At 41.2% G+C, this 72,089-nt stretch overlaps 6 protein-coding genes and 1 pseudogene across 6 annotated transcripts in view; 5 read left to right on the top strand and 2 right to left on the bottom strand.

Moving 5' to 3' along the window:
* LOC101084939 (olfactory receptor 7C1-like) overlaps positions 1 to 1,027 on the bottom strand; it is a 2,908-nt gene extending 1,881 nt beyond the window's left edge. The window contains exon 1 of the mRNA XM_003981990.3: positions 1 to 1,027. This exon is cut by the window's left edge and continues 1,881 nt beyond it. Within this exon, the coding sequence (XP_003982039.2) occupies positions 1 to 250 (250 nt within the window). The 5' untranslated portion in view covers positions 251 to 1,027.
* A 12,568-nt stretch (positions 1,028 to 13,595) lies between these two features.
* On the top strand, positions 13,596 to 14,597 carry LOC101085186 (olfactory receptor 7A17-like). The gene has a single exon (XM_045047335.1). It carries the CDS (start codon positions 13,608 to 13,610, stop codon positions 14,538 to 14,540), a length of 933 nt encoding a protein of 310 aa, XP_044903270.1. The 5' UTR covers positions 13,596 to 13,607; the 3' UTR covers positions 14,541 to 14,597.
* A 12,081-nt stretch (positions 14,598 to 26,678) lies between these two features.
* LOC101093132 (olfactory receptor 7A17-like) lies at positions 26,679 to 27,662 on the top strand. Its single transcript, XM_045042170.1, has one exon. The coding sequence runs from the start codon at positions 26,679 to 26,681 to the stop codon at positions 27,660 to 27,662; it is 984 nt and encodes a 327-aa protein (XP_044898105.1).
* A 16,747-nt stretch (positions 27,663 to 44,409) lies between these two features.
* LOC101085443 (olfactory receptor 7A17-like) lies at positions 44,410 to 45,378 on the top strand. The gene has a single exon (XM_045042175.1). It carries the CDS (start codon positions 44,410 to 44,412, stop codon positions 45,376 to 45,378), a length of 969 nt encoding a protein of 322 aa, XP_044898110.1.
* On the bottom strand, positions 44,941 to 47,705 carry LOC123382462 (annotated as a pseudogene).
* An 8,394-nt stretch (positions 47,706 to 56,099) lies between these two features.
* On the top strand, positions 56,100 to 57,032 carry LOC101085956 (olfactory receptor-like protein OLF4). The gene has a single exon (XM_006928537.3). The coding sequence runs from the start codon at positions 56,100 to 56,102 to the stop codon at positions 57,030 to 57,032; it is 933 nt and encodes a 310-aa protein (XP_006928599.2).
* A 13,168-nt stretch (positions 57,033 to 70,200) lies between these two features.
* On the top strand, positions 70,201 to 72,027 carry LOC101086209 (olfactory receptor-like protein OLF4). The gene has a single exon (XM_011290109.3). It carries the CDS (start codon positions 70,215 to 70,217, stop codon positions 71,166 to 71,168), a length of 954 nt encoding a protein of 317 aa, XP_011288411.3. The 5' UTR covers positions 70,201 to 70,214; the 3' UTR covers positions 71,169 to 72,027.
* Positions 72,028 to 72,089: the final 62 nt, after the last annotated feature.

Raw genomic sequence — 72,089 nt, forward strand, 5'->3', positions numbered from 1 at the left:
TCCAGAGCATCTTCGGGACAGTAGTGGAGGTAAAACAGATGTCAGCCAAGGACAGGTTGGAAAGGAAGAAGTACATGGGGGTGTGGAGGAGGGAGTCAGAGCAGATGGCCAGGATGATGAGCAGATTCCCAGTGACCGTGACCAAGTATATGGACAGGAACAGCCCAAAGAGCACAAATTGAATATCTGACTTTGCTGAAAATCCCAAGAGGAGAAATTCCGAAGCACGCGTTTGATTTCCTGATTCCATGTGGATGAAACCACTACCAGGAAAGAGAGGGGGGGAAAAAAATCAACGTTCAATTACCATCACTTTGATGGCACAGAAATGTGGTTGCCTTCGATTTCAGGTGAATGGATTAATAAAGTACTGCCCCTTATATCATTGCCTCAGTTGGGGAGTTTTAAATGCTTTCATCCTTCCTTTGCTACCGCTACTCGCTGGAAATGTAATCCTCGTCCCAAAGCAGCTGCCCCCCTTCATCGCCTGGCTACTCAGAGTGTGGTCTGTGGATCAGCAGGATCAACATTGCCCACGAGCTTATGTGAATGCCAAGTCCCAGGCCACATTCAGAAGCCGAATCAGAAGCTACACTGCAACAAGGTCGCAGAGTCTCACCTGTTCATTCATGACTGCGTAGTGCTGGTCTAGAACCTCTGTGGCATCAGGTCCTTCAACTTTTATCTCCCCACTTTTATTTTCTTCTACATCTTGGGTCAAGCCTCCTTACTTAATATGTAGGCAAAAATTGGAGCCCAATTAATAGAGCTTTTTTCTGCCCTCCGTGTGGAGTTCATAGTTTCATTCATTGGCCTTAACTATTCCAAACACTGCTTATGAAGCCTGAATTTAGTTTTTCAATGCAAATATCTATAAAAGGTATACAAGCACCGCATATTAGGCTGATGTTACATTTGGGTATTTTTTGTTTTTAAGGTTAAGATTCAGAGCTTTTATACACATACATATGTTGTAGACTGTGGGGCTAAAGTTCTTTGTTGTCTCGCAAGAAAGCGGGATGCAGGATTAAAATGCGAGAGATGGCTAACGTCCGGGAGAAGACAAGAGCCCTGATTAAGGGTCCTTGCTCTGTTTTTACTAGGATCAGAAGGCTTACAGACATGGTGATGCACGTGCACAAAGAGACAATGAAACTGTGAACATTAACTCATGGACAGGAGGGAAAGGGGGTTTTGAAGATATGTGGGGTTAGGGGCTTGGGTTAATACAAAACAAAACCCTGGCCCTGGGAGGCTAGGTGGAAGGTTGTTTACAACAGACATGAGGCACCACCTCTGTTTACCAAAATTGGTCTAGAGGACAAGAAAGACAGAGCATGCTACCTCAGGGTCAACAAGGCACCTTTCTTTTGTTAATTAGCTCCACTCTGGGCAACTTCACCCTGCAGAGGTCTATAGCCCTGTTTACCTGTTGACCTAATTGGGTCCTTCCTTCCTGGGAAAGCAGCTTTCTGCTATTGTACTAAGTTGGGGGGGGGGGTGCTTCCTCCCTGAATACCAAATCTTGTTTACCTCATACCTTTGTTCTGTACTGGGGACTTTGTCCCGCCCTCTCTATACTGGGGTCTCTGCCCAGCCCTCTCTATACCTATGTACCTAATCTTGTTTACCCAAACTTGGTTGTGAGCATCCTGTGGCTTTCTAATTCCTGATGCCTTGTTAACCCATCCGTGCAAGCCCAGGGAATTCCTAAGCTTATTCCCTGCATGCACACGCACTTTAAAGAGAACCTACAAAATTCTCTCTCCAGATAAATAAGCAAACAAATTAATTAATTAAAATATTTGAAACAATGGGGTGTTTGGGTGGCTCAGTCAGTTAAGCATCTGACTCTTTTTTAAATTTTTTAAATTTTTTTAATGTTTATTTTTGAGACAGAGAGCGTGAACAGGGGAGGGGCAGAGAGAGAGAGACGGAGACGCAGAATCTGAAACAGGCTCCAGGCTCGGAGCTGTCAACACAGAACCCGACACAGGGCTCGAACCCATGAACTGCAAGGTCATGACCTGACCTGAAGTCGGACGCTTAACCGACTGAGCCACCCAGGTCCCCTCTTTTTAAAATTTTTTTTAATGTTTTTTTATTCTTGAAAGAGAGAGAGAGAGAGACAGAACATGAACAGGGGAGGGGCAGAGAGAGAAAGGGAGACACAGAATCCGAAGCAGGCTCCAGGCTCCGAGCTGTCAGCACAGAGCCCAACGTGGGGCTCGAACCCACAAGCCATGAGATCATGACCTGAGCTGAAGTCGGATGCTTAACTGACTGAGCCACCCAGGAGCCCCAAGCATCTAACTCTTGATTCCGGCTTAGGTATGATCTCACAGTTCCTGATTTCGAGCCCCATATTGGGTTCTACCCTGAGTGTTGAGCCTGCTTAGGATTCTGTCTCTCTCCCTCTGTCCCTTCCCCAATCACAGTATCTCTAAATAAATAAATACATACATAAATAAATAAATAGATAAATAAATAAAATCTTTAAAAAGAGCTTACAAAATAATTGATGTCAGAGAAAATGATGGAGCAGAGAACTCCACAGGCCCAAGACTTCACAAAAGCACTGAAAATACTGAGGAATATTGTCAGCATCAACTTTACCAGGAATTTTAAAAAGTAGTTGATGGTTTAGTTGGTTACTCATTAAATTCCCTCACTACTTAGGTGAATCCATAAGCACAGGAGTTCTTTATCTTAGAAAGAGCACTTCTTTCTTCAGCTTTGGCCTCCACTCTGAAAGATGGCCAAAGAAACAATCCCAGAGTCCCTGAGTTGGAGATTCTCCACACTCAGAAGGAATGAGATATCCATTGTTTTGAGGCCCATTGAAATTCTGCTACCTTCCTTCAGAGATATGGGGATATCCCCCTGACTGTGCCCTACATCACCTAAGACAACCCCAAGAGCATCGCCATGTCTCTTCTGTTGATCCACTGAGGGAGGACCCAAAAACTGGAAATCATTTCAAGTGTGAGGGACAAAATATTTGAGCCATGATAACAATGTTCCTGCCTCACCCATCCTACGGTGTGGCTATTACCATGTGTGATGCTTCTAGCCTATGTTCAGAAACATTTCAAGAACCTGAATTGGCTGGAGACATTGCTCTTTCCACCACACAATGTGACTTTCATGAGAATTGGGGAGATCACTGTCTTTTTGCCTTAGTAATAAGAAGGGTCAGGTTCTATCAACAATTTTATTTGAATGTTATGGATAATATGAATCTTGTAATTAATCATTGTGCCAGAGATTGCCTATGTAACACATCTATTCTCTTCTTTCCTGTTGATGGAATCTGACTCTATTTGGAGGCGGTCATACGCTCAGCTAAGATGCTATATTTCCCACCTTCTCATTCAATCATGGATAGTTGGTGGAAAGTATGAGAAGTTATTGAGTGGGAATATTGGAGTGCTCTTTAGAAGACTTTCTCCTTTCTATCTCTTCCTTGCCTAGAATTCACACATGACCCCACAGCTGACATATCTTGGAAAACCACACACCACGGATGTGGAAGCAGAGATGGAATGAACCCTTGTTCCTCATGTTAGCATAAAGTCGTCGTGCCACTTCCTTGAAGAGGGGAAGCAAATACCCCTAGTTGAATATGAACCCTTTTTCTTCTTAGTCTTTCCATTTATACAGCCAAATTTAATCCTAACAGCACAAAAAGAGTCCTTTGTCTTCAATGGAATTCTCAGTCATATCAGGGGCCGAATTTTGGCACCCATGGTAACATTTCATGGTAGATATTTCACTTACTCATGTAATTATTCCTCTGGGTTTGGGTCTCCTTTCCTTTGGCCACGTTATTTCTCTTGTCATATACACTTAAGGCATTTTGTCCTAAGTATTGTGTAATTTCCCCAAAATTCTTTTGGAATGTGTCATGCGAATGAGTAAGTGAATAAAGAAATGGTGTTTTTCAGATGGCACCATGTCCTGGACACTCGATCCGTCATATCGGTCCTCCCATAGCATACTGTGACACCTCCTTCTACTCTCTCTTGTGCTGATGAAAAAGGATACACAGAATAGAAGAAACATTTCCAAGGTCTATCAGGCACTGGATGGAAAGGGGAAATTCCAACTCACATCTGCCTGACTCCAACTCAAGGCCCTTCTCACTCTGCGGGGCTGCCTCACACATTCAGTGCTTCACAAACAAGAGGAAAGGCTAACTTGGGAATAAAGCAGAACCCGAGACAGGTGAACAGACATAAGGGAGGGACAGTTCCTGCTGCAGAAAGAGAGAGGCCCTGGAATGATGCTCGGAGAAGAGAAGTGAGAAGAATGGATCTGAGAAGGTATGAAGGGTCTTCTTCAGACTGAAATGAGAAGGATTTGGAATCATTGGTTAAGAAAGGCATGGTTAAGAAAAGCCTTCCTGCCTTCCACACCACTTTTCTAGAGTACTTACTGGACTACTCTGGCTTCCCCAGATGCATCACTCAATGGATTTGGCTCTACTGGTCCTTCCTTCCAGGGACAATTGATGTAGAAAGGGCAAGAAATGGATGGTCAGGAAGGAGCTGGTTCTTTGGATTAGTTGAACATCTAGGAAGGTCATCCTCATGGTGAGGATGCTTTCAGCCTATGGCTGATGAGCAGCAGGTGAGCTCTGCAGAGGCGATTCAGAGGCTGAATTCTCAGAGCCCCATATTGCCTGTATTCCCTTAGTGGGGCTCAATTCTCTAAGCAATTTAGCTTATCAGAAGCCAAGGGACCATAAATAAAGGAAACTTTTCTGCCATTTCAGTCCCCATGTGTCCACCTTGGGAGTCAGGTGCATATTCCCTTTCCACCAATGGATCCATCTCCCCTGGAGTGGACATCTCGCCCATGCATGTAACCTCTTATGCAGGCGCATCAAATACACCACCCCGTGAGCCTCTGAGCTGCTGTGAGTGACTGGATCTCCAATTCAGAGATGGGACTGGATTGTCCAGTTCAGAGATATGGCTATGTTGCCTGACCACATCCATCCCAGATAAGATCCTCCCTGAAACTTCATCCCAACTTCTATTTTTTTATTATTATTAGTTAAATTCAAGTTAGTTAACATACAGTATAGTCTTGGCTTCAGGAGTAGAACTCAGTGATTCATTGCTTACATATGACACCCAGTGCTCATCCCAAAAAGCACCTTCCTTAATGCTCATCATCCATTTAACTCATTCTCCCACCCACCTCCCCTTAAGCAACCCTCAGCTTCTTCTCTGCATTTAAGAATCTCTTCTGGTTTGCTTCCCTCTCTGTTTTTATCTTATTTTTCCTTTCCTTCCCCTATGTCCATCTGTTGTGTTTCTCAAATTCCACACAGCAGTGAAATCATATGATACCTGTCTTTCTCTGGCTGACTTATTTCACTTAGCATAATACCCTCTAGTTCCATCCACATCACTGAAAATGGCAAGATTTCATTCTTTATCATCACTGAGTAGTATTCCATTCTGTATGTATACCACATCTTTAACCATTAATCAGTTGACGAACATTTGGGCTTTTTCCATAATTTGGCTATTGTTGATAGTGCTGCTATAAATATTGGAGTGCATGTGCTCCTTTGAATCAGCATTTTTGTATCATTTGGATAAATACATAGTAATGCAATTGCTGTGTCATAAGGTAGTTCTATTTTTTGAGGAAACTCCATCCTGTTTTCCAGAATGGCTGCACAAGTTCATATTCCCACCAACAGTGCCTGAGGGTTCCTTTTCTCCACATTCTCACCAAATGTTGTTTCTTGTGTTTTTTTATTTTAGCCATTCTGACAGGTGTGAAGTGATATCTCATTGTGGTTTTGATTTGTGTTTCCCTGATGATGAGTGATGCTGAGCATCTTTTCATGTGTCTGTTGGCTATCTGAATGTCTTCTTTAGAGAAATGTCTATTCATATCCTCTGCCCATTTTTTAATTGGAGTGTTTGGGTTTTTTGGTGTTGAGTTGTAGGAGTTCTTTATGTATTTTAGATATTAACCCCTTATCAGATATATTATATTTTCTCCCATTCACTAGGTTGCCTTTTTTTGTTTTATTGTTTCCTTTGCTATGTAAAAGATTCTAATTTTGATTTAGTCCTAACAGTTTATTTTTACTTTTGTTTCCCTAGTCTTAGGAGACTTACCTGGAAAATGTTGCTATAGCTGATGTCAGAGAAATTAATGCCTGTGTTCTTTTCTAGGATTTTTATAGTTTCAGGTCTCACATTTAGGCCTTTAATCCATTTTTAGCTTCTTTTTGTGTATGGTGTAAGAAAGTGGTCCCATTTCATTGTTTTACACATAGCTGTCCAGTTTTCCCAGCACCATTTATTGAAAAACTTTGCCTTTTCCCCATATTCTCACCTCTTTTGTCATAGATTAATTGACCATATAATCATGGGTTTATTTCTGGAGTCTCTATTCTGTTCCATTGACCTATGTGTCTATTTTTGCACCAATACCATACTGCATTGATAACTACAGCTTTGGAGTATATCTTGAAATCTGCTATTGTGATACCTCCAGCTCTGTTCTTCATTCTCAGGATTACTTTGGCTACTCAGGGCCTTCCATAATTCCATACAAATTTAAGATCATTTGGTCTAGTTTTGTGAAAACTACTGTTGTATTTTGATAGAGATTGCACTGAGTCTGTAGGTTGCTTTGGGTAATATGGACATTTTCACAATATTAATTCTTTCAACCATGAGCATGGAGTATCCTACCATTTCTTTATGCTATCTTCAATTTCTTTTATCAGTGTTTTATAGTTTTTGGAGTATAGGTCTTTCACTTCTTTGGTTAAGTTTATTCCTAAGTATTTTATTCTTTTTGGTGCAATTGTGTTTTATATTTTTTTCTTTCATTCTTAGTGTATAGAAATGTTACTGATTACTGGGTATTGGTTTTGTATCTTGCACTATACTGAACTCATTTATTACTTCTAGTAATTATTTGGTAGAGTTTTTTGAATTTTCTATTCTTTAATGTTTATTTATTTTGGAGAGAGACAGACAGAGTGTGAGCAGGAAATGGACAGAGAGAGAGAGGCAGACATAGAATCCAAAGTAGGCTTCAGACTCTGAGCTGTCATTACAGAGCTCCATGCCAGGCTCGGACTCATGAATCATGAGATCATGACCTAAGTGGAAGTCAGACACTTAACCAACTGAGCCACCCAGGCTCTCCTGAACTTTCTGTGTATAGAATCATGTTGTCTGCAAATAGTGACAGTTTAACTTCTTTACCAATATGGATGCCTTTTATTTCTTTTCTTGTCTGATTGCTAAGGCTAGGACTTCCAGTACTATGTTGAATACCATACTGTGTGAGAGTGGACATCTTTGTCTTGTTCCTGACACTAGGGGGAAACCTCTCAGCTTTCACCATTAAGTATGATGTTTGTTAGCTGTGGATTTTTCATATATGTCCTTTATTATGTTGAGGTACGTTCCCACTAACCCCACTTCATTGAGAGTTTTTATCATGAACAAATATTGAATTTTGTCAAATGCTTTTTCTGCATCTATCGAGATGATCATATGATTTTTATCCTTCATTTTGTTGATGTGGTATATGACATTGATTGATTTGCAAATATTGAAACATCCTTGTATCCCTGAAATAAATCACATGTGATCATGGTGAATGATCTTTTTAATATATTGTTGTAGGTAGTTGGCTGATATTTTCTTGAGGATTTTTGAATCTATCTTCATCAAGGATATTGGCCTGTAGTTTTATTTTTTTGTGGTGTCTTTGTCTGGTTCTGGTATCAGGATAATGCTGGCCTCACAGAATGTATTTAGAAGCTTTCCTTCCTCTTCTATTCTTTGGAAGAGTTTGAGGAGAATAGATATTAACTCTTCTTTAAATGTCTGGTAGAATTCACCTGTGAATCCATCTGGTCCTGAACTTTCAGTTTTTGGTAGCTTTTTGATTACCATTTCAATTTTCTTACTGTTAATTGGTCTGTTCAGATTTTCTATGTCTTCCCTGTTCCCTTTTGGCAAATTGTATGTTTTTTAGGACTTCATTCATTTCTGCTAAGTTGTCCACTTTGTTGGCATATAATTTTTCATAGTTTTCTTACAATTCTCTGTATTTCTCTGGTGTCAGTTGTTACTTCTCCTCTCTCATTTTTGATTTTATTTATTTGGGTCCTTTCTCTTTTTTTCTTGATTAATTTTCCTAAAGTTTGTCAATTTTGTTTATTTTTTTCAAAGAACCAGCTCTTGTTTCACTGACTTTGTTCCACTGTTTTTTTTTTTTAGTCTCTGTGTCATTTATTTCTGCTGTGATCTTTATTATTTCCTTTATTCTACTCATGTTGGGCGCTTTTTTTCTTTAGGAATGAGTACATTGAATATAAAATCAGTACCTGATAGTGACTTAGAGCAGGCATATCAAATGTGAATTGCCTTAACTTAATTTCACTGGTCCTGTATCCATATAGACACTTTGCCTTCTTTTTAGTTGGAAGAGAGCTCTTCCCCCCCTCCCCGTTTGATGTGAATCAGCTACCAATACTCTAGATCCTACCCTCAGCCATGCTCTACTAGACTTTTTTCCTTTTAACTATATCATTGGAATATACTTATATACATTAAACTGTGCTTATTAAATGTAGATAGTACATATGCACTTATATATAAATAGACATTTTTGTGGTTGTGAAAAATTACCATGCTGCTGGCTTAAAACAATTAAATTTATGTTTTGATAGTTCTGGAAGTCAGAAGTCTGAAATAAGTCTTCCTGGGCTAAAAAGCACTCTGTCTGCAGAGAAGGAGGTCTGGGAGACCTAAAGCCACCTGTATTCCCTGGCCCACAGTCCCTCCCTTTATCTTCAAAGCTAGCAACATAGCATCTCAAAATCTCTCTGATTCCAACTCTTTTGCCTCCCTTTTCCACATTTGGAGGCCCCTTGTGATCTATTGAGCCCACCTGGATAATCAGAACAAGTTTATCTTAAGGCCAGCTGACTGGAAATGTTGGTACCATTTTCAAACATAATTCTCACTTGTGATGACACAAGACATAGCCCAAGAGTCTTTAATTAAAATGTGGAAATATTTGGGGGGATGTTATTCTGCCTACTAAAAGTCTTTTTCGGGGTTATATTTGAGGCCAACTCAGGGGTCTCTCGGATTAAGGAATCAAACACAGACTTTATTTCAGACTTTAGAGTGAGTCCTTAGACTTTTCCTTCAAAACCATACATGAAGAGGATCATGTGGCTCATTTATTAAAATTACTTCAAAGCTATAAATGATAAAGTAAATCCTCAATTCAATGAATTCAAAATCAGCTCAAGGTGAAGGTAAAGTGTAAGCTGGTTAGATCTCTGGAAGGCAGGCAAGTTCATGAGAGCGAGTAATACAAAACTGGATTCACCTGACTTCTAATCTGATCTCCCAAGAACAGAGTATCAACAGGAAACTTTTCCTTTCTGTCCACTCCAGTGGCCCATGGGGAAATGATGTGCTCCCAGGTGATAGTAACAATGGCAACAGTGTCTAATGAGCAGACATAGGGAGCTATAAATATCTCCTCCACTGCAGAACCTCAGCATGTGAAACCTTGGATTGGCCAGAACATGGTTGTTGGTTTGGGGCTCCCAAGTCTGGGGGAGAAGGGACTAATGCTTCACTCCTTCCTGCTGTCCTGTCTGGGAACAGAGCTTTGGTCTCCATGATCAACCATCCATGGAGGAATCTGGACCTCCACATGGAGACTTTCATCTTATAGCTCCCTCCAGGTGAGTCTGAGAGCTCAGCAAGTATTTCCGGAAAGGTTCTAGAAAATGGAACCTGAGGGGCGCCTGGGTGGCGCAGTCGGTTAAGTGTCCGACTTCAGCCAGGTCACGATCTTGCGGTCCGTGAGTTCAAGCCCCGCGTCGGGCTCTGGGCTGATGGCTCAGAGCCTGGAGCCTGTTTCCGATTCTGTGTCTCCCTCTCTCTCTGCCCCTCCCCCGTTCATGCTCTGTCTCTCTCTGTCCCAAAAAGAAATAAATGTTGAAAAAAAAAAATTAAAAAAAAAAAAAAAAAAGAAAATGGAACCTGAGCTCTTTTACCTGAGGTCCCCTGAGACCAGGAAAACTCACTTATAATTAATTTATGTAATATGTCCAAAAGAGAAGCATCCATTGGACTCAGCAATACAGGGATCATTGTTGACAATGAGTGATGGGAACAGAAGTCCAGTTGGATGAAACTGAGGAAGGAATGGGGGGAGGGGTATAAAATGGTTCCAGTGAAATTAGAACATATCCAAGGAGTTTTGCAGCTAAGGGGAGTAGGAAAACAGAGTATTAGGCTTAAAGGCATGTGCCCTGAGCTTTTTAAGGAATGGTGGTTTTGAGCACGTTCTGTATTTATAGAAAGACCCAGAGCCGTGGAGGTAGCTGTTTCCTTGCAACAGCACTTCTTGAGACACGCATTTCTCAGCATCATCTTTTGCATCAAATATTCACATATTAAATTATATTTAATATGCAAAAGGGGGTATGCTAACAAGCTTTACTTTGTGATTCTTCATTACCGAGAGATGTGGAAACCAGGAAGACATTTGTTCAAGGTAGAAGAAAAAACTCAGCCAATCTCTTCACCAGTGGCGATCATTCATTTACTAACGAGAAGGAAGTATTGTTAAGTTTTTTACATACACTGACTAACGCTGTCTACCACCTTAGGAGGATGGACAGTGCTATCCCCACTATTTGAGTAAGGATCTTCACATCTGGAATGGATTCATTGTCTTTCCCAAGTTCAAACAGCTTATATGTGGTAGGTCTAACATTCAAAACCTGGTTTTCTGATTCCAAAAGTTTTGCACTTAAGATCATTGGGAAAACTCTTTTGTTATTGCATTTTGAAAAATCCCCTTTGGTTGTTATACATTGTATAATTTCTTTTGTCATACTTAGGTTTATTCCCTTTGCACATTTTTCTAGAGGAATATTCAATCATAAAAATAGTAAAAAAAAAAAATACCACCCATTTCTTGTTAAGACACACTGGTTTTTTTTTCCAGCTTTGTTAATTATTCTTGGCATCAAGGGTATATAACTGGGGCTGGAATGCTGCCAGAATCAGGGAAGCTTTCTCCTCATCACAGTCTCTCAGGGACAATTGGAGCTTATTAGATCTTTTTTTCCCCGGTGTCCATTTCTTTCCTCCCTGTGATTTTGGAACTGCTTCCTTATGTTTCTTTAAATACAGGACACATGATTATATTAAAATGAAGCCTGATGTTTACATGTCCATGGGAAGCTTACTAACTAGAATTTAGGTATTATTTATGCATTCTTTAGGGTAAAGGTAATCTTATGTTGAGTTTGCCATGTATCATTTCTTTTAAAATTATGATGGCTGGGGGTGAGAAAGCATGATAGTAATGCAGTGCCCGAAGGCCATAGTGCACTCTGTATTTTTGTGTGTTCGTGTGTGTGCAGTGTGTGTTGTGGGGTACAAGCAGTCCTCAGGGCAATGAGTTCATATACTTCAATATGTGACCCTTAAATGCCAGGATTTAAGCATAGACGGAAATAAGGAAGGGATCTATCTCAATTCACAGAATACCTTAGAACAAAACTAATAAAATGCCAAGCACACCATGGAAGGAAGGACTCCCTGTGTCTTGAAGTTTCAACAGTGGTGGGAGAGCCACCTTGCCCCTCAGTATTTTCTGCCAACACCTCTCATCCCTATTCATTCCCTCCCCATGCTGACTTCATTGTGAGATTTGAATATCTGGACTAAACGCCTTCTCCAGGGTCTTGGCTCTGTTTTTCCCGCAGGGCACACGCTTCCCCCAATATCCTCCTGCCTCCTGCTAAATCTTTCTGGAAGCCTCTGTTAAAGTGTCACCTTCTTTGCAGTCTTCCTAAACACCTGTTTAAAAAAAGAGCCCTCCCCATCCACTCCTTTTTATGCCTTTTTTTCCTTCACAGCACCTGTCACCATCTGACATGGGGCTGTATGGACTTGGATTGTATGGATTTTTCTTTTTTTTTCTCCAAGTTCTTATTCAAATTCCAGCTAGTTAACATACAGTGTAATACTAGTTTGAGGTGTAGAATTTAGTGATTCAACACTTACGTACACTTACATACCTGCTCATCACAGGTGCCCTCCTTAGTCCTCATCCCCTATTTAACCCATCCCCCCACCCCTCCAGCAACACTCAGTTTGTTCTCTAGAGTTAAGAGTCTGTTTCTTGGTTTGCCTCTCTCCCCCCCATGTTCATTTAGTTTATTTCATAAATTCCACATATCAATGAAATCATATGGTATTTGTCTTTCTCTGACTTATTTTGTTCAGCATAATACTCTCTAGCTCCATCCACATCATTGCAAATGGCAAGATTTCATTCTTTTCCTTCTTTTTTATGGCTGAGTAATGTGTGTGTGTGTGTGTGTGTGTGTGTGTACCACATCTTCCTTATCCATTCATCAGTCAATGGATATTTGGCCAAAAAACAAATAATCTAGTTTAAAAATGGGCAGAGGACATAAATAGACATTTTTGCAAAGAAGACATCCAGATGGCTAACAGACACAAGAAAAGATGCTCAACATCACTCATCATCAGGAAAATGCAAATCAAAACTACAATAAGATATCACTTTACCTCTGTCAGAATGGCTAAACTTAACACAGGAAACAGCAGATGTTGGTGGGGATGTAGAGAAAGGGGAACCCTTTCACACTGTTGGTGGGAAGGCAAACTGGTGCAGTCCTGTGGAAAACAGTATGAAGATTCCTCAAAAAGTTAAAAAAAAAAAAAAAAAGAACTACCCTATGGCCCAGCAGTCACACTCCTAGGTATTTACCTAAAGAATACAAAAATAAAAATTCAAAGGGATACATGCACCCAGATGTTTATAGCAGCATTATTTACAAATTATGGAAATAGCCCAAATGTCCATTGGCTGATGAATAGATAAAGAAGCTGTGGTATATATATACAATGGAATACAGCCATCAAGAAGAATGAAAACTTGCCCATTTGCAATGACATGGATGGAACTAGGATGTATTATGCTAAGTGAGATGTCAGTCAGAAAAAAACAAATACCATATGATTTCACTCGTATGTGGAATTTAAGAAACAAAACAAATGAGCAAAGGTGAAAATGGGAGAGAGATACAAATCAAGAAACACACTCTTTTATAGAGAACAAACTTACCAGAGGGGAGGTAGGGGTGTGTGGGTAAAATAGTTGATGGGGGTAATTAAGGAGCACCCTCTTGATGTATAGAGCACTAGGTGATGTATAGAAGTGTTGAATCACTGTATTGTACACCTGAAACTAATATTACACTGTATGTTAACTAACTGGAATTTATCTTTGTTTTTGTTTTTTTACTTTTTTATTTTTATTTTCTTTTTTTTAATCTGAAATTTATTGTCAAGTTGGTTTCCATACAACACCCAGTGCTCATCCCAACCGGTGCCCTCCTCAATGCCCATCACCCACTGGAATTTAAATAAAAACTTTAAAAAATAAAAAAGAAATAAAGGGCAATAAGTTAACAAAACCTATTTGCTTGAAAATTAATCACGTTATTTTTTTTCTTCCCTAGTAGTCAACTCCACCACATGGAACTAAGCAATGATACACAAATTTCAGAGTTTCTTCTTCTGGGATTTTCAGAGGAACCAGAACTGCAGCCCCTCATATTTGGGCTTTTCCTCTCCGTGTACCTGATCACTGTGTTTGGAAACCTGCTCATCATCCTGGCCATCAGTTCTGACTCCCACCTCCACACCCCCATGTACTTCTTCCTGGCCAACCTGTCCTTTGTAGACTTCTGCTTCACCTCCACCACCGTCCCGAAGATGCTTCTGAACATCCAGACTCAGAGCAAGGTCATAACCTATGCAGGCTGCATCAGCCAGATGTATTTTTTCATACTCTGTGCAGAGTTGGATGACCTTATCCTGTCTGCAATGGCCTATGACCGATTTGTGGCCATCTGTCACCCCCTGCAATACACCATCATCATGAGCCCCCAGCTCTGTGGATTGCTTGTTCTGGTATCCTGGATCATCAGTGTTCTGAACTCACTGTTACAAACCTTAATGGTGCTGCCACTGTCCTTCTGCACAGGCATGGAAGTCCCCCATTTTTTTTGTGAACTCAATCAGGTCCTCAGGCTTGCCTGTTCTGAGACCTTTCTTAATGACACGGTGATGTATTTTGCAACTGTGCTCCTCGGTGGTGCTCCCTTGGCTGGGATCCTTTACTCTTACTCTAAGATAGTCTCCTCCATACGTGGGATCTCATCAGCTCAGGGCAAGTATAAGGCATTTTCCACCTGTGCATCTCACCTCTCAGTTGTCTCCTTATTTTGTTGTACAGGCCTCGGAGTGTACCTTAGCTCTGTTGCTACCCAGAGTTCCCACTCAAGTACAACAGCCTCGGTGATGTACACGGTGGTCACGCCCATGCTGAACCCCTTCATCTACAGCCTGAGGAACAGAGACATAAAGAGGGCTCTGAAAAGAATCGTTGGGATTCCAGTGATGTAAGGACCAATCTTCCTGGGGCTAAAGATGTGCCCATGATTGCAGGGCTCAAAGCCTCAGAGCCAGGAATTGTTATCCCTTGATAAGATTGTGGAAGTAGAATGTGCTCCTCCTGTTTATTTCCTGGCATTTCCATTTATTTGAATTCAGCTTCTCCATACAATTTAAATAACCCATTTTATTAAGCTTCTGCTCTGTCTGACATACAGTTTCCTCTTTGTCCAATCCCTACTTTTTCAAAGTTTTTTCTAGCCTTGACCAAAAATATTTGTAAATTCCCATTTATGTCATGGGGTAACATGGATTTCTGAAGAATAATTTCTACTCAAACAACATATACCATCCCAAGTAATTTTTCTCCTGTTTTACTAAAAGGATGGTCGTGAGTTATATTATTCATAGAGAAAAAAACTACTTTTGATAACCAAGGCTATTTGTATAATTTTATAATACAGGAAAGTATGAGACTGCAGTTTTTCACTTGTGCACATTAAGATTTTGTACATCACTGTCTTGACTTGTCATTCTGACAACGTAGACTAACTTATAGTTCATCTTATAGTAAGCCATTGGGTTCCATTCTCCTTATTATAATCATGTGGTCCTATGCAGGTGTATGCTACCACAGTGATTGACAAATATTACCAAATACACGTCTCCCTGTGGCATCTACACAGAAACATATATTTCAATAAATAAACTTCATATGGTCTTTGATCCAGGGAAGATCTTACATATAATGAAGAAAAATTGAAATTATACTTTGTATTACTGAGCAAAATATTTCATTTCATACAGCCCGTCTACCTGTTGAAGTATGGAGTTTGGTGTCCTTGTACGAGACTTGGGTTTTTTCCACTGGAGTGAGTAACTGGTTGGCATATTTATGGTGTTTTTACTGAATCACCTTGCTCTTTCTGCTACATACAAATAGGACTCTTTCCACTGCTCTGAATGAAATATCTCCTCTTTTCTAAATTTTGCCATAACCATGAAATGGGCTTCTGGTTGAACGATAATCGATATCATCCATTATACATCAGACATATATATCCGCATGATCAAAAGATGACTCATTAAAGAGATTGAATTCCTGTCCAGCCATATGATTCAGGTCACAACTTTGGTGCAAAGAGATATGCCCTTCCAACCTCTCTTGGTTAACCTGGATGGAACCCTAATAAAGTCTCTTTTTAATCAGGTCATTGAAAGAAGTTTTAATAGCAGAGTGCTAATGAATTCTGTCCCCAAATATCAGCACAAATACCTAGAATGGGAAGATGTAGATTATTATAATTTCTCTCAGTTCTGGTGGCTTTTATAATTATATACCTGTTTGCTAGGATACAAGCAATTGTATCAAGCCATTGTGAAACAAGCCATTCTTGAAAACACGTGTTTTACTATAATGCCTTTATAATTGGCAGTAATATGGGATTGTCTTGTGGGGAGTTGTTCTGATCTATTCTGAACTGCTTAACAGTTTCTACATTGCATTTATTTCTCTTTTTTTTATAAAAATAAATTTCTTTTTATTTTAGAGAGAGAGAAACCATGCAAGCAGGGGAGAGGGGCAGAGGGAGAGAGAGAGAGAATTCCAAGCAAACTCCATGATTAGCATGAAGCCCAATGTGGGGCTTGATCCCATTACCCTGGGATCACAACCTGAACAGAAATCAAGCATCAGATGCTCAACCAACTGAGCCACCCAGGAGCCCCTCTACATTATATTTCTAAAGATCATCCACAAAGGTGTGTGGAGCTGTAGTTCACTTCCTTCTTCAACTAATACATGATATTTACTCCATTTGTATATGTAGGTTAATCTTATCGTTTACAGAAAAAATTGTTTATCAAATGTAAATTGCCTTAATTTAATTTTGCTACTTCTATATCCATATATGACACTCTGCCTTCTTCCCAGTTATAAGACATTTGTCCCACCTGTCAGGTGGGACTCAGCTACATGTACTCTTGATCCAATGTGTGTCACATACCATTAGAATTTTAAATCCTAACTAATTTATTGGAATATAATTACATACCATAAACTACACATATTTTAATTTTTTTAATGTTTATTGTTTTAAAAGGAAAGAGAATGCAAGCAGGGAGCAAAGGGCGGAGGGGACAGAGAGAGAGAGAGAGGGAGAGAGACAGAGAGAATTTTAAGCAGGCTCCACATTCAGCATAAAGCCCAGCATGGGGCTTGATCCCACAATCCTGGGATCATGACCCAAGCAGAAATCAAGAGTCAGAGGCCCAACCAACTGAGCCATCCAGGTGCCCCTAAAATACACATATTTTAAATGTACAATTTGCTAAGTTAAAGGAGCCATACTTGAATTAAGAGTGCATATTGCATGGGTCAATTTGTAAGAACTTGGGAAGATGCACAGTAAGCTTCATCTGCATTTTTATGTTATTATTAAAAATGCAATTCATCTGAAGGTCAATTTCTGAAGGTAACGTGGAACTCGAAATGAATGTTGTGGGACTAAATAAAGTGTTGGATACATCAGGTCAACTCCAAAGAAAACATTTAAGAGTGAAGAGGTTGTGTATGTACATGAGTGTGTGCACACGCATACATCTTTCAAATAAACACACTCACCCACATACGTGCACATATACACAGACTCATTTATAAGCCCACCTAGTATGTTGAAAGGAAACTTGAGAGAAAGTTGCAGAATATTGAAATGAAAAGGAATGTTTACATCAATGTGAAATTGAAAGAATGTAGTATTTTGTACACAAAAAATTATTTAGTTATTTTTAAAGTTTATTTAGAGAGAGAGGGAGGGGCAGAGAAAAAGGGAGAGAGAGAATCCCAAGCAGACCCTCTGCTGTCAGTGTGGAGCCCAACATGGGGCTCGGTCCCACAAACCGTGAGATCATGAGCTGAGCCAAAATCAAGAGTCGGACGCTTAACTCACTGAGCCACCCAGGACCCCCTGGACACAAAGTTTTAAAGTAGCATGAGTGACTTAATTTAAAAAAAAAACTTGGGGTGATTTATTTTTTTTAATTTTTTTAACATTTACTTATTATTGAGAGACAGAGACAGAGCATGAGCATGGGAGGGGCAGAGAGAGAAGGAGACACAGAATCCAAGGCAGGCTCCAGGCTCTGAGCTGTCAGCACAGAGCCTGACTCAGGGCTTGAACTCACAAACCGTGAGATCATGACCTCAGCTGAAGTCCAACGCTTAACCGACTAAGCCACCCAGGCACCCCTTGGGTAATTATTTTTAAATAATGAATTACTCTTCCTATCTTAATGCCACAAAGACCTCAAAATCAGAACAATATTTACATTTATGCAGTGGACCAAATACTTCCAAATGAACTCTATGTCTCTACTCAATGTGGGATTTCAACACTTGATACCTTGGCCCAAGGAAAGTTAACTGAATGATTTGAGAAGCTCAAACGCAGTTCCTGTGAACAATATCTTATTGGATAAATATCTGGATTAGATTCCTTTTGCTGTTGTCATACTAATGTCTCAAGACAAATAATTCTCTGAAAGTTCTAGAGATCAGAAGCATGAAAGGGATCTCACTGGGCTACAATAACGATGTCCATGGGTGGCGATCTTCATGGATGCTCCAGAGGAGAACAGCCCCTTTCCCTGCTCCACAGTCTACGGGGCCCACAATTCTTACCTCACAGCCTTTCCTCCATCTTGGAAACCAACAGAACAATATTTTCCAATGTCTCTCTGACTCCATGTTTCTTCCTTTTCTTCCACATTTAGAGGACCGTTGTGATTACATCAGTCTAGTGTGGATAATCCAAGCTTATCTTCTTCCTTTTTTTTTAAGCTTCTTTATTTTTAAGTTTATTTCTTTATCTTGAAAGAGAGGGAGAGACAGAGAGTGCAGTGTGGGGGGTGGGGGCAGAGAGAGAGGGAAAGAGAGAATCCCAAGCAGGCTGCACAATGTCAGCAAGAAGTCTGATGCAGGGCTCAGTCTTACAGTTCATGAGATTGTGACCTGAGCCAAAACCAAGAGTCAGACACTTAACCAGCCTAGCCACCCAGGCGCCCCCAACCAGGCTGATCTTCTTATCCTCAGATAATGATTCAGAGCTTTACTCCATCTGCTATCTTAATTACCCTGCCACGTAAGCTAACATTTTCAAACGTTCTTCAAGATGAATCTTTTGGAGGCCCTTATTCCACCTACCACAAAATCTTCCTTTTCATATATTATTTAATATCCCTCAAGAGCCCTTCTATTTAAAAACTCAAGCGTAGAATCTTTCACCGCCCAAAGAGTGAGTGAAATACTACTCTTTCAAAAATACGTGCAAGGAAGATAGATTCCTGGTGGATAAGACCTAGAAGCACCTACACGTGGATCTCACACAGGACATCAGCTTCGCTCCCTAACTGTGACCCATAGACCAGGATCCCCAGCGTCAATACCACCCACCCAGGAGCTTGTTAGAAATGCAGAGTCCCTGGGCCCACTAGAGGCCTGATGAATCAGAATTGGCTTCTTTTCTTTTTTAATTTTTTTAATGTGTATTTTTGAGAGACAGAGACAGAGACAGAGACAGAGGGCGAGCAGGGGAAGGGTAGAGAGAGAGGGAGACACAGAACCCGAAGGAGGCTCCAGGCTCTGAGATGTCAGCGCAGAGCCCCTCTCAGGGCTTGAACTCACGAACCGCGAGATCGTGACCTGAGCCGAAGTAGGATGCTCAACCGTCTGAACAACCCAGGCACCCCTGGAATTTGTTTTTTAATTTTTTTTTCAGACACAGAGAGTGCATGGGGGCGGGGGGAGAGGGGCAGAGATAGGAAGAGAGAGAATCCCAAGCAAGATCCATGCTGTCAGCACAGAGCCCGTCACAGGGCTCCATACCACGAACCGTGAGACCATGACCTGAGCTGAAATCAGGAGTCAGACACTTAACCGACTGAGCCCTCAGGCACCCCCAAAATTTGCAGTTTTGACTGCTGGATAAATTACTTTTGTTGGGTGCTGTCCTGTGGGTTGAGGAGTTTGAGAGCATCCCTTCAGACATGGCCAAATATCCCAGGGCGAAGTCATCTCTGGTTGAGAACCACTGGGCCAGAATTTCAGAACTGAAAGCACCCTAACATAATTCTCATCAAAACCCCATTCCCTACTTGCTTTATACATTAAAGCAGCACATTAAATCTCTCTGAGCCTGATTTCTACAACCGAGAATGGTGTTCCTAAAAGTATAGCCTCACAGAAAGCACATTTAAAAAAAAAAATTGACACTCCCTATAATGTGCTAAGTAAGCTAGGTTATGGTGCAGGAAATGTAAATGTGTCTCTTATAATTAATAAACACTTTAGGGTGAGGGACTAAATAGCAGTTCTTAACCTGTGATCTATGAAATTCCTAATTGTTTTGGCTAAACTATCATGAAGCCAAGGAGTGTAGTACCCAAGGTTATACACTAAAGGAACAAATTTCTCCCCCTTCTTGAAGAAGGAAATAGTAATTTTCTAAAGATATCAAGGGTGTGCCTCTACCACAGATCAATGCATTGAAGACCTAAGGGAAGTAGTCTGATGAATTCCTCTGTGTTAGATTTTCGAGAAAACTTGAAGCCAGGGTTGTAATGAGGTGCTGGGAGGTTTAGACCTCCGGAAACAGGAAAACTAATGGGACAATGTAATAAAAACTGAATTCACCTGGCATGCAATGTAGTCTCCTAGGAACAGAGAATCTGCCAGAAATATTTCCGTTGTGTCCAGACCAGTATCCCTAGGAGACATCATGCACTTAAAGGTTGGAGCACCAAGAGATAAAAATGTGTCGTGAGCACATGCGGGGAGCTGTTAATATCTCTTCTGCTGCAGAACCTCAGCATGTGCGTTTTCACTGGACAGAACATGGTTGTTGCTCTTGGAGTCCTAAATCTGGCCAGGAGACCAATGCTCGATGCCTCCCTGGTGACTTGTCTGGGGACTGAGTTTGATGTCCATCGTCAACTATCCAGGGAGGAATTTTGACTTCCAAAGGGAGAACTTGCCTTGTGAGTTCACGTGCAGGTGAGTTCAAGAGCCCAACAGACACTGCAGGAAAGGATCAAAGCAAATGGAAAGCAAGAACTCGTACTGGAGGTCACTGAGAAAAATCCAGCATAGCCCAGATGCCAGAGATTACTGTCATTGTTGGCTGGCTTTACCAAAAAAAATATTTTGTTTATTTATGATGCTTTAAAAAGTGGATATTGCAATCAGATATGCAAGGATCCATGTTGGTAATTAAAATGATATTAATGGAAGCCCAATTTGAAGGAAAGAAGAAGGCACAAGGTGCTTCCAGGAAAAGTAGAACATAAGTACAAGGATCTTATTAATTAATGGGAGTACACAAACAGGGTATTGGCTGTGGAGAGACATGCAGTGAAGCAAGGGCATTTCTTTTTATTTTAATGGGACATCTTAGACTATGCTTCCATATAGATGAAAAGACCCAGACCAAGGAACAATTGCAAATACATCCTTGCAATAGTGGTGCACGAAACATACACACATTATCTTCTCTCATTCTGGGTATTGGAAAAAAAATTGTGATTAATACATGGAAGTAGGTTTGCTAATGAGCTTTATTTTGCATTATTTTATAACCTGTGAGGCTGAATGTACTTGTGGGTTTGTTAGTCATCTGACAGCTTCTCTGTTAAAAATTGTGCAAATCCTTTCCTTTTGGATGGTGTTCTACAAGTGTTTATATTTCTTTTTAATCCTTGGGGCACCTGGCTGGCTCAGCCGATGGAGTGTGTGGCTCTTGATCTTGGAGCTGTGAGGTTGAGCCCCACGTTAGATGTAGAGATTGCTTGAAAATAAGAGCTTGAAAAAAACAAAAATAAAAATTTGACACCTCGTAACAAAGAATTGGAGTTTTTATACAAACTGACTATTGGCCATTTAGTTCTTTTATGTATGCATAAATGTATTTGTGAGGAATGTATGAAAGTTTATGAATTTTGTGTGGTCAAATCTATCAGTCAGTCATATCGGGCTCTCTCAATTGCTTAAAGATTTTTCTTGAGGTATAACTGACATACAACATCCTATTAGTTTCAGGCATACAACATAATGATCCCATACTTGTATATATCACAAAATGATCACCACACCTGTCACTGTGCATAGTCACAAACTATTTTCCTGTGATGAGGACTTTCAAGATCTACTCTCGGGGCATCTGGGTGGCTCAGTCAGTTAAGCGTCCGACTTCGGCTCAGGTCATGATCTCACGGTCCGTGAGTTCAAGCCCCGTGTCGGGCTCTGTGCTGACAGCTCAGGGCCTGGAGCCTGCTTCAGATTCTGTGTCTCCCTCTCTCTCTCTCTCTGACCCTCCCCCATTCATGCTCTGTCTCTCTCTGTCTCAAAAATAAATAAAATATTTTAAAAAATTAAAAAAAAATAAGATCTACTCTTTTAGTGACTTTCCAACACGTGATACACTATTATTAACTGTATCATCAGTCTGTCCATTACATCTCAGGCATTGCTTTTTTATTTTTCTTTTTTTTTAATGTTTATTTACTTATTTTGAGAGTGAGCATGAGCGGTGGTAGAGGCAGAGAAAGAGGAGAGAGAGAATCTCAAGTAGGCCCTGTGCTGTCAGTGCAAAACCAGACATGGGGCTCGGTCTCAAGAACCATGAGATCATGACCTGAGCTGAAGTCAAGCATAGGATGTTTAATCAACTGAGCCACCCAGGAGCCCCTCTTTTTCATTTCCTTATGAACAAAGTGGGGCAGGCTGGTCAATATTCTTCATGTGTCAGTACTTGCTATTCACCAGAAAGAAAGTGCTTCATTCTTGGCGGTAATAAATTACCCTTTATGCATGTTTCTGACTTGTTTTCACATCTCTGTTGCTAAAAGAGATGTGAAATCTTTTCACTCTCTTTTTGGCCTTTGGGGATTAGATCTATTTCTGAAGGTTGCATCACCTTTGGCCATCATCTGGAAGGTATTTTTCTTTACCGATTGACTAAAGATCGCCTTTCCATTCTATAAGCCTATTTGAATCCGTATATCTTTATGTAAGATGAAATCACAACTTACCACTTCCTCCCACAAGGTAAATGCCCTTCTGATATACCTTTTTATTTCCAAGTCTTTGGCAATTTAATCTTGAATTAGTGACCCATGTTGGGGTCATTACGTTGTTGTTCTTGTACGTCTTTATGTAACTTAGTAGTAGATTTTCATTCCATTTTGTTGTTTTCATTCAATACAGTTGTTTAGAAACAATAGACTTGGGGGGCGCCTGGGTGGCGCAGTCGGTTAAGCGTCCGACTTCAGCCAGGTCACGATCTCGGTGTCCGTGAGTTCGAGCCCCGCGTCGGGCTCTGGGCTGATGGCTCGGAGCCTGGAGCCTGTTTCCGATTCTGTGTCTCCTTCTCTCTCTGCCCCTCCCCCGTTCATGCTCTGTCTCTCTCTGTCCCAAAAATAAATAAAAACGTTGAAAAAAAATTTAAAAAAAAAAAATAGAAACAATAGACTTGGGGCGCCTGGGTGACTCTGAGAGGCCTGAGAAAATTAAAACTTAAAAGCTTAAGTTATGGGAAACTGAAACCTAACCAAGCTTAACCAGCTTGTTCCGCTTCTGTACAATTGCTCGGCACTCCCATGTATTCCTGATCAATCATTATTGCCTGGCACATCCGTATATTCTTGATCAACCATTGTTACTTGGCACATCCATGTACTCCTGATCAATCATTGTTGCTTGGCACATCCGTGTATTCCTGATCAATCATTGTGATACCCGTACCCCCGGTTGTGGTCTGACCTAAAGGCAGGAACCAATCGAATACTGTTAAGTGTCCAACTTTAAACACCAACCAATCACAGCTCTGTAACTGTGGAAAATTCCTGATTTCCCCATGACTTGTTTGTACCTGTCTATAAAAGGGGTGTAAAAACCTCTCTCAGGGCCTCTTGGCGTTACCGGCAAGAGGTCCAGGTTCGAACCTGCAATAAATGACCCTTGCTGCTTAGCTTTGACTCTGGACTCTGGTGGTTCGTTTTTGGGGGTCTCTTAGACTCTGGGCGTTTCAACTCAGTGGGTTAAGCGTCCAACTTCGGCTCAGGTCATGATCTCACGGTTCGTGGGTTTGAGCCCCACATCGGGCTCCATGCTGACAGCCCAGAGCCTGGACCCTGCTTCTGATTCTGTGTCTCCCTCTCTTTCTGTCCCTCCCCCACTCGTGCTCTCTCTCTGTCTCTCTCTCTGTCTCTCAAAAATGAATACGTGTTTAAAAAAAAAAAGAAAAAGAAAAAGAAACAATAGACTTAACAGAATGTCATTCTCACTGATAATCTTTGTTCCAGAAGTTCTTAGTTTCTTTTAAAATTTTCTACTTTATGCATGTATACATATTCACACACTTGCATACAAATGCTTCAATAAGATGCTATGCACATCTTTATGTTTCAGTGAGGCCTTTTCTTCTACCTTGTGTCCCTTTTTCCTTCTTTCTTTTTTTTTATTTTTTAATTTTTTTAACGTTTTTATTTATTACTGAGAGACAGAGAGACACAGAGCATGAGCAGGGGAGGGGCGGAGAGATGGAGAGACACAGAATCCGAAGCAGGCTCCGGGCTCCTAGCTGTCAGCACAGAGCCCCACGCGGGGCTTGAACTCACAAACCGTGAGATCATGACCTGAGCCGAAGTTGGACGCTTAACTGACTGAGCCACCCAGGCACCCCTCCCCTTTTTCCTCCATTCTTAATAATTCTTCGTGGACTTGCCTCCCATCCACTAATACAATGCTGGCTCCTTATTTCAACATCTGTGTCACCGTCAAGACGTTGCTGTGCAACTCACACATGCAACGGTCATTCATATTTTTTCTTAATATATCACTGCTATGGAAATATTTGGGGACTATTAAGTTAAGACCATGCTTCTCAACCTGGGGCAATCTTGTCCCCCAGGAAACGCTGAAGTGATATGCAGATATTTGTCACTGTGAGGCTGGGAGGGGCAGGCGGCCGTCAAGGATGCTGCTAAACACCGTAGAATTCCCAGGTAGATACCACCACAGAGGAGGATGTGGCCCAGAATGTCAAGCAGAGCACAGATTGAGAAACCCTAAGGTGAAGAAAATCTGTATTTTGAATATTTATAGCTGCCTCCAGATTGCTTCCCCATCTTTCCACACTTCCCATTTCTGCCAGCATGATTAGAGAGTGCCCCTTCCACTGCCAGTTAAGAAGTTCCGTCCCCAATCAACATGGCAGCCCATCTCAGGCTTTCCTGGGAGATGGGTGTGAAAGGTAAATCCTTCCTGTTATTTTCTCAAACGCTCTACAGTGTCTTGTCAAAAAAGATAAAAACCCAAAGAACGCGAATAACAAAGAAAAGGTGCCACATAAGAAGAGTGAGAAAGAAACTTGCTTCATCCAAAACCTGGCCATATAAATCAATCGGTCAAATACATGCAGACCAGCCAGAAGGAAAGCAAGCCTTCAGCTCCTTGATTTCAAAATAGCCCAACTTCTGAATTAGTTAACATACAGTGTAGTATTGGTTTCAGAAGTAGATACTACGGATTCGTCACTTACATACAACACCCAGCGCTCATCCCAACAAGCGCCCTCAATACCCCTCACCCATTTAGCCCATCCCCTCACCCACCTCCCCTCCAGCAGCCCTCAGTTTGTCCTCTGTATTTAAGAGTCTTTTGTGGTTTCCTCCTCATGCCCATTTCATTTCTCTCTTTTCTCTCTGTTTACTGAACAGATTGTCCATGTTTTCTTTGAATTTATGTGAAGTAGAAAATGAGCATACTGATGGGGAGCCCCAAGTTTATTTGCCCGTAGGAATTTCTGGGTACCATTTCCCCATTCTGTAGGGGACAGATAACAAGATCTGGCCAGCTTGAGGTGTATCTATTGCTGGCCTAACTAGTGTAGCTGGGTGTGATAAAGGCATGACAGTCAGTAGCCCACGAGGCCATAGTGGGTCATGGTGTGTGTGTGTGTGTGTGTGTGTGTGTGTGTGTGTGTTGTGAACTGAGGTTAATCCTCAGAGCAGGGATGCCAGGGCTCACATATTCCAAGGTAATTCTTATTGACAGGGGCCAGAACTCAGTCAACAGAAGTTATTAATGGGGATGTCCATTTCAACTCACAAGACACTTTTATAACAAAATTAATAAAGTCCTTCAAAAAACTCATAAGTGAGGGATTTGCTGTGTCTTTAAGTGTCAGCTGTTGTGGGGTGGCCTCTCCATTCCTCAACACACACTGCCACCACCTCTCACCCCACTCCTCCTGGCTCTTTCCCCTTGACACCTGGCTTTCTTTTGACACATGATTTTCTGAAACAAGCCCCTTCCTCAGGCCCTTTGCACAGACCTTTGCCCCTGCTGGGCACACACTTTCTGAGATCACCTCAGCTTCCTTCCTATCTCCCTCAAGGTCCTGTTCAAATGTCATCCTTTTCTTCACAGCCCCTGTCACCATCTGACATGTTTTTTGATTATTTTTATTTGCTTATCGTTCTTTCCCCATTCTAGGATGATAAGAAATTTTGGTTTTCAGCACCCTATATTCATTGCATATACAGTGCCTTGAACATGATCAATAATCAGTATGTACTCTCTAAAGGAGTAAAAAATATTCTCCATAAAACAAGACCATACATTATGCTCAAGGAGCCGATTGAGAGTAGAAATGGAATTTTTAATAAGAAATGGTGCTAGGGATGCCCTAATGGGGTTGAGACCATATACCTATATTGTTTTCACTCATATGTGGATCTTGAGAAACTTAACAGAAGACCATGGGATAGGGGAAAGCACGGGGGGGGGGGGGGAGTTAGAAACAGAAAGGGAGGGAGGCAAACCATAAGAGACTCTTAAATACAAAGAACAAACTCAGGGTTGATGGGGGTGGGAGAGAGGGGAAAGTGGGTGATGGGCATTGAGGAGGGCGCCTGTTGGGATGAGCGCTGGGTGCTGTATGGAAACCAATTTGAGGATAAAATATATTTAAAAATTTTTTAAAGGAAACGTATTTCCTGACTCTAAAGTATAAATGGTAGTTCTCACGCTAGGTTAATAGCTTGTGTGAACATTAGTGATTTATTTCTCTGTATCCTGGTAGTCATCTCCAACCCATGGAGCCAAGGAACCTTACAGCCATTTCAGAATTTCTTCTTCTGGGATTTTCAGAGGAACCAGCATTCCAGCCCCTCATATTTGGGCTTTTCCTCTCCATGTACCTGATCACTGTGTTTGGGAACCTGCTCATCCTCCTGGCCGTCAGCTCTGACTCCCACCTCCACACCCCCATGTACTTCTTCCTGGCCAACCTGTCCTTTGTAGACATTTGCTTCACCTCCACCACCGTCCCAAAGATGCTCTGGAACATCCAGACCCAGAGCAAAGTCATAACCTATGAGGACTGCATCACCCAGATGTATTTTTTCCTACTCTTCGCAGGATTGGACAACTACATCCTGACCGTGATGGCCTATGACCGCTTCGTGGCCATCTGTCACCCCCTACACTACACGGTCATCATGAACCCCCGGCTCTGTGGGCTGCTGGTTCTGGTGTCTTGGATCATGAGTGTCCTGCATTCCTTGTTACAAACCTCAGTGGTGCTGCGACTGTCCTTCTGTACAGACTTGGAAATCCCTCACTTCTTCTGTGAAATTAAACAGGTGGTCCAACTTGCCTGTTCTGACACCTTTCTTAATGACATGGTGATGTATTTTGGAGCTGGGTTGCTGGGTGGGGGCCCCCTTGCTGGGATCGTTTACTCTTATTCTAAGATAGTTTTTTCCATATGTGGCATCTCATCAACTCAGGGCAAGTATAAAGCATTTTCCACCTGTGCATCCCACCTTTCTGTGGTCTTCTTATTTTACTGTACAAGCCTAGGTGTGTACCTTAGCTCCACTGCTACCCAGAGCTCCTACTCGGCTGCCATGGCCTCGGTGATGTACACGGTGGTCACACCCATGCTGAACCCCTTCATCTACAGCCTGAGGAACAGAGATATAAAGAGGGCTCTGAAAAAATCCTTTGGAAAGGAAACTATGAAAGGACCAATTGCCCTGGGGCAATTGCACCTGATGGCAGAACTCAAAGCTTGAGAGCCAGAAATGGCAATTCTTTGATCAGATTGTGGACGTAGAAGTTGCTACTTCTATTGATTTCCTGGAACATCTCTTTCTTCGACATCAACTTCTCTGTACACTTTAGGTAACATACTGTATTACCCTTTCTGCGCTCTGGTGTTTAATAGTGTTTCCCTTAGTTGTTTTCCTACTCTTCTGAATTCATTCCCAATTTTGGACGATATTGGAAATTCCCATTTATTCTGTGAGATTCTATAGATTTGTTAAGAATACCCTCTTCTTAAATGAAATATATCATCCTGAGCAATTTTTCTTTTGTTTTACTAAAAAATAATCATGAGTTGTACTACACGATGGAAAAAAACACATTTGGCCCAAATTATAAAATTCCATAAGAGACGAAAGTCTGAAAGGACAACTCACCATTTCTGTGTCCATCATTCCTTTAGATATCTGTTCTTCCTGAAAATGTAGACTTTAACCTATGGTGTGTTTTATAACAAGTCATTGGGCTTTATTCTCCTCCTTAGGATACTGTTTTCTTATTCAGTGTTCACGTAATCACTAGCAAAAGTGATAATCAGGGGGCGCCTGGGTGGCGCAGTCGGTTAAGCGTCCGACTTCAGCCAGGTCACGATCTCGCGGTCCGTGAGTTCGAGCCCCGCGTCGGGCTCTGGGCTGATGGCTCAGAGCCTGGAGCCTGTTTCCGATTCTGTGTCTCCCTCTCTCTCTGCCCCTCCCCGGTTCGTGCTCTGTCTCTCTCTGTCCCAAAAAATAAATAAACGTTGAAAAAAAAAAAAGTGATAATCAGATACATGTCTCCAGGTGTAGTCTACATAGAAACACAAATTCCAAGAAATAATTTGACATAATATGACCACAGAGTCAGAGATGAAGCAAAATTTCAGTCATGCATCTGTTACTATGCAAACGAATGTTTTCCTGCTACACATTTGCTTATTGACGATGTGAGACTGGCATCCGTGTGTCGGGGGGTCTATCACTGGGGCCAAAAATCATTGGCATACTTATGTTTCCTATTTCCTTGTGTTCCTGTTTCTTCCTGAAAATGTCCATGTCTCCCCTAAAACTATGATTCACTGGAGTACAATTGCATATGATAAGCTGCATATATTTAATGTATACAATTTGCTGAATTACAGGAGGCATACAAAAATTAAGTTTATAGGGAAACATGGGACTGTCTCTGCAGGGCGAGGGGTGAGACTCCTGCAGCAAAGGACACAGAAAGGGGACACCCTGGCCTCTGTGCCACTGCTCACACTTTGTCCTTGTTGCAGACGCCCTCCTGAGGGGCATCCCACAACCCACTTGATGAGTGCCAAGTAGGACCAGGAGATGGAACAGAAGAGCGACATACTATTTATGAAGGAGATGAAAGTTTCATGGAATTGAGTCCAGTTGCATTTCAATATAGGAGAGGTGACAATGGTGATCCCAAACCTTCTCTTTTCTTAATATCTATTTATTTGGGGGACAGCGCAAGCAGAGGAGGGGCAGAGAGAGAGAAGGAGACACAGAATCCGAAGCAGGCTCCAGGCTCCGAGCTGTCAGCACAGAACCCGATGTGGGGCTCGAACTCACAAACCGTCAGATCATGACCTAAGCTGGAGTTGGATGCTCAACTGATGGAGCCACCCAGGTGTCTCCCAAAGCCTTCTTGAAAGAGATTTCCTAGAAAGGGGCATGCTTTTGCACTGCTAGTGAGAATGAAAGCTGGTGCAGCCACTCTGGAAAATAAGATGAAGTTTCCTCAAAAATAAGAACTGGAGTTACTCTACAACCCAGCAATGGCACCACGAGGTATTTATCCAAAGGACACAAAAATGCTAATTAAAAGGGGCACATGCATCCCAATGTTTATAGCTGCACTATCAACCATAGCCAAATTATGGAAAGAGCCCAAATGTCCATCAACTGTTTAACGAATAAAGATGATGTGTCGTATGTGTGTGTGTGTGTGTGTGTATACACATATATATATACGCATATATATATACACATATATATACATATATATGTGTATATATATATATATATGTATATATATATACACATATATGTGTATATATATATACATATATATATAATTGAATATTACTCAGCGATCAAAAGAAATGAAATATTGCCAGTTGCAACACGTGGACAGAACCAGAAAGTACCATGCTAAGCAAAATAATTCAGAAGAAAAGAAATATCCTATGGTTCCACATATGTAGAATTTAAGAAAAAAAAACAGATGAACATAAGGGAAATGAAGGAAAAATAAGATAAAAAGAGAGAAGGAGGCAAACCATAAGAGATTCTTAAATACAGAGAACAAACTGGGGGTTGCTGGAGGGGAGGTGGGTGGGGGGGGTGGACTAAATGAATGATGGGCATAAAGGAGGGCACATGTTCAGATGAGCGCTGGGTGTTATATATAAGTGATGAATCACTAAATTCCACTCCTGAAATCATTATCACCTTATATGTTAACTAACTTGGATTCAAATAAAATTTAAACTTTTATAAAACACCTTTTTTTTGTAAAAACGTTTTAAGCTGAAAGTTCATGAAGAGATCTGGTTGTATGAAATTATTTGCACACACTCGCCTTAATAAAAGGTGAAATGTTAAAAAAAAAGATTATATACTACATGACTCCCTTTGGGTATAATTCAAAAAGATGCACAGTAAGTTTTAACTGCTTTGTCATGTTATTGTTAACATTTCATCACCCTGAGCCTCAATTTCCCTATTTCTGAAGGGAATGTGGGGCAATGAACCCTAACTTCAGGCAGGTGGTGTCAGGAATAAATGAAACGTGTAGAAGCACTTTGTCGAGTCCAAAGAAAATGTTCAAGGTTAGGAGTCTGAGTATGTATATGTGTGTGTACATTTGTATACATGTTTCTGTCAAATAAATATATCCACACACGTACGAGTAGACATAAGAGAGTTATTGAAATCCCATCTGTTATGTTGAAAGAAAACCTGTAAGTTGGAGGGGATAAAAATGAAAAGAATAAACATTCGAATCAACATAAAATAGAAAGAATGTAGAATTTTGACACAAAAGTTTAAAGTAGAATGAAAGGCCTTAATTTTAATAGGGAAATGTTTTCAATCTCAAATTTTCAAAGGCCTCCGAGTCAAAACCACGTTTACATTTATGCAGTGGGATATCACTGTCCAGCGAATGAGGCAATATATCTCCAAACTAAAACTAGTTTTCTCTTTCCATTTAATGTGGGATGTCCATACCAAATGCCTTGACCCGAGGGAAAGTTCACTGAATGAGCTGAAATGCTCAAACTCTGTTCCTACAAGCAATATTTTTCCAAATAAATGTCTGTAATCAATTCCTGTTGCTGCAGAAACAAATGATCACACTCGTGGCTTAACACAAAGATTTATCCGAAGTTTGTGGAAGGTCAGAAGCCTGAAATGGGTCGCATTGGGCTAATATCAAGAGGTCTGCAGGGCTGTGATCCTTCTGGACACTCTAGAGGAGAATTCACTCCATTTCCTTTTTCCCTTTTTAGTGGCTACCTGCATTTCTTGTCTTATGGCCCTTCTTCCAACGTCAAAGCCAACAGCGTAGAGTCTGAAAATGTCTCTCTGATTCCAAATCTTTGTCCTCCCCCTCCCACATTTAGAGGACACCTGTGATTACACTAGTTCCATCCAGATAATCCAGGCCAATCTTTTTTATATAAAGATCAGTGATTAGCAGCTTTATGCCACCTACTGGCCACATTCCCCTTGCTCTGTAAACAAATATTTTCAAAAGTTCTTTGGATTGGGACACCTTTGGAAGCCTACAAAGTGTTTTTTTTCAAATATAAAATAATTGATGTCACTCATTGACCATAGAATTCATCAACACCTATAGAATTGTGTGAAAAACATTTCTTTCAGGGGCACCTGGGTGGCTCAGTCAGTTAACTGTCCAACTCTTGACCTTGGCTCAGGTCATGATCTCATGGTTAGTGAAATCAAGCCCAACAGCTGTCTCTATGATGACAGCCTAGAGCCTCTCTCTCTCTCTCTCTCTCTCTGTCTCTCTCTCTCTCTCTCTCTTTCTCTCCTTCTCTCTCAAAATAAAAATAAATATTAAAAGAAAACAATTTTTCTTTCAAAATGACAAACACAGAAGATTCTTGGTGGAGAAGACCTAAAACTACCTACATGTGACTCTAACACAGGAGCACGGACTTGCTCTCTACCTGTGATCCATAGATCAGAACATGCAATATCATCACCACCTGGTTGTTTGTAGAAGGACAAACTCCCTGGAATCCCGGAGACCTGATGAATCAGGTCAGGGCATTTTAACTACAAACTTTGGTGGTTTGTACACACAATGAAGATAGAGCTGTATTTTTCACCTACTCACTGTTGACATTTGGAGCTGGGTAAATATTTGTGCTGGGTGCTGTCCTTTGGGTTATAGAGGTTTGACAGCATCCCTTAAGACACGGCCAAATATCCACAGAGGCAAAATCATGCCTGATTGAAAACCATGGTGCTGAGGTTTGAGAACTGGAAGTATCATGAGAGAAATCCAATTAAGGATTCATCCAGTATTACATTTATAACTGTGGTCTTAGGATTTGTAATAAAAATATATATTTGGGGAGAGGAGTTAAGGTGGCAGAGCAGCATGGAGACCCTGAGCTTGTCTCATCCCTGAAACACAGCTAAATCAGCACGAAACCATTTTGAACACCTAGGAAATGGATCCGATGATTAACACAACAGTCTGCATGACTCGAGCCACAGAACTCAGCAGATGCGTGGGGCAGAGAGGTGAACCGGGGGAGAAAAAAAAGCTGCAGAGGGTAGGGAGCCATTTGCAGGGAGAAGACAGAGAGAAAAAGGGAAAGGGGAAGAGAACAGCACATCAGGATGGTGCAAGAAAAGCAGCTGGAAAGAAAGAGAGAGAAAGAGTGAAAACACTTTCAGGGGAATGGACAATCGAACTATTGGCACAAAGAAAAGAGAGGGTTTTGGTACCATCGGGATTCTGTATACAGTGGAGTGCAGAGTCTGAAGTTTTGGAGCTCAGTGTCTGAGGGTGCTCTGGTGAGGAAGCAAGATGAATCCCCAGGATCAGGAGTGGGCCTGAGGGGTGTCACACACAGGAAGAAGTCATCCCCCTGCTTGGAGTGCATTTGGTAGAGGCCATACGGCCTCCCCATCGGCAAAGGTCCCAGCAGAACCTGGAGAGCAGCCACATTTGCTGGTACTGGGACAAAGACGCCAGAGTGCAGTGACATCTGGCACCGGCTGTATGTTGTGATTTGCCAAAATCTCTGAAACTCTATCACTGCACAGTCACATGAACATTTTGTGAGACAAACCAGCACCCAGTCATTGTTCAGTGAGATCCTCCCCCAGAGAGTCAGAGTGGGTCAAAGACACAAGGGTCTCTAAAGTGTGAAGTTTTGAAACACAACCCCATCTGAGATTAAACTCTGGAGGGAGGTGCTGCCTGACAGGCAGGCAGCTTGGACAGGGACAGGGTAGAGAGGAGGAGTGGGCAGAGGCCTGAGAAAGGAGAGGTTCTTGATCGCAGGTGGATGAGAGCACGAAGTTCCTGCCACAGAAACTAGGGAAGCGGGTGGAAACAATTTCCATCTCTCACACCTGGATCCACCACAATAAGCCAAGCATCACAACCTAATGGAGAACAAAGCCATTACAAAAAGCTCTGCCAACTGCACCCTCCAAGCCCATCCCCCAGTCACTCCACCTGCTTAGTGTACAGACTATAGAGTACTTCCTAGTTTCAGTTCTAGGGGAAACTAGGTGAAACCCCATTTGGGTTTCATTCTGTTTGCTGGTTCATTTTTGTTCATTTTCTTTGTTTCTGTTTTTGTTTAAATTGTTTTTTTATTCTTTCTTTTCTAACTATAACTTGGATAAAGAAAGGAAATTATTTTTTACTTTATTTTTTATTTTTTAAATTTTTTATTCTATTTCCGTTTCTTTATTCTATTCTATTACATAAATGTTTTTAATTTTTTCATTTTTCTTACCTTTTTTTCCACTTCCTTTCCCACTTATCTCTATTCTATCAAGCTTATTTCAATAAGCAAACCAAAACACACTAGGATCTAACTTTCTTTATTTGATTTTTTGTTTTGTTTTTAATTTTTTCATTTTAATCTTTTAATTTTTTTCTACCTCCAAAATGAAAGAATGAAGGAATTCATCCCAAAACAAAAAACAGGAAGAAATGATAGCCAAGGACTTAATCAATACAGATATAAGAAAGATGTCTGAACTATAATCTAGAACCACAATAAGAATACTAGTTGGTGTTGAAAAAAGCATAGAAGACACCAGAGAATCCTTTTCTGTGGAGATAAAAGAAACAAAATCTAGACAGGCTAAAATTTTAAAAGCTATAATGAGAAGTAATCTCAAAAGGATGCCACGATGGCAAGGATGGATGAAGCAGAAGAGGGAATCAGCTATTTAGAAGATAAAATTATGGAGAATAATGAAGCAGAAAAAAAGAGGGAAACAAAGGCAAAAGATCACAATACAAGACTCAGTGACTTATTATAAGAGAATAACATCCAAATCACAGGAATCCCAAAAGATGGAGAGAGAGAAAAATGACAGAAGGTTTATATGACCAAATTATAATGGAAAACTTACCTAACCTGGGGAAAGACACAGACATCAAAATCCAAGAGGCTTAGAGAATTCCCATTAGATTCAACAAAAACCGACCATCAACAAGGCATATCATAGTCTAATTTGCAAAATACACAGAAAAGATTATGAAAGCAGCAAGGGGAAAAAGTCCTTAACCTATAAGGGAAGACCGATCAGGTTCACATCAGGCCTATGCACAGAAATTTGGCAGTCCATAAAGGAATGGCAGGATATATTTGATGTGCTGAATGGGAAAACTATGCAGCCAAGAATTCTTTATCCAGCAAGGCTGTCTTTGAAAATAGGAGAGATGAAGAGTTTCCCAGAAAAACAGAAACCAAAGGAGTTTATGACCACTAAATCAGCCCTGAAAGAAATTTTAAGGGGGACTCCTTGACTGGAGAAAGACAAAACAAAACAAAAAAAGACCAAAAACAACACAGACTAGAAAGGACCAGAGAACATCACCAGAAACACCAACTCTACAGGCAACACATGGTACTAAATTCATATCTTTCAGTACTCACTCTAAATGTCAATGGACTAAATGCTCCATTCAAAAGACATAGGGTATCAGAATGGATAAGAAAGCAAGATCCCTCTTTATGATGTTCACAAATGACCCATTTTAGACCTAAAGACACCTGCAGACTGAAAGTAAGGGGATGGAGAACAATCTATGATGCCAATGACTGTCAAAAGAAAGCTGAAGCAGCAATACTTCCATGAGACAAACTAGATTTTAAAATAAAGACTGTAACAAGAGTTGAAAAAAAGGCATTATACCATAATTAAGGGGTCTGTCCACCTAGAAGATCTAACGATTGTAGCTATTTATGCCCCCATCGTGGACACCCAAATGTATAAACCAATTAATCACAAACATACAGAAACTCACTGATAAGAATACCATAATAGTAGGGGACTTCAACACCCCAATAACAACAATGGACAGGTCATGTAAGCAGAAAATCAACAAGGAAACAATAGCTTTGAATGACACACTGGACCTGATGGACTTAACAGATATATTCAGAACATTTCATTCTAGAGCAGCAGAATACACATTTTTCTCAAGTACACACCTATTCTCCTGAATAGGTCACATACTAGGACACAAATCAGCCCTCAACAAGTACAAAAAGATCCAGATCATACATCACATATTTTCACGCCACAATGCTATGAAACTCGAAATCAACCACAAGAAAAAAAATTTGGAAAGACCGTGAATACTTGGAGATGAAAGAACATCCTACTAAAGAATGAATGGATTAACCAAGAAATTAAAGAGGAAATTAAAAAGTACATGAAAGTCAATGAAAATGAAAACACCACAGACCAAAATCTCTGCGATGAAGCAAAGGCAGTCATAAGAGAGAAGTATATAGCAATCCAGGCCTTCCTAAAGAAGGAAGAAAGGTCTCAAATACACAACCAAACCTTATACCTAAAAGAGCTGGGAAGAAAAAAAAAACAGCAAATAAAGCCCAAAACCAGAAGAAGAAGGGAAATAATAAAGATTAGAGAGGAAATCAATGACATAGAAACCAAAATACCAGTAGAACAGATTAATGAAACTAGGAGCTGGTTCTTTGAAAGAATTAACAAAATGGATAAACCCCTAACCAGATTGATCAAAAAGAAAAAGGGAAGGACCCAAATAAATAAAATCATGAATTAAAGAGGAGAGATCACAACCAATACTGCTGAAATACAAACAATAATAAGAGAATATTAGGAGAAATTATATGCCAACAAATTGGGAAATCTGGAAGAAATGGATAAATTCCTAGAAATACATAAACTACAAAATCTGAAACAGGAAAAAATAGAAAATTTGAACACACCCATAACCAGTAGAGAAACTGAATCAATAATCACAAATATACTAACAAACAAGAGTCCATGGCCAGATGGCTATCCAGGGGAATTCTATCAAACATTTAAAGAGTTACCACCTATTCCTTTGAAGTTGCTCCAAGAAATAGAAATGGAAGGAAAACTTCCAAACTCTTTCTATGAAGCCAGCATTACCTTGATTCCAAAACCAGACAAAGACCCCACCAAAAAGGAGAACTACAGACCAATTTCCATGATGAACATCAATGGAAAAATTCTCAACAAGATACTACCAAACCGGATCCAACTATGCATTAAAAGAATTATTCACCACGATCAAGTGGGATTTATTCCTGAGATGCGGGGCTGCTTCAATGTCCACAAATCAATCAATGTGTTACATCACATTAATAAAAGAAAGATAAAAAACATAATCCTATCAATAGATGCAGAAAAAAAGATTTGACAAACTACAGCATTTTTCTTGTTAAAAACCCTCAAGAAAGTAGGGATAGAAGGATCATGCCTCAGTATCATAAAGTCCATACAGGAAATACCCCCTGCTAATAACATCCTCAATGAGGAAAAACTTAGAGCTTTCCCCCTAAATCAGGAACATGACAGAGATGTCCACTCTCATCATTGTTATTCAAAATAATGTTGGAAGTCCTAGCCTCAGCAATCAGACAACACAAAGAAATAAAAGGCATCCAGATGGGCATGGAGGAAGTCAAACTTTCACTCTTCCCATATGACATGATACTCCATGTGGAAAACCCAAATACTGCTAGAACTGATACATGAATTCAGCAAAGTCGCAGGACATAAAATCAACGTACAGAAATAAGTTGCATTTCTATACACCAAAAATAAAGCCAAAGAAGGAGAAATCAAGAATTGATCCCATTTACAATTTCACCAAAAACCATAAAATACCTAGGAATAAACCCAACCAAAGAAATAAAAAATCTATACACTGAAAACTATAGCAAGCTTATGAAAGAAATTGAATAAGGCACAAAAAAACCCTGAAAAAATTGCATGCCTCTGAATTGGAAGAACAAATATTGTTAAAATATCAATTCTACCCAAAGCAATCTATAAATTCAATGCAATCCAAATCAAAATAGCACCAGCATTCTTCACAGAGTTAGAACAAACAATCCTTTTTTAATGTTTATTTATTTTTGAAAGAGAGACAGTGTGTGTGTGTGTGTGTGTGTGTGTGTGTGAGAGAGAGAGAGAGAGAGAGAGAGAGAGAGAGAGAGAGAGAGATACAGAATCTGAAGCAGGCTCCAGGCTCTGAGCTGTCAGCACAGAGCCTAATGTGGGGGTCAAACCCATGAACTGCAAGATCATGACCTGAGTCAAGGTCAGATGCTTAACCAACTAAGCCACCCAGGTGTCCCTAGAACAAACCATTCTAAAATTTGTATGGAACCAGAAAAGACCCCAAATAGCCAAAGCAATCCTGAAAAAGGAAATCAAAGCTGGAGGCATCACAATTTCGGACTTCAAGCTGTATTACAAAGCTATAATCATCAAGACAGTATGGTCCTGGCACAAACACAGACACATAGATCAATGGAACAGAACAGAGAACCCAGAAATGGCCCCACAAATGTATGGCCAACTAATCTTTGACAAAGCAAGAAAGAATATCCATTGGAAAAAAGAGAGACTCTTCAGCAAATGGGGTTGGGAAAACTCTACAGTGACATGCAGAAGAATGAACCTGGATCACTTTCTTACGCCATACACATTAATAAATTCAAAATGGATGAAAGACCTAAACACAAGACAGGAAGCCATCAAAGTCATAGAGGAGAAAACAAGCAACAACCTCTTTGACCTCAGCCGCAGCGACTTCTTACTTGACATGTCTCTGGAGGCAAGGGAAACAAAAGAAAAAATGAACTATTGGGACCCAATCAAGATAAAAAATACTTCTGCACAGTGAAGGAAACAATTAACAAAACTAAAAGGCAACTGATGGAATGGGAGAAGATATTTGCAAACGATGTATGAGATAAAGGGCTAGTATCCAAAATCTATAAAGAACTTCTCAAACTCAACACCCAAAAAACAAATAATCCAGTGAAGAGATGGGCAAAAGACATGAATAGACGCTCCTCCAAAGAAGACATCCAGATGGCTAACAGACACATGAAAAAATGCTCAACATCACTCATCATCATGGAAATACAAATCAAAACCACAGTGAGATACCACCTTACACCTGTCAGAATGGCTAACATTAACAACTCAGGCAACATAAGTTGTTGGCCACGATGTGGAGAAAGAGGAATACTTTTGCACTGCTGGTGGGAATGCAAACTGGTGCAACCCCTCTGGAAAACAGGATGGAGATTCCTCAAAAAATTAAAAATAGAACTACCCTATGACCCAGCAATTGCACAACTAGGCATTTATCCAAAGGGTTCAAAAGTGCCAGGGGCACATGCTCCCCAATGTTTATAGCAGCACTATTGACAATAGCCAAAGTATGGAAAAAGCCCAAATGCCCACTGACTGATGAATGGATAAAAAAAAGATGTGGTGTATATATACAATGGAATATTACTCGTCAATCAAAAAGGACGAAATCGGGGCGCCTGGGTGGCGCAGTCGGTTAAGCGTCCGACTTCAGCCAGGTCACGATCTCGCGGTCCGTGAGTTCGAGCCCCGTGTCGGGCTCCAGGCTGATGGCTCGGAGCCTGGAGCCTGTTTCCGATTCTGTGTCTCCCTCTCTCTCTGCCCCTCCCCCGTTCATGCTCTGTCTCTCTCTGTCCCAAAAATAAATAATAAAAAACGTTGAAAAAAAATTTAAAAAAAAAAAAAAGGACGAAATCTTGCCAGTTACAACAACGTGGATGGAACTAGAGGGTATTATCCTAAGCAAAATAAGTCAGTCAGAGAAAGACAAATAACTTCACTCATGTGGAATGAGTGAACATAGGGGAAAGGAAGCAAAAATGAGATAAAAACAGAGAGCAAGACAAAACTAAAGACAGTCTTAAATACAGAGAACAAACAGGGTTGCTTGTGGGGTGGTGGGTGATGCAATGGGCTCAATGGGTGGTGAGCATTAAGGAGGGCAATGCCGGGATGAGCCCTGGGGTTCTATATAAGTAATGAATCATTAAATTCTATTTCTGATCATTTTTATACTATATGTCAACTAACTCGGATTTAAATTAAAAAAAAAAAAAAAATATATATATATATATATATATATATATATATATATATATATATATATATATATCTGGTCTACATCCCCATTTCTGATCCATAGCTCCTAAAATTCTTCCAATATCGTAAGTGATGAGAGTTATAAAGTCGTCTTCCATCAGAGGGGCACCTGGGTGGCTCAGTCAGTGAAGCATCAACTCATAATTTTAACTCAGGTCAAGATCTCACCATTCAAGAGTTGGAACCTCACATTGGGTTCTGCTCTGACAGTGTGGAGCTTGCTTGGGATTCTCCCTTGCCCTCTCCCTTTCTGCCCCTGCCCCTCTAACATGAGGATGTTTTCCCTCTCTCTCTCTCTCTCCATCAAAATAAATAAATAAACTTTAAAAGAAAAATGTCTTCTGTCAGGATAATGGAGTGACTTTGGGAAAACATCTGAGGAGAGGGGCTGCTTGCCAGGAGGACTAATCATATGACTAGAATATGAACTTCACATGCCACCCCCTGACCTGTAGGGATGGGAGAGTCTCTGGAGATTGAATCTAAGCAGCAATAGCCAATGATACAATCAGTTGTATCTACATCATGAAGCTTCCATAAAACCCAAAAGGAGGGTTCAGAGAGTTTTCAGGTTGGTGAACACATGGAGACAGGTAGAGTGGCATGCCTGCAGAAGGAATGGAAGCTCCACACCCTCTCCCCATACCTTGCCCTGTGCATCTCTTCTATCTGGCATCATCCCTCCCCAAAGGCAGCACAGCTCATGAGGGAAATACTCAAGAGACACGTATAAACTTGAGCATGCACAAGCTCGCCTACTGAGTCCATCATTGGACCACCTAACCTCAGACCTGGAGGTAGAGCTCCAGTTCTTGGTAGGAAAGATCTAAAAATACCTTACTACTAAAATAGCCTTACTACTCAAAGATGGGTCCACAGACCAGATGGGTGGCATCAGTACCTACTGAGAAATGGTTACAATTACAGGATCTCTGAGCCCCACCCATGCCCTGCCAAATCAGAGTCCAGATTTGAACAGGATCCCCAAGTGATTCATAAATACATTAATGTTGGAGAAGTTCTGGTCTAGAGTGGTGTTTCTCAACTTCTCCACTGTTGACACTGTGCTAGATAATTCTCTGTGGTGGGGGCCGTCCTGTGCACTGTATGACATGGGGCAGCATTCCTGGCCTGAACCCACTAGGTGCCAGTGGGACCTCCCTAGTTATGACAACCAAAAATTTCTCCCTTATCTTGTCAAGTGTTGTCTGAAAGCAAAATCGCCCTTGGTTGAGAGCCACTGACCTAGCGCTTGAGAACTGGAAATATCTTGGTGGATTTCCAGTCAAAGATCTTTCTGCCCTAGTTCATAACTCTGGGCAGGTCATTCCACACTTCTGAGCCCCACTTTTAGAACTTTACTTTAATAAGAGTGGACTTTTCTTTAATCCCACATGAGTGAAATGATACAGTATTTGTCTTTCTCTGATTGGCTTACTTTGCTCAGCATAATGCATTCTAGCTCCACCCACATTTGGGTTGGGGAGAGAAGAAAGGGAAACAAACCAGAAGAGAATCTTAACTACAGAGAACAAATGAGGGATGAAGGAGGGAAGAAAGTGGGGGATGGGCTAGATGGGTGACAGGGATAAAGCAGGATGCTTTGAGATGAGCAGTGGGTGTTTTAAGTAAGTGAAGAATCACCAAATTCTATTCCTGAAACCAGTATTACACTGTATGTGAACTAAAAAAAATCTAATTTTTTTTTAAGAAGAGTGGATTTTGTAAAAATGAAATAAGGAATCCCCATAGGTTCCTGAGCTCAGTGTATGGTGCATAAAAAGATTTAAATATATCATATAATTAACAAACTTTTTACATGGAGCACCAAATGGCAGCTCTCAATTTGTGTCACCAGCATGAATCACTTCATTGGTTAGTCAAAAACATCATGAACACAAGAGCACGGTACCCATTTGCTTATTGCACATTAACATACCTCTCTCTCTCTTATTGAGAGGAGAATAGCAATTTTCTAGAGAAACCGGGAAGTCATCTCTGCCATAAGACAATACTTTGGAGGTCCATGAGACCTGGTTAGGCAGGTCCCTCAGTCTTAGATTTGGAGAAAACGTTAACTCAAAATTGGGGTAAGATGTAAGGAGGTTAGACCTCTGGAAGGCCAGAAAGAGCATGGAGAAGAAATAACAAAAGTCAGATTCACCTGACTTCTAATCTGGTCTCCTGGGAACAGAGAATTAGCAGGAAAAAAAATTCTTTTCTGTCCAGACCAGTGGCCCAGAGGGAAACAAGGTGCTCCAGCGTGGGACTAACAATGGAAACAGCACCTAATGAGCAGACACAGGGAGCTATAAATATCTCCTCTGCCGTCCTAACCATGGTGATCCTTGTGCAGGACAGGACATGGTTGTTGCTCTCGGATTCCTAAGTCTGGCTGGGGGACCAATGCTTCGCTCCTTCCTGCTGTCCTGTCTGGGAACAGAGCCTTGGTTTCCATCATCGACCATCCAGGGAAAATTCCAGACCTCCAATCAGAGATGCTCTTCTTATAGACTCTTGAGTCCAAGAGCTCAGCAGGTATTTCAGGAAAGCATCAGAGAGAATGGAACCTGAGACCTTTCCCTGAGGTCACCTGAGAGCCTAACTGGCATGTCCCAGGGCCGAGAGATTTTTCTTTACTAAGTTGACTATGAAATTTGAAAATAATTTACTTAATTTATTTTTAAAAATTTTTAAGTTTATTTATATATTTTGAGATAAAGACAGAGAGAGTGAGCCAGGGAGGGGCAGACAGAGAGAGAAAATTCCCACCAGGCTCCACACTTGTCAGTGTGGAGCCAACACAGGACTTGACTCACAAACCGTGAGTTGATGATCTGAGCTGAAACCAAGAGTTGGGCACTCAACCAACTGAGCCACCCAGGAGCCCCCTTTTTTAATTTTTGTTGTATTTTTACTTTTTGTTTTTTATACTTAAAAGATTTTTAAAAATAAGTGTTCATTGGACTCAGCAATACAAGGATCATTGTTGACAATGAGTGGTGAGAGTGGAAGTCCAGTTGGATGAGACTGAGGAAGGAATGGGGGGAGGGGTATAAAGTGGTTCCAGTGAAATGAAAACACATCCAAGGAGTTTTGTAGCTACGGAGGTAGCAAAACAGAGTATAGGCTTGGAGATACGAGCATGGAGTGGGAGCATTTTACAATTTTTTTCATTTGGGGTGCATTTGGCTTGTTCTGAATTTGTCAGAAGGATATGCGCTCCTGAAGGTAAATACTCCCTTGTGACAGCAGGTTGTGAGACATATAATCACAGTATCAACTCTCCCATTGATATTCAACAGAAAAAAAAAAATATAGACTTACTACGCATGAAGGGCTATGCCAAGGAACATTTTAGCCATTATTTTATTACCAAGGAGGCTGAATAGGTTTTAGACTTTGTTAGCCACTTACTTCCTATATGCAATTTTTTTGGCAAGTATGTTGCTTTTCTGTACCGGGATCTGAGTGTTTTTATTGTTGTTTTATTGTTGTTATCCCGAGATAACAAAGGAAAGAATACCACCAAGGAAAGTGAGGAAAGGGCCAGCCACATCCACTGTTGGGACACATAAAAACAAGCGTGGTCAAATAGACAGGGAATAGGTACATTAATAACAATCAGGTCAGGGGCCTGAGGTGGATACCATGACCAGGCAAGTGGAGTCATCAGCCCGGGCTCCCTGGAGTCTGACTTAACATCAGCACCCACACTCACTATATTTTCTCTCGACAACCTGGCTCCTATAATGGACTCTCCATTCACACTGCTTTTTTCCCACATGAGCAGACAATGGCCTTTTACTAAAACTATTTTTCCCATTATAGCAGTGGATTCCAATATTTTTTAGTGTCCACAATAGACATGCCTTTGAATTATGATCAAACATGTGTGCACATGCAAACATACAAATCCACGTGGATGCACACACACACACACACACACACACACACACATGCATACACACACAACTCAACAAAGAGAATAACCATTCATATGCTAACAGGAAGGATCTATGCTGAACTTTTTATTTATAGTCACTCAATCTGTCAACCACGTTAAGAGGACGGATACCAGTACTCCCACTATTTCAGTGAGAATATCAACATTTTAGAATGAACTAGTTGTCTCCCCAAATTCAAACAGCTAATGTTTGAATCCAACGTGGTAGATCCAAGATTCAAAGCTCATTTACCGATTCCAAAATTGTGCATCTAATATCACTTAGGAAAGTTTGTCACCATTTCACCTTGATAAATCCCCACTAATTTGTATGCTGTATATTTCCTATTGTCCATTGGGGATTCATTCCTTTTACTCAAATTTCAAGTGGATGTTCATACGTAAAGGTGTCTTGACACCATCAGTATATCACTCATCTCTCTTTGAGAGAAATTGGTTTTTGCTGCTTTATTAGTTATCTTGGACATCAAGTGGCTATTGATAGGGTTACAAAGCAGTGAGAACCAAGGAAGATTTCTCGTCATCAAAATCTCTCAGGGACCACCTGGGCTTATGAGATCTCTCTGCCCCCTCTTCCTTTCCTCTGTCTCCTTTTGAGCTTTTTTATACTTCTCTAAATTCAGGACAGAATGGTCATATTAAAATAGAATGCCACATTTACACATTCATAGGAATGTTACCAATTGGGATTTGGATATTTTTCTATCTTCTTTAGAGTAATGATAACTTGATGTCGAGAGCCTCACTAATACCCTTTCTTTCCTAAATACTGTAGCTGGAGGTGGGAAAAGCCTGATAACCACATGGTCTCTCTCAATGAGGTCTCTCTTCAAATGTCACCTTGTGCGTAGATCTTTCTGAACTCCCTGTAAAGAAAACACCCCATCGCTTTCTTTTATGCCTGATTGTTTTCCCACATGTCATTGTATTTATAGCCTTTTTGCCCTGTTACTAGTGTCTGGTTGTGCTAACATTAATCTTTTTTCCCTGATTTCTAGTCACCACCACCACCACCACCACCACATGGGACCAAGCAATGATACCCAAATTTCAGAATTTTTTCTTCTGGGATTATCAAATGAACCAGAATTACAGCCCCTCATATTTGGACTTTTCTTCTCCATGTACTTGATCAGTGTCTTTGGAAACCTGCTCATCATCCTGGCTGTCAGCTCTGCCTCCCACCTCCACACGCCTATGTATTTCTTTCTCTCCATCCTGTCCTTTGTGGACATTTGTGTCACTTCTACCATCATCCCAAAGATGTTGGTAAATATACAGACACAGACTAAAATTATAACCTATACAGGATGCATCAGCCAGATCTATTTTTCCACACTCTTTGCAGGCTGGGACAACTTTCTCCTGGCCGTGATGGCCTATGACCGCTTCGTGGCCATCTGTCAACCCCTGCACTACACGGTCATCATGAACCCCCGGCTCTGTGGACTGCTGGCTCTGGTGTCCTGGATCACGAGTGTCCTTAATTCCTTGTTACAAAGCTTAATGGTGCTGCGATTGTCCTTCTGTACAAACTCAGAAATCCCTCACTTTTTCTGTGAACTCAATCAGATGACCCAGCTTGCCTGTTCTGATACCTTTCTGAACGACACAGTGATGTATATTTCAACTGTGTTGCTGGCCGGTGGTCCCCTTGCTGGGATCCTTTACTCTTACTCTAAGATTATTTCCTCTCTACGTAGAATCCCATCAGCTCAGGGCAAGTATAAAGCATTTTCCACCTGTGCGTCTCACCTCTCAGTTGTCTCCTTATTTTATTGCACGGTCCTGGAAGGGTACCTTATCTCCTCTGCTACCCAGAACTCCCACTCAAGTGCAACAGCCTCGGTGATGTACACGGTGGTCACGCCCATGCTGAACCCCTTCATCTACAGCCTGAGGAACAAAGACATAAAGGGAGCTCTGAGGAGATCCTTCAGGATGGCAGGGACAAAAGGGACCATCGTCCTGCTGGTGAAGAAGTGCCCTTGATTGCAGGGTCAAAGCCATGATTCTTTGATCATTGTGACACAGAATTTGCTCTTATGTATTTCCCGAAATTTCCATTTCTTAGAAGTCAGCTTCTCTGTACAATTTCAGAAAACTCAGTTTACTAAGCTTTCTGCTCTAAGACACATACAAGTTTTTCCCTTGGTCCATTTTCATGCCTTCCCACAGTTCTGACTTTGGATCGGACATATTTGAAAATTTCCGTGTCTTTTACAGGACAACTTTGATTTCTGAAAAACGGTTACTTCATAAATGACATATATCATGCCAAGTACAATTTGTCTAGACTTCCTGAAGGAATAATCAATCCTGAGTTGTTTTATTCAGATGGATAAAACTACACTTGGCATCTAAGGCCGTTTATGTAATTTCGCCATAGAGGAAAATAGGAAGTCACGATTTTCACTTTGGCTCTGTCATCAGTCTTGTTTATTCCTTAACCACTCTTCCTGATAACGTTGATTTTATCATTGTCCCCGTAAGCCTCAATGCACTGACAATGAGGCCACAGGCTAAGAATGCCCGCAGTACACATCTGGGTCCGTGATACTTGTGATTCATACCTGCGCCAATGTTATGGATGCACTGTCCCTCATCATCATCATCGTTGTTGTTGTTGAGCTTGTTAAAGTGTAATTGACATCACATTGTATTAGTTGCCGGTGTACAATGCAATCATTCAATATTTGTATATATTGCAAAGTGATCACAATAAACTCAGTTAACATCTATCACAGTATTTACTTACAAACCTATTTTCATCATGAGCATTTTCAAGATCCCCTCTTCTAGCTACTGTCAAATATATAATAGTTTGTTGACTATAGTCACCAGGTTGTACATGACATCCCCCTTGACTTATTCATTTTATACCTAGAAATTTGTACCTTGTGACTCTTGTGCCCTTTTCATCCACTCCCCAGGATACCACCCACCTCAGGCTACTACCAATGGGTTCTGTGTATCCATAAGCTTGATTTGGTTTTGTCTTATTTTTAAGATCCCACATGTAAGTGAGATCATATGGTATTTATCTTCCTCTGTCTGACTTATTTCACTTAGCATAATACCCTCAAGGTCCATCAGTTGTCCAAGATTTCACTAATTTTTATGGCTGGATAATATGTGTGTGTGTGTGTGTGTGTGTATCACAATTTCTATTCTATTTTCTTTCTTACTTTAATTCTAGTATAGTTAACAGAGTGTTATATTATTTTCAGGCATACAGTCTAGTGACACTTCCATACATTGCCCAGTACCGCACACTTTCTTTATCCATTCATCCACCAATGAACATCTAGCTTGTTTCCATGTCTTGGCTATTGTAAACCATGTTGCAATGAAATGAGGGTGTGTATATCTTTTCAAATTTGTGTTTTTGTTTTCTTCAGATAAATGTTCAGAAGTAGAATTGCTCAATCACATGGTAGTTCTATTTTTAAGTTTTCAAGGAACCTCCACACTGTTTTCCAGAGTGGCTGCACCAGTTTACATTCCCACCAACAGGGCATGAGAGATTCCTCTTCTCCACAGCCGCAACAACACTTGTTGTTTCTTGTTTTTTTGATACTATCCATGCTAAGAGGCATGAGGTTGATATCTCATTGTAGTTTTGATTTTTATTTCCCTGGGGATTAGTGATGCTCAGCATCTTTTCATGTACCTATAATAGATCTGGCTGATGCATCCTGTATAGGTTAGGATTAGTTATGTTCAGCATCTTTTCACGTACCTGTTGGCCATCTGTATGTCTTCATAGGAAAAATTTCTATTCAGATCTTCTCCCCATTTTTTTAATCAGGTTGTTTGTTTTTGTTTTTATTTTTTCACTTCATTATTCTTCATTCACAAATGCTAATTGGATATTCGTCCACATGCAACATTTTCTCTCGTGTTCACAACTCAACAGGTTGGTGAATCCAAAAGGACTGGTGCCATCACTATACGGAGTATATTGTACTAGTGTTTCAATCACTTATTCCAACCTACATCTTCTTTTATACTCTAAAACATCTTTATTATGTTGTTTGATCAGATAGATCCACAAGAGGTGGAGGTACCCAAGGTCAGTCCAACTTTCAGCCAGTCAGGTCTGTCCTGTGGCAGCTCCTGAACATAGAACTTTGATGGCATTAAAGAGCCATTTGAGAGCCTGACCAGATCCAGCAACTTGGAGAAGGGACACAACAGCATGGGTGGTGCCATCTTGCTGAGCTAGGCTCCCTGTTTGTTCTTTGCTATTGAGTTCTTTATATACTTGGGATAGTTACCTCTTATCAGATATATGATTTGCAAATATTCTCTGCCATTCAGGCGGTTTCCTTTCCATTTTGCTGATGGTTTCCTGTGCCAGCACAAGTTTTTAGTTTGATGTAGACCCTGTTTATTCTTGCTTTTGTTCTCTTGCTTTTGATGTCAAATCCTAAAAATCATTACCAAGACCAATATGTTTTCTTCTAGGAGCTTTATGGCTTCAGGTCTTACATTTAAGTCCTCAGTCCATTTTGAGTTACTTTTTGCCTGTGGTGTAAGACAGTGGTCCAGTTTCGTTCTTTTGCATGAGGCTCTCCAGTTTATCCAACACCATTTGCTGAAGAGCCTGTTCTTTCCTTATTGAATATTCTTGCCTCCTTTGTCGTAAACAAATTAATGATATATATGTGGGTTTGTTTCTGGGCTCTCTATTCTATTCCACTGATCTGTGTTTTTTTTTTTAATTTTTTTTTCAACGTTTATTTATTTTGGGGACAGAGAGAGACAGAGCATGAACGGGGGAGGGGCAGAGAGAAAGGGAGACACAGAATCGGAAACAGGCTCCAGGCTCTGAGCCATCAGCCCAGAGCCCAACGTGGGGCTCGAACTCACGGACCGCGAGATCGTGACCTGGCTGAAGTCGGACGCTTAACCGACTGCGCCACCCAGGCGCCCCTGATCTGTGTTTTTTATGCCAATATCATTCTGTTTTGGTTACCATAGCTTTGTAATATAGTTTGAAATCAGGGACCATGATGCCTCCAGCTTTGCTCTTCTGTTTCAAGTTTGCTTCGATATTAGGGGTCTTTCGTGATTCCATACAAATTTTACAAGTGTTTGTCCTATTTCTCTAAAAAGTGATGTTGAAATTTTGACAGGGGTTGTACTGAATCCACAGATGAATGTGGGTATATGGACATTTTAACAGTAGTAAGTTTTCCAATCAATGAGCAGGGCCTATCCTTTCGTTTATGTGTGTCTTCTTTAATTTCTTTCAGCAATGTCGTATACTTTTCAGTGTACAGGTGTTTTCCCTCCTTGGTTAAGTTTATTCTTAGATATTTTATTCTTGTGGATGCAGTAGTAAATGGGATTGTTTTCTTAATTTCTCTTTGTGGTCATTTGTTATTAGTGTACAGAAATGCAACCAATTTTTGTATGTTGACTTTGTGCCCTGCTGAATTCATTTATTGGTTATAACAGATTTTTTCTCATAATTTGTTGAAATACAATGACATACAATAAATTAAACATACTTAAATGCAGCAATTTCTGAGGACACCTAGGTGGCTCAGTCAGTTAAGTAACCACCTGTTGATTTCGGCTCAGGTCATGATCTCATGGTCATGGGATCGAGCCTAACATTGGGCTCTGTGCTGACAGCACAGAGCCTGCTTGAAATCTTTTGTCTCCTCTCTTTGCCCCTCCCCTGCTCTCTCTCTTTAAAACTAAAATGTAAACATTTTTAGCATAAAAAAAATAATAACCAAATGCAAAATTTTCTGAATTAAAGGAATCATACAAAAATTAAGAGTACATACTGAATAAGTCCTTTTAAATATAACTTAAGAAAGTGCCCAAACGTTTAAAGCTCTGTTACATAATTGTAAAAACTGTAATCAACCTGAAACCTCTGTTTTCTTCTTTCTGATGGTGATGTGGGTTTATAAACCTAATTCAAGTAGATGTTGTTAGTAATAAATAAGTATCTGGAAATATTTGGTGCATCCAACAAGTCTTTCATAGGTAGGGAGCGTATGTACCTTTACATATGTATGCATTTATACATTACTTCATACAAATACACTCTTACGCATGAATGTATGACACAGACACAATAATCCTATCTTTTATATTGAAAGGACATTTGGAGAGGATAGAAATCAAAACAGTGAATGTTTGAATTAGCATGGAATTAAAAGAATGTAGAAATTTAGACAAAATTTAAAGTAGATGGGTAAGGGGTATCTGGGTGGCTCAGTCAGTTAAGGGTCTGACTTCAGCTCAGGTCACGATCTCACAGTTCATGGGTTCGAGCCCCACATTGGGCCCTGTGCTGTCAGCTCCAAACCTGGAGCCTGCTTCGGATTCTGTGTCTCCCTCTCTCCCTCTGCCCCTCCCCTGATCATACTTGCTCTCTCTCTCTCTCTCTCGAAAATAAACATTAAAAAAAATTTTAACTAGAATAGATGAACTTAATTTTAGTAATGAATTACTTTTTCTTATCTTAAAGCACAAAGGTCTCAAAGTGAGAATTCATATTTAAGACTAAAGTTGAGGGGTGCCTGGTTGGTTCAGTTTGTGGGGTATGTACCTCGTTTTTATAAGATTTTATTTTTAAGTAATCTCTACACACAACGTGAGGCTTGATCTCACAACTTTGAGATCAAGAGTCACGTGATTCATGGATGAGTCAACTTGGTGCCTTGACATGTGACTCCTTATCTCAGGGTCATGAGTTCGAACATCACATTGGACATAGAAATTATGTTTAAAATAAATAAATAGATGCATGGATAGATAGAGTGAATGAGTGAATGAGTGAGTGAGTGAGTGAGTGAGTGAATGTGTGAGTGAGTCATGTTTATATTTGACCAATGGGGAGTTCACTTTTTCCATTCCATTTAAGCAATGAAGCAGAAGCTCCAAATTGACTTTTTTCCCTCCAGTTAAGGTTGGATTTCAACACAAAATTCCCTCACCCAAGAGAATAAAAATGAATTAACTGGGAGAATGAAATTCACTTTCCTCCAAAACAATTTTATTACATGAATATCTTACTTCTGCTCTAACAAATAACACACTAGAGGCTCAAAAGACACAAACTTATTCTCTTACAGTTTAGAGGTCAGAAGCCTGAAATAAGTCTCCACGAGCTAAAATCAAGATGTCTGCAGAGCCTGGTTCCTTCATGGATGCTCGAGGAGAGACTGTTTTCTTTCCTATTGTGGTTTTTAGGGACAACAAGCATCCTTTGGCTCATTGCCCTTTCTCCATCTTCAAAGCCAGCAAAATGGCATCCTCACATCTCTCTCTGACCCAACTATTTTGCCTCCCTCTCCTATGTTTGGAGGACCATGGTGATTATGTTAGCTCCACCTGCATAATCTTGGTCAATCTTAGTTTAAGGTCAGCTCATTACCAATCTTGCTCTATTTGCTACTCTATTCTCCCCCTTTACTCTAAAAAATAACTTATTCAAAGTTTCCAAGGATTGGAATGTGGACAACTTCAGGAGGCTCTCATTCTGCCTGCTAGAAAGTCTTTTCCAAAGTATTTTATTTGGTGTCATTTGACGGCCCTTATATAAAAGAAACAAACACGGAATTTATCACAGCGCCTAGAATGACCGGATACACTTGTCATTCCAAATTTTATACAAACACAATTTATGTCGTGAAGAAGACCTACAACCACCTGCACCTTGCTCTATCCCAGGACTGCAGCCTTGCTACTCAAAGAGTGGTCCACGGACCAGGACCTACAGTATCAATATCATTCAGGAGCTTGTTAGATACACCATATCCTGGGCCCACCATCACCTGCAAAATCAGAATCTGCATTTAAACCAGGATCCTAGGTGATTCATATGCACCTTGAGGTTGCAGAAGCGCTGGGCTAGAGTAGGTTTTCACACATTCTCAATTTGGCCTTTGAGGCAGGATGATTATTTGTGTTGGGAGCTGTCCTGCTCACCACAGGTGTTTAGTAGCATCCCTCAGACATTGTCAAATATACCCAGGGGGAAAGACTCATCTCTGGGTGGGAACCATGGGCACAGAGTTTGAAAAATGGAGCACCCTGACAGAATCCAATCAACAGCTACCCCTTTCTGAAACCATAACCTTGAGAAGATCACTAAATTCTTCAAGCCCCATTTCCCCATGGGGAATGGAGTTCACAATAGTACTTCCTCACAGAATAGACTTTTATAAAAATTAAATCAGACAATTCCTAGAAGCTTCTGAATCCAGATTATAGTGTATAAAAAGATCTGAATATATCTCTTACAATAAACAAACATTTTATAATGGCATTTTAAGTACTGGCTCTGAACTTGTGATATAAGTGTGAAATCCCTAATTGTTTGGGAAAAATTGTCATGAAGCCCATGGGTGTAGTGCCTGAGGTTTTGTATCAAAGGAACAAACTTAACATCTCTGTTGAAAAGAGGAAAAGTTACTTGCTAGAGATGTCAGGGGCTGTGTCTCCACCACAATCAATGCTTTGAAGAATCCAAGAATCCAATAAGACCTATTTCTCAGTCTTCAATAGGAGAAAATGTTCATTGTGGATTGGGATAAGGTGCTGGGAGTTTAGATCTCTGAAAGGCAGAAGAAGTAATAGAAAAAGAGTAAGAAAGACTGGTTTCAGATGGCTTATCGCCTGGTCTCCTAGGAACAGAAATTCAACAGGAATAATTACCTCTGTCCACATAGGTGTCCCACAGGGGAATCATGTGCCTAACGGTGAGAGAAACAACAGTGAAATGTGCCTAATGAGCAGAATTAAGAGGCTGCAAATACCTCCTCTGCTGCAGCCCCACAGTGTGTACAACATCAGGCTGGACAAGACCTGGTCGTTTCTTTTGCAGTCCTACGTCTGGATGGGACACTGAAGTTTCACCCATCCCTGCTGTCGCGTCTGGGACAGAGCTTCATCCTCCACCATCCAATGAGGTAGCTGTTTTGAGTTGCATGTAGAGACCCTCCTCTCAGAGACCCCATCTAGATGAGTTTTACATCCCAGTAAGTACTGCAGGAGAAGGTCAAGAGAATGAAAGTCAAGAACATTTTCCAGAGGTCACCCGAGAGCCAATCTAGCCTGGCCAGAGCTGAGACTTTGCTGTAGTTGTTTGCCGGCTTGATTAGTAAATTGATTGATTGTTGTATTTATGATGCTATAAATAGAAGTAAACATTAAACTCAGAAATGCAAGGTTCAACATTAACAACTAAATGATAATAATGGAAACCCACCCAGACCAGGCATGGGAAACATAAAAGTAGAACCTAAGACCAAGGATCTTTGCAATTAACCAGAGTAGAAAAGTCAAATATGAGCTATGGAGGGACATACACTGAGTGAGGACATGTCTTTTCATTTTTAAGGTAGGACATATTAGATTACATTTCCGTACTGATGAGAAAAATCCAGATGAAAGAATTCTCCCAAGTACATCCTGCAAAAGGGGTACATCATGCCTACATGAAGCAGGCATATCACAGCACCTTCTCTCTCTTGAGTATTCAAATGAAAATTTTTAGGGGCACCTGGGTGGCTCAGTCAGTTGAGTGTCTGACTTGATTTTGGCTCAGGTCGTGATCTCAGGTGTCATAGGATTGAAGTCCCATAGTTGGACTCTGCCCTGACAGAGCCCCTTTCTGTCCTCTCTCTCTCTGCCCATTCCCTGCTTGTGCTCACTAGCTCTCTCTCTCTCTCAATCTCTCTCTCTCTCTCTCTCTCTGTGTCTCTCTATCAAAATAAACACTTTTTTAAAAAAGAAAAATTTTAAATGAATCGTGTGAAAAGGGATATGCTAAAGAGCTTCCTTTACAATTAGCTCAATACCTATGAGTCTGAATATATTCTGGGTTAGCTAGCCACTCACTTTCTCTATTGAAAATTGTCTGTGGGAATCCTTGCTGTTTGCATAGTGGGGTCAGAGTGGTTGTATTCCTGGTTTTTATTCCATTCTGTCGAACAAAAAATTGCCATTTTTTTCACCAACTTGGCTCCTTGACATTTTGCTTTTTTATGATGTGTAGAATTATTTGTGAAGAATGTGTGAGAGTGTGTAAATTTTGTGTGGTAAACTCTGAGACTTAGTCATAATATACTCTCTCCGCCGCTTTTTTTTTCTTTCTCTTTTTTTTTCTTTTTTCTTTTTTTTCTGAAAGAAGTATACTGTCACCTTAACATTCTTCACTTGTGAAGAGCTCCTTTCCACAAAAATGACAGTAAATGTCTTTCTGCATACTTATGCTCTTAAAATACCCTTTCTACATATTTCCAACTAGTTTTCACAACTCTGTATTCCTCTATTGTTCTTTTTGGCCCTTTATTATTGGGTCTATTTCCAAAATTGAAAGTACATCACTTGGAAGGCATTTTTTTTATGTTTGATGAATCACTTTTACCCTCCATAAACATGATTGGTCCACATATGTTTATATGAGATAAAATTAAAACTTGAGATATCGCTTTCTCTCCACGTGAAAAGACTCTTTCATACTCTTTTATCCCAAGTCCTTGGCCATCTAATTTAGATCATTAAATTATTATTCTTTTAACTCGCTTTCTTCAGAAGTTGGTTTAGGGTCTTCCTTCAATTTTGTTTCATGCAGTGGTTTTGAGCCATTCTGCTTACCCGAAGTGCATTTTCACTCTTTCTCTTTCTTTCAAAAGTCTTCATTTCTTTTGAAATTTTTCTATGTGATGCACACATACACCTTGCACACTCTGCCGACCGAGCCAGCCTGGTGCCCCTGATTCATGATTTTTTTTAAAACGTTTATTTATTTTTGAGACAGAGAGAGACAGAGCATGAACGGGGGAGGGGCAGAGAGAGAGGGAGACACAGAATCGGAAGCAGGCTCCAGGCTCTGACCCATCAGCCCAGAGCCCGACGCGGGGCTCGAACTCAGGGACCACGAGATCGTGACCTGAGCTGAAGTCGGACACTTAACCGACTGAGCCACCCAGGCCCCCCCCCCCCGATTCATGATTTCAATACCTGCAGGACATTTCATGGTGTGGCTGTGCCATTTACACTTTTGATACTGTCACATATTTTTTCTCATTAAATTACTATTATATCAATGTTACAAAATATTTTAAAATGGATAAACTATGTTTCTTAACCAAAGGGTTTTTTGTCCTCCAGGGGATAATGAGCAATGTTCAGAGACATTTTGGGCTGTCACACTGGGGAGGGGTGCACGGAGGCCAGGGATGCTCTAAACGTCCTACAATGCACAGGACACACCCCACTACAGAGAAGGATCTGGTCTGGAATGTCCACACTGCAGAGACTGAGAAATCATGAGATAAAGAATATGTGTATTTTTTAAGACACTATCTTTTTAATTTTTTAAAAGTCTAATGGTTGCCATATTGTTACTATTATCTTTTTTTATGAATATAATTTATTGTCAAATTGGCTTACATACAACACCCAGTGCTCATCCCAACAAGTACTACTTTTTAAGTAATCTCTACACCCAACATGGGACCTGAACTTACAACCCCAAGCTCAAGACTTGTGAGTTCCACTAACTGATCCAGCCAGGTGCCCTAAGAATATCTGTATTTTTTTAATGTTTATTTGAGAGAGACAGAACGTTAGTAGGGGAGGGTCAGAGAGAGAGGGAACACAGAATCTGAAGCAAGCTGCAGGCTCTTAGCTGTCAGCTCAGAGCCCAACACGGGGCTCAAACCCACGGACCATGAGATCATGACCTGAGCTGAAGTCAGACCCTTAACCGACTGAGCCATCCAGGTGCCCCATGTATTTTAATATTTGTAAATGTCTGCACAGTCTCCCAGGGTGTTATAACACTTCACAATTCTGACAGCAAAATTAGAAAGTGCCCCTTTGCTACCTGTTAAAAATTCCAACCTCCTTCAATGCGACTACCCCTGAAGTGTTTTCTCAGGATGTTGGGTGTGATACTGAGTAGAGATGTTCCACAGACAGGACACTACAGTAACCAGATGAATAAAGTGCAAAAGGTACATAGTGTGGGCAAGGAGCTCCCTGTGTCTTGAACCTTAACCAGCTGTGAGGCCACATGTCTTCAGGAAATTCACAACAATTACCTCTTGTCCATTCCCCTCAACACACTGGCTTCCTTCTGAGCCTTGATTTTCTGGAAAAAAAAAATAATGCCTCCTCAGGGCCTTTGCACTGGCTGACCCTTTTCCACTTTCCAGGATGTTTTTTTTCTTCCTTCAAGTCTCTGCTTAAATGTCACCTTCTTAGCCAATCTTGACCGAACACCCAACATAACACTCCATCCACTCTCTCTTTTTACCTGCCTTCATTTTCTTCATAGCCTCTGTTCCTATCTCAGAATTATCTCATTTCTATATGTGTGTATATCCAGTCACCATCATTGAATTGAAGGTACCATTCCTCTTCAACACCCTCTACCTTATGACTTGAAAATGCTGACAGCATGGTTGACACTCCATATATTCCTCAAATGCATGAAATAATTTCTTATTAACTCTATGATACCTGGCCATTGGGGGAACAACTGATGTTGGGATGAAAATTACTAATCAGAGAGGAAATGGTGATCCCCTCAAGGGGCCCAGATCCATTCACAAAATATTGAAATTATTTTATTGACTGGAAATACATGGTAGCATTCGAACAATGTGGGCCAGGCCCATGTGAAGTTTTGTCATGTTATTTTCCCCTTTACTGGTAGTCACCTCCACCACATGGACCCAGGAAATGATACAGGAACTTCACAATTTCTTCTTATGGGATTTTCAGAAGAACCAGAACTGCAGCCCCTCATATTTGGGCTTTTCCTCTCCATGTACCTGATCACTGTGTTTGGCAACCTGCTCATCATCCTGGCCGTCAGCTCTGACTCCCGCCTCCACACGCCCATGTACTTCTTCCTGGCCAACCTGTCCTTTGTAGACATCTGCTTCACCTCCACCACCATCCCAAAGATGCTGGTGAACATCCAGACTGAGAACAAAGTCATAACCTATGAGGACTGCATCACACAGATTTATTTTTTCATACTCTTTGCTGTGATGGACGTCTTCCTCCTGAGTGTGATGGCCTATGACAGGTTTGTGGCCATCTGCCACCCCCTCCACTACACGATCATCATGAACCCCCAGCTTTGTGGGCTGTTGGTTCTGGTGTCCTGGATCATGTGTGTCCTGAATTCCTTGTTACAGAGTTTAATGATGTTGCGGCTGTCGTTCTGTACACAGGTAGAAATTCCCCACTTTTTCTGTGAACTCAATGAGATGCTCCAGCTTGCCTGTTCTGACACCTTTCTTAATAACGTGGTGATGTATCTTGCAGCTGTCCTGCTGGGTGGTGGTCCTTTTGCCGGGATCCTTTACTCTTATTCCAAGATAGTTTCCTCTATACGTGGGATTGCATCAGCTAAGGGCAAGTTCAAAACGTTTTCCACCTGTGCATCTCACCTGTCGGTTGTGTGTTTATTTTACTGTACGATGCTTGGCGTGTACCTTAGCTCTGCTGCTACCCAGAGCTCCCACTCAAGTGCCACAGCCTCGGTGATGTACACGGTGGTCACGCCCATGCTGAACCCCTTCATCTACAGCCTGAGGAACAGAGACATAAAGAGTGCTCTGAAAAGAATTGTTGGGGTTCAAGTGATGTAATGGCCAACTGAACTGTCTTGGGGTTGGAGACGTGTCCATGATTGCAGGGCAGAGCCTCAGAACCAAGAACTGTTCTTCCTTGAATAGACTTTGGCAGGAGAATCTGCTCCTTCTGTTTTTCTCCTGGAATTTCCACTTGTTTGCTTTCAACTTCTCTATACATTTAAGGAACTCACTTTATCAAGCTTCTGCTCTGTCTGACATAGTTTCCCCTTTGTCCATTTTCATATGTCCCCAATGTTTTCCCCAGCCTTAGAACATAAATGCCTGGAAATTTCTGTATCTAATGGGACAAGTTGTATTTCTTAAAAATAATTTCTTTTCAAATGACTTATCCCACGAGAAGTAAATCTCCCCTAGATTTTCCAAGAACATAATCATGAGTTATAGTCTTCATATGGAAAAAGCTACACTTGGCCCCTAAGCCCTCTCCACAATTTTATTGTAGATGAACATACAAACCAAAGTTTTCACCTTGTGTCTGTCAGTCTTTTTACATCACAACCTAAGCATTCCTACTGATGACGTGGACTCTAACAGTGTTCCCTTTAAGCCTCTGGCTACTGACACCACAATGCTCTGGCTAGGAAAGCCCCGGCACTCACCCGTGCCCATGTGCTTGTGGACATTCCCAGAGTTTATGCTGTGACTCACTGGCCCTCGGGTTCTTATTGTGATCAGAAGACACACCTCGGCACCACCATCAGAGAACTCTAAAAAAGCAATGCCTGTTACTCACAGATCCCGGAGGGCACATGGGATGACCAAAGGCCATTTGGAGAGGTCTGAGAAAGGGAGACAGAGATTGACAGACACTGGGAGCACCGCTGAGGGATCTGGCTTTATTGAGGACCTTGGCCAGAGTGGCTAGGGGGTTGCGGGTTCACACCTTACTGGACAGTTTTATAGGAGCAGATTTCAGCAGCTGAAGGGGAAAAGCAAGGTCACTCAAGGGCAGTTATATTAGTTACCCAGGGCTTTGTCAACAGGAACTTCCTGGCTGGGGCGGTCCGAGTGCTAATTTGGTAATTGTGTCATACACCTGACAATATGTTTGTTCAACATGGCTGTTTTCAAATGGATGTCCCAGAAATCCAAAGCTTAATTTCAGGCATTTACATTATAATCAAAAGCTTAATGTCAGGCACTTACTCTAAAAAACATGCTACTGTATTTCCTAATCGGTCTCCTGTTTTTTCTCTGTTATTCAGCGCGGTGTCCAGGAAGCCTACCATAGCCCCTGATAAAACTTGTTCAGCATAATATATCTCCCAGTGGAGTCTATATGGAAAGACAAACTTAAATAAGTTGATCAACCGAATATATTCTTAGTGTCGGGACGACCATAAATATGAGGAGGCAAAATTTCAAAACACTATCTGTTACTACACAAGTTTCTTTCTTTCCTTCTTTCTTTTCTTTTTTTCTTTCTCTTTCTTTCTTTCTTTCTCTCTTTCTTTCTTTCTTTCTTTCTTTCTTTAACAGTTGATCCTGTGCATCGACTTATTGAAGCATAGAACATTTGTGTCCACAGCTGAAGGGATTTAGTTTTTGAGGCGAAGGATTGCTCAGTGTCTTCTATGCTTTATCATGGAATTTTCTTCCTATTTCTACTTGAGAACTTCCAATGCTACCTGTTAATATGACACTTCCTGATATTATACATAAAATAACTCACTTTTCTTAACTTTTGTCACAAATGCTAAGGGTTGGCAAAGGAACAGTATCAGCCCCATCCATTTCGTACCTCTGTCTTGCTCTGAAATCTCTCCCACCTGCATGACCAGAGGATGCTTCATATGAGAGCTGGATGTCCTGTTGGCATGTGGTTCAGGGTCCCCAGGTCTTCTGCACAAACGTGCATGTCCTACAAACTCTCCCCATTACCTTGAGGGGAGCCTACATATAGTCACTTGTTCATCAAGTCACGGGAAATAGACTTGAACCACAGAAGGATGACAACCACTCTCAATTATCGGACCATATGCCACAAATAAAAAGCAGCACATGTCTGATCACCTCAAGTCTGTTTGCTGGGGTGATTGTGTCAGCCAGTTGTTGCTGTATAACAAACAGGCTGTTCTTATCAAATGGGATATCATAATGATGTGGGGATGCGGAGCACAATGGTGAAGAAAGAATTCTTGAGACTTTTTATGATGCAAAAAGGTGCGTTTATTAGAGCTTGGAGATAGGACTCATGGGCAGAAAGAGCTACACTGGTATTGTAAAGAATGACTGATCATATACTTTTAAGTTTATGGAGGAGGGGAGTAGAGATAGCATGTTTCTAAGGAATTCCTTTATGCTGAAAGTGAGGTTTACGGGGCCATAGAGGTTTGGCTCTTGTCAAGATAAGGTTGCTTTTCTTGTCTAATAAAACGTTAACATTAACGCAGCCTCGAGTTCCTGGACGTGACTCAGGGATTTGTCAGTGGGCTGCAAGTTGTAAGGACACTGACGTTTAGCTACATTTCTCTTGCTTTTGTTCTCCTCATCGATGATACCTTTAGCATCAAACGGGATCATATCGGGAAGCATTTCTTTCTTTTTCTTTTTAACATTTATTTATTTTTGAGAGACAGAGAGACAGAGCGCGAGTGGGGGAGGGGCAGAGACACAGAATCTGAAGCAGGCTCCAGGCTCTGAGCTGTCAGCACAGAGCCTGATACAGGGCTTGAACCCTCAAGCCTTGAGATGATGACCTGAGCCAAAGTCAGACGTTTAAGGGACTGAGCCACCCAGGACCTCCGGGAAGCATCTCTCATCTCTGCTGGGCTCCTCATGCATCTGTGGTCTTGTGCGAATCTCTCTGTTGTGTTTCTAGGGCTCATCCCTGATGCTGTATGTGGTTGTAGTGTTCTACTGTCTCAGCCAATTTGTGGTCTTATTACTACATTTCTATGTGCAGGTTATTCTTCTATTTATAAATAAGATGAATTATCATGTGAATTCTTTGCATTGAATCCCAGTGTTCCTACACCCGTATGTAACATTGGTTTTCCTTCCCTGTTAGAAGAGCTATCTCCCAAACCTGTAAAGGAGAATCATCTATCTGTGCTCTCTATCCAACCCTTAGCCTGCACCATAGATATGTTCCCAGTTAATTAATCAGAGTATAATTACACACAATACACCACATATTTAAAGGGTACAGTTTGATGAATTAAATGAGCTACACGAAAATTCATAGCACATAGTGCAAGTTTCCATTTGTGTATAATTTAAGCTTTAACTGCGTTGTTAGGTAATTCTTAAGATTATAAACTCCCTAAGCCTCTCTTTCCTTATTTCTGAAGGCAGAGTGGATGCTCAACATAACTTCCAGTGAAATGTAAGGAAAGAATGAAATGCATGGATATACATTTTTTACTCCAAGGAAACCATTCAAGTGTAGTGGTTGTGTCTTATGTGTGTGTATGTGTGTGTGCACACATTTTTCTTTCTTATAATGTGTACACACACAGATGATTTATGATTTCATCTTTGTGTTGAAAGGAGGCTTGAGAAAAAGTTGGAGAGGATAGCACTGGAGAGGAAGAACGAATGGTTGAATCAACCTAAAATAAAAAGAAGCAGAGATAAAGACACAAAACGTTAAATTACAATGAGTGAACTTAACTTTTGTTTTTAAATTTATGTATTTAAATTAAGTTAGTTCACATACAGTTTACTATTGGTTTTAGGTGTAGAGCCCAGTGATTCATTGCTTGCCATGACACCCAGTGTTCTTCCCAAGTGCCCTCCTTAATGCCCTTCACCCATTTAGCCCATTCCCCCCCCCACACACACACCTCCTCTCCAGCACCCCTCAATTTGTTCTCTTTATTTAAGAGTCTCTTATGGTTTGCCTCTCTCCGTTTTTATCTTATTTTTCCTTCCATTCCCCTGTGTTCATCTATTTTGTTTCTTAAATTCCACATATGAGCAAAACCATGGCATTTGTCTTTCTCTGACTGACTTATTTCACTGAGTATAATACCATCGAGTTCCATCCATGTTGTTGCAAAAAGATCTCATTCTTTTTGATGGCTGACTAATATTTCATTGTAGGGATATATTACATCTTCTTTATCCATTAAAGAGCACCTGCACCCCAATGTTTATAGCAGCACTATCAACAATAGCCAAACTATGGAAAGAGCCCAAATATCCATTGACTGATGAATGGATAAAAAAGATGTCGGTGACCCTAATTTTGATCATGAGTTCCCTTCCTATTTTGTTGCCTCAAGGACATTATAGTCAGACCACATCACATTTATGCACACAGGAATTCACTCTACCACCTACTGGGCAGAATATCTCCAAACTGTTTTAATTTTTTTTCTACATATTGTGGGGTCTTTAAAATATAATTTGTTGTCAAATTGGCTAACATACAGTGTGTAAAGTGTGCTCTTGGTTTTGGAGATAGATCCCCATGGTTCATCGCTTACCTCGTATTGTGGGTTGTTAAAATGTAAATTACCCTTAACCAAGGGAAGCTAATGAGTGAATCAAGAGGCTTAAATTTGGTTGTCTCAAATAATTTTATTGACTGTGTCAGTATGAGATTCCTACCGCTGCTGTAAAATATCTCCACACTAGCTGCTTAAAACATACACACCCTTACAGTTCTGGAGTCAGAGCTCAGAAGGAGTCTCATGGGGCTAATAGCAAGAAGTCTGCAGAGTTGAGTTCCTTCTGGAGGCTCAGAGGAGAATCTGTTTCCCTTCCATTTCCAGTCTCTGTCGCCGGTCTCCTGCATTCTCTGGTCATGGCTCTCCCTCCACCTTCAGAGCCGACAGGGTAGCAGTTTCAAAGTCTCTCTGACACCAACTCTTTTGACTCCCTCCTCAACATTTGGAGGACTGTCCTGACTACCTTAGTGCCACCTGGACAATCACAGCTAATCGTTGTATCTGAATGGCAGCTGATTGGCAGCCCTGTTCAATCTCCTACCTTGATTCCCTGAGCTCTAGAAAATACCATGTTCCTAAGCACTGATTAGGATGTGGACCTGCTTGGGAGGCTCCTCCTCTGTCTTCTAAAAAGTCTTTTTCAAAAGTGTACTGTTTTCAGGTGATTTGACTAGTTTATACATTATGCTCTGTCACCATGAGAGCAGCTACTGTCTGTCTCCGGGCTGCACCGTTACAATAAATTGACCGCATTCCTTATGCTGGGCCTTTTATTCCCATGGCTTATTCGTCCCATGACTGGAAGCCCGCACCTCCCACTGTTGTAACCTTGTGTGTCAACTGTACTAAAACTATTACAAAATAATAGACACATGAAAAAAACAAAACCTGGGTGTATTATTTTGTGCCACACTAGTGCCTGCCTATAAAGGAAGCAAACACAGAATTGACACAGCCTCCAGAAGGAGGGATACACTATTCCCTCCAAATTACATGCAACGATGATTTTTTGTATAGGAGATCTCTAAAACTACCTACATCTGTCTCTAACACAGGATCACACCCTTGCTAACCAAAAAGTGGTACACGGACTGGAACTTGCACATAAATAACAAGTGAGAGCTTGTCAAAAATGCAGAAGCTCTGGGCCACCCGGGGACTATCACTCAGATGCTGCATTTGCAGCAGGATCCGTGTGGATTCCTAAACATTTGTAGAGCATGTGAGGTTGGAGAAGGGCTGGTCTGGAATAGGTTTTCTCACTTGTTACACCAGACCTTTGGGACAGCTTAAGTCTATTTTTGGAGGCTGCTTTCTTGTGGACGAGGTGTTTAGCAGCATCCCTTCAGACGTCACCAGACATCCCCGGGGGGAAATTCATTTCTGGTCGAGAACCACTGCCCCCAAGCTTGAGAACTAGAAGCGTCCCGACAGAATCCCACTCCAGGCCCACATCCTCGAGCACTGACTTCGGGCAGATCACTAGATGCCGCCAAGCCCATTCCCGCCTGGAGAATGGAGTTTAGAAATGGAGCTTCTCAGGGACGACACGTTTACAGAACATTGAATTAAACATTCCCTGTAAATGCTCGATACAGGTGATGGCATGTGCAAAGACCTAAGTATACCTCTTATAATTAACAAGGCCTTTATAAGCGGGACTGACAGCTTTTAGCTTGAGATAAAGCAAAAAATTCCTAATTGCAATGGCAAACGTATCTTGAACCCAACGTGCGTAGTGCCCAAGGTTTATTATCAGAAGAACCGAGTTCTCCACCTCATTTAAGAGAAGACTAAACACGTCTGGAGATAGCTGGGTCCCCACCACAAGTCAATGCTTTGAAGATAAAGAGACCTAGTCCAGGCAGGATCCCTCAGTCTCAGACCTGGAGCAAACTGTAACTGGGAGTTGAGATAAGGTGCTGGGAGATATACTCACCAGGAGGGAGGCAAGTTCAAGGAAAAGGAGCAAAAAACAAAAAAACAAAACAAAACAAAACAAAACAAAACAAAAACACAAGCCCATCCAACTGGATTCCCTACTTTTTTTCTAATGTTTAGTTTGGAGAGACAGACACTGAGAGTGGGGAAGGAGCAGAGAGGGAGACACAGAATCTGAAGCAGGCTCCAGACTCCAAGCTGCCAGCACAGAGCCCAACGTGGGGCTCGAACTCACAAACCACAAGACCATGACCTGAGCTGAAGTCTGACGCCCAACCGACTGAGCCACACAGGTGTCCCTGAGGATTCACTACTTCTAAACTGGTCTCTTGGGAACATGATTCATTAGAGAAATTTCCTTTGTGTGCAAAAGTGTTCTGCTTGGGAACTGTGCTGGAGTAAGAAGAGGGAATATATACCTAATGAGCAGACACAGGGAGCTGTAAATATCTCCTGGTCTCCTGTCAGCCCGTGCAACCTTGCACAGGAAGGGGCATGCTTTTCTGTTTGTTCTGAATCCTAGTTCTGGCTGAGGACTGATGTTTCACTGCCTCCTGCAGTCTCAGGTGAGGGCAGAGCTTTAGTCCCTATCATCTGCTATCCAGGGAAGAATTCAGGCTTCCACAAGGAGACCTTCCCATCAGACACCCCAGCTAGATGAGTCCAACAGCCCAGTGGACCGTGGGTGAGCGGGCCAGAGAGAATGGAAGCCAAGATCATTAACTGTCACCACTTGAGAGCCAATCCAACTTAGCCTAGAGCAAGTGGTCACGGTGTTTGTTTGCTTAATTAAGTAATTCATGTATTTATTCAGTGGCTGTGTCAGTTTCAGAGGGAGTGCCATTCACACTGTTGAAGAGCTTTCTTATTCTTTATCATTCAATCGCTATTATGGTCATGCTAGAAAAACTATGTTGAGATTGTTAAATTCAATGTGTGGTTCTAATCAGGTGTAATTTTGTCCCCTGGGGGACATTGATCAATGTCTGGAGACACTTTGTCTGTCACACTGGAGAGGGGTGCACAGAGGTCAGGGATGCTCTGAACATCTTACAGGGCACAGGAGACTCTCCACCACAGGGCAGGCTCTGGGCAGGATGGGTGCAGAGACTGGGAAACTCCTGGTGAAAGAATGTCAGTATCTGTAATACAGCTGCTTTCAGGTTCTGCCTTCAACCTTGTAACACTCTTACCCCAACAAATTCAGAATAACCCTGTGGCTCCTATTTGAAAGTTTCAACCACAAACAATGTAACAGCCCTGTAAGTTTTTTTCTAGGCTGCTGGGTGTAGGAGACAGTTCTTGTTATTTTCCTAAACCATCCCTCAGTTTCAGCCAAGGTCATATGTTTGATGACCGCCTGATTGGTTTTATTATTATTATATGCCCATAGGTTATTCTCTCTCTCTCTCTCTCTCTCTCTCTCTCTCTCTCTCTCTCTTTCTCTCTCTAAAACATTATCAGCATTTCAAATGATTTCCTGAGATCATTGTTTCTCAATTGATTTTTGCAACATATTTGGATCATAAAAATTTTTAATTTTATTTAAATAAATCTATCTTCTTACTTCTGAGATTATGGCTTTATTTAGTGGTTTTGCTCACCTGTGAATGTTATATGTAGTTTCCTTGATGTTCTGCTATATTGTATGGGTACGCTTACACTGGGGTCATAATCCCTCTGAATTTTCGTGAAGTGTCTGAGGAGGGGACCAGTTGCATATTCTTCCAGATAGAGATCCATTGCTACCAGCACTGGTTTAGATATTCATTTATTCTAGCTGTTATATAGCAATTCAACCTTTTCCAACTAAACCGAAATAAAACCTTGCCATATGGTCAATGTCCTTATACACTGAGACCTAATTTCTGACTCATTTAACAAATAAAAACTGAGCATTCTAGGGACATTATATATATTTTTTCATGTGTAGGCCATTGACAATTTAATTATGAATCCATGTTGATATCCTTAATAATTTCTTTTCTATAGCCAATTTCAGTTAGTTTTTATGTTTCACATACTTTTGCTGTGGACAGTTGTTTTCAAACTACTCATTTTAACGTGGTTTCATCATCCCTTTATTTTTTTCATTCTATAATTTTTCATATCCTTGGGTTTTTCATATTAACCATATAGTGACATACATTTGTGACAAAAACAAAAGTGAACAAAGAAGGTGAAATCCCTTCACTAGCATATGTTTCTGTGTAGCACCAAGGACAGAGAACAATAATATAAATATACGGATGGCATCATGCGGTCAAGCATAATCATATGAAACAAGTTATTTGGTACAAAACTGGACTGTCGTGATGTCGGGAGCATTTACAGAGCATGGTCTGGGGAAGCCTCTGTCCACTGGCTGACATACAGAATGAGGATTCGAGGTGCCCCTTGGGTTTGTGAAAAAGAGACCAATACCCAGAGTCCAAGAGTATCAATGAGAGGACATCACATAGGGATGGGAGATGAGCGCCTGGGTGGCTCAGTTGGTTAAGAGACCTCTTCTTGGTTTCGGCTCAGCTCAGATCTCACCGTTCGTGAGATCCAGCCTCTTGTCGGGCTCTGTGCTGACAGCATGGAGCCTGCTTGGGACTCTCTCTGTCCTTCCCCTGCTTGTGTGCTTGCTCTCTCTCTCTCTCTCCCTCCTCCCCTGCTTGTCCTCTCTCCCTCTCTCCCTCCCCTGCTTGTGCTCCCTCTCTCTCTCTGAAAGAAATAAACATTAAAAAGAGAAAGGGATAACAGGGCTGCCCTCACCTGCTGTCAGCCCCCATGAAAACGAATTGCGCAAGTAATGTTGCAAGAGGCACATGAAAGCGAAGTCTTCTGTGGTTGACCTTGTAATTGTGCAACTTGCAGCCAATCACGTGTGCTTCCTTTTGTGAAGTGTTGGCTTATCCCCTTGCTCATTTTTTCCCTTAGCCCTGCCATATGTAAGGTGTCTGACATTAGGAAGATATCAGCACTTTCGTCTTTGGGGGCAGTTAAATGTGTTCTCACATAGTTTTTGCTGGGCATCAGGGGAGGTGGTCGGGTGCAAAGCTTCCAGAAGTGAGGGAGGTTACTGTTTGTCACAATCCCTCGGGGACCCCCTGAGCTTACTGCATCCTTGTTCTGTTGTCCTAGACTCTGGGTCTTGTCTAGCAAGAGAGGGGACACAGGATTGTTATGCAAGAGAGGCAAATGTCCAGGAGCAGACAAGAGCCCCGAGTAAGGGTCCTTGCTCTGTTTTCATTAGAATCAGGAGGCTTACAGGTGTGATGGGTGGGCACAGAGACAATGGAACTGTCAACATTAACTCATGGGCGTGTGGGAAGCTGGGGTTTGAAGACGTGTGGTGTTAGGGGTTTGGGTCAATGCAAAACAAATCCTGGCGCCAGGCAGATGGTTGTTTACAGCAGACATGAGGCGCCACCTCTGTTTACCTAAACTTGCCTAGGGTGCAAGCCAGACAGAGCAGGCTACCTTAGGGTCTACAAGGCACCTTTCTTTTGCTAATTAGCTCCCCTTGGGGCAACTTCCCCTTGCTGAGGTCTACAGCCCTGTTTATCCATTTACCTAATTTTAGTCCTTCCTTCCTGGAAAATAGCTTTCTGCTATTGTATTCAGTTGGGGGTTGTTTCTGTCCTGAATACCTAAGCTTTTTACCCCATTTTGGATGCTTCTATCCTGAGATTTCCTATTCCTATACTTTTGTCCTATACTGGGACCTTTGCCCTGTTTACCTAATGTTGGATGCCTTCATCCTGTGGCTTCTCTTTCTTTATGCCTTGTTAACTCATCGGTGCAAGCTCAGGGAACTCCTAAGCTTATTCTCCACACTCTGCCTCCTCCATTTCATTCACCATCCCTCTGTCTTTCCACTTATTAAACATAAGTTTGTGAAATACACAACAGGAGATGGCTATCCCAACATGGAGCTTCAACCTCATTTGCCCATGGGAGGCTTCGGAATTAACACTTCCAGGAACCACTTCTACATTTTTCAGGGGAAAGATCGCTGATCTGGTCTATTTGGGTTGGATCCATTCCCAGCGTAACCTGGATGGCGGGGGCTGTAAAGACAGGGATTACACAACCCAGAAGACCACGGTGTCCTGTGTGTGTGTGACTTGTAGAGGGTGATCAGTCCTCACAGCAGGGGCCAGGACTCCTAATCTCAAGGTGATACAATACACGGGCCAGAACTCAGTCAAGAGCAGGCACCAAGACGGGGATCTGTGTCAATTCATGGGATGGCTTTGCAGCACGATGAATATAGAGGGAGAGGTAGTGTGGACAAGAACGGCCCTGTGCCTTAAGGTCACAGTAGTAGCAGAGAGGTCACTTCCTTCATCACATGTCTGACAGCATCTGTCATCAGTGTCCCTCAGGCTCATTCCCCTTGTAGCGCCGGCTTCCCTTTTTGATTTGAACATTTGAAACAAGTACATTCCTCAGGGCCTTTGCACTGGCCATTCCCTCTGCTGGGCACATTTCCCCCATACTCCCACATCTACCTCTCTGTCTTATCAAGGTCTGTGTTCCAATATCACCTTGTTGCACAATTTGCCCAAAGACCTGTAATAGGTCAACTTATAAGATATCAGAAAGCTTATTGTATATAAGTTTGGCTTAAACTCACCTTTCATGAATAATTGAGATAAAAGCTTAGGTAGTTCCCTGTTAGGGTTATAGGAAATTACTAACCGCCCTATCTCGCTTCCATAACTTCGCCTGCTTGCTAAATGGATAACTTAGGTTGCAAAACGCTCCCCTATCCCTTCTACCAAGATCTGGCCTAGGCAAGACCAACATGTAAAAAGTCATGAACTCACTGCCCCACAGTATCTTAGGGCAAACATAGCTAGCCTCCTGTAGCCTGGGAGTAAACTATGACCCATGTAAGCTTAGAAGGACCCCAGAATATGAGATGCTGAACCTGTGTTTGTTTTGGGCTTTCCTAGAAGTGCTGTTCCTGTTCCCTAGATATTAGTTCTGCTTAAAACCACATTTGCTGAGTTACTGAGAAATAAAACTTCCTCTTAACTGCTTGTTTGAGCTTTTGTAAACCTGCTTGGCATAATCACCCTTCCCCATTCTCGGGCACCGCATCCTGTTCGGACTAGATAGAAGATTAATATTGTAAACAACGTGATTCAGCATTCAACTAGCTAGGTCAACAAGTTATATTTTGAAATTCTTCAGGACTGTGTGACTGGTGCCCGTCTTATATTTTAAAAACCTACAACATTGTGTGATTGGTGCCCGCCCTTTCAAACTGCCACCCTTGTGCAACCCGATTGGTCGATACAGCCCTTATAAGACATCCCCAAAGTTTGTTCGGGGCCAGACTTTCGGGACCTGTTGTATTTCCCTGTCTGGCCCAGCCGTAATAAAAGTGTTTTGATCCTGTTTTTGCTGTCTGGAGTTCATAAGCGATTGCAACTTACAACAAGGTATCTAACTTTGGTCATTTTAAACCCCCTTAGGACAAAAAACTTTAAATTGATAGGTTACCACCAAAACTAACGTCTGTGTGTCACAATATAATTGGCTACCATGAGATGTTGTAAATTGTAATTGGTTAACTAAATCATGACGTATTATGACTTGCTAAAATCCATATAAGCTCACTGCTACCTTTGTTCAGGGCCATTCTCTGCACTTTTCTCCTTAAGATCAGGAGATCAGGTTTGGCCCGGCCATGAATAAAATCTTGCCTCGCTTCTATTCAGCGTCTGGTGGTTTTTTTCGACAGCACCCTGTTTTAATACCCACAAAAATAGAATGCCCTATTTGCTTTGTTTTATGCCTGTTTTTCTTTTCTTCCTAACACTCCTCACCATCTAAAAAGTTATACAATTCTCTTATTTGCTTATATTTTTTCTCTATCATTGTAGGACTTTTTTTCTTTAACACCTTATGCTCATTCCTTATGTAATGCCCGAAGTTCCGAAACCTCCCACAAAAGTCCACCAGAGTCGTAAGTCAAAGCCAAGCGGCAAGGGTCGTTTATTGCAGGTTCGAACCTGGTCCTCTGCGCACTCATCGCCGGTGATGCAAGAGGCCACGATCAGGGTTGGTACAGGGTTTTTATAGACAGAGACAAATAGCACAGGGGAGGTTTCAAATTATGAGGGGCCTGATTAGTTGATTTTAAAGTAAGGACATTTGTTGTTCTCTGATTGGGCGTCCTTTGTCCGTCCTTTGGCGGGAAGGCTTTGTCCGTTACTTGTGGCGGGAGGAAAAAGGGGGAAGGGGGTAGGGTAGGTGAGGAATGTGCTAAGCAAGCAGGTTTACAGAAGCGAGAAATGCCGGTGAGTTTATGTACAATCACTCATTCCATTACATATCAGACTACATTTAGGAAGGTTTACAACCCACTCTACTACACGGCGGGTTACATTCAGGAAAGGCCTCACAATGCTCGTAGCAAACAGCAAGCAAAACAGACTTCTCAGCAATTGTATTTCTTATCAAAGATCCATAATAAGCAGAAAAGAGAACCTAGCTTTAAACTAAGGCAGGGCTGTCATTTGGATTGTTCCTTTCACTTAGATAGTGCCTGACACATGGTCAGCACTCAATGTATATTCCTGAAATTCTTGAAGAACTTCTTAGTAAAACTGTAAAATATATGATCCCTTAGGAAAGAAGCTGATTGAAAAAAACACAGAGCATATCAGATATGTCCGGGTGCATTCCTGAAGGGGACCGTATCCACATACAACATATTAAAATGAATTTCTGGACTCCAAACTATAAAAGTAGTATTTCAATTCTTTGACTAATGAAGGTTTGTGTGAAATGTACTCATGTTATTTCTTTCTTTCCAAGAAGCCACCTCCACCACATGGAATTGAGCAACAAAACACAAATTTCAGAATTTTTTCTTCTGGGATTTTCAGAAGAACCAGAACTGCAGCCCCTCATATTTGGGCTTTTCCTCTCCATGTACCTGATCACTGTGTTTGGGAACCTGCTCATCCTCCTGGCCGTCAGCTCTGACTCCCGCCTCCACACCCCCATGTACTTCTTCCTGGCCAACCTGTCCTTTGTAGACATTTGCTTCACCTCCACCACCGTCCCGAAGATGCTCTGGAACATCCAGACCCAGAGCAAAGTCATAACCTATGCAGGCTGCATCACACAAATGAACTTTTTCGTAACCTTTGCAGGGATGGACGACTTTCTCCTGGCTGTGATGGCCTATGACAGGTTTGTGGCCATCTGCCACCCCCTGCAATACACGGTCATCATGAACCCCCGGCTCTGTGGACTGCTGGTTCTGGTGTCCTGGATCATGAGTGTTCTGTATTCCTTGTTACAAACCTTAATGGTGTTGCGGCTGTCCTTCTGTACAGAGGTGGAAATCCCCCACTTTTTCTGTGAACTCAATCAGATGATCCAACTTGCCTGTTCTGACGCCTTTCTTAATGACATGATGATGTATTTTGCAACTGTGCTGCTGGGTGGTGCTCCCCTGGCTGGGGTCCTTTACTCTTATTCTAAGATAGTTTCCTCCATACGTAGCATCTCATCAGCTCTGGGCAAGTATAAGGCATTTTCTACCTGTGCATCTCACCTCTCGGTTGTCTCTCTATTTTATTGTACTGGCCTGGGAGTGTACCTCAGCTCTGCTGCTACCCAGAGCTCACACTCAAGTGCCACAGCCTCGGTGATGTACACAGTGGTCACGCCCATGCTGAACCCCTTCATCTACAGCCTGAGGAACAGAGACATAAAGGGCGCTCTGAGGAGATTCTCTGCAATGGCAGCTATAAAAGGGCTAATTGCCTTGGGCTGAAGAATTTCCCATGACGGCTGGCCTAAGAGGTTTAGACTCAGAAGTTGTGATTTTTAAAGCAAATTCTGTACATAGAATTTGCTTCCTTATTTCCTGGAAGTTTTATTTTTTTTTTAACTACTCAGTACAATTTAGTCAGTCATTTATTAAATTTTTCCCTCTCTCTGATATCCAACAATTTTCCCTTCATTTTCTTTCTTTATTTCTAAATTGATTCCCAACCTGTGATATGGAAAAATTAGGAATTCCCATTTATCTCATTGAATTGCTTGGGTTTCTTAAGAATAATTTCTTCCCAAATGACAAAAATCACCCCTTTCAAGATGTCTTTAGTTTTACTAAGAGAATAGACATTTGTTACCATTCTGATGGAAAAATTCAATTTGGTAAGTAAGCCATTTGTTCCTATCCTATCCTATCTTATCCTATCCCATTCTATTCTATTCTATTCTATTCTATTCTATTCCATTCTATTCTAAATCTGAGACCACAGTTTTTCACTTTGTGTTTGCCATTCCTTTGTGTATCTCTACCTGCTCTTCCTGATGAACATACTAGTGTGTTTCATAACAGGCCATTGGTTTTATTCTCCTAATTAGGATCCTGTTCTCTTCTGGCTGTATGGCTTCATGGCTGTGTCACCATTGCTTACATAGTCGCTGGCAAACTGATTATCAAATACTTGTCTACCAGTGGAGTCTACACGGAAAGGAAATTCGAATGAATAGAATGACTTACTATGCTTGTACCCCAATGTTTATAGCAGCACTTTAAACAATGACCAATGATGGAAAGAGCCTAAATGTCCATCAACTGACGAATGGATAAAGAAATTACGGTTTATATACACAATGGAATACTACGTGGCAATGAGAAAGAATGAAATCTGGCCTTTTGTGGCAACGTGGATGGAAGTGGAGA

Source organism: Felis catus, chromosome A2 (assembly GCF_018350175.1).
Source record: "Felis catus isolate Fca126 chromosome A2, F.catus_Fca126_mat1.0, whole genome shotgun sequence".
In the NCBI taxonomy this organism is placed as follows: Eukaryota; Metazoa; Chordata; class Mammalia; order Carnivora; family Felidae; genus Felis; species Felis catus.

Bases quoted from the DNA above. Each gene is read 5' to 3' on its own strand.
- LOC101085443 (XM_045042175.1), top strand. From the start codon at position 44,410: ATGGGACCAAGCAATGATACCCAAATTTCAGAATTTTTTCTTCTGGGA.
- LOC101085956 (XM_006928537.3), top strand. From the start codon at position 56,100: ATGGACCCAGGAAATGATACAGGAACTTCACAATTTCTTCTTATGGGA.
- LOC101086209 (XM_011290109.3), top strand. From the start codon at position 70,215: ATGGAATTGAGCAACAAAACACAAATTTCAGAATTTTTTCTTCTGGGA.
- LOC101085186 (XM_045047335.1), top strand. From the start codon at position 13,608: ATGGAACTAAGCAATGATACACAAATTTCAGAGTTTCTTCTTCTGGGA.
- LOC101093132 (XM_045042170.1), top strand. From the start codon at position 26,679: ATGGAGCCAAGGAACCTTACAGCCATTTCAGAATTTCTTCTTCTGGGA.